Source organism: Falco punctatus (assembly GCF_963210335.1).
Source record: "Falco punctatus genome assembly, contig: scaffold_22, whole genome shotgun sequence".
Classification (NCBI taxonomy): domain Eukaryota; kingdom Metazoa; phylum Chordata; class Aves; order Falconiformes; family Falconidae; genus Falco; species Falco punctatus.
Genome location: NW_027660223.1, coordinates 1,204,528 through 1,274,660, shown reverse-complemented (window position 1 = coordinate 1,274,660; position 70,133 = coordinate 1,204,528). Strand labels below are relative to the sequence as shown.

General features: G+C 46.0%; 4 protein-coding genes and 1 long non-coding RNA gene across 7 annotated transcripts in view; 2 read left to right on the top strand and 3 right to left on the bottom strand.

The window, feature by feature from the left end:
* Nucleotides 1–6,336, top strand: part of LOC308057539 (ras and Rab interactor 2-like) — a 17,355-nt gene extending 11,019 nt beyond the window's left edge. The window contains exons 3-5 of the mRNA XM_080411628.1: nt 1–82; nt 4,398–4,457; nt 5,996–6,336. The exon at nt 1–82 is cut by the window's left edge and continues 82 nt beyond it. Of these exons, the coding sequence (XP_080267754.1) occupies nt 1–82; nt 4,398–4,457; nt 5,996–6,103 (250 nt within the window). The 3' untranslated portion in view covers nt 6,104–6,336. The remainder of the gene's footprint in view (nt 83–4,397; nt 4,458–5,995) is intronic.
* Nucleotides 6,337–7,284: 948 nt separating this feature from the next.
* On the top strand, nt 7,285–8,446 carry LOC308057545. The gene is made up of 2 exons (XR_013925324.1): nt 7,285–7,629; nt 8,112–8,446. It is a non-coding gene; the product is annotated as an uncharacterized lncRNA (long non-coding RNA).
* Nucleotides 8,447–24,923: 16,477 nt separating this feature from the next.
* LOC308057540 (ribosome-binding protein 1-like) lies at nt 24,924–28,182 on the bottom strand. 2 transcript variants are annotated; one of them, XM_080411630.1, is made up of 4 exons: nt 27,925–28,182; nt 26,759–26,911; nt 26,304–26,422; nt 24,924–25,508 (listed from the first exon to the last, which is right to left on the bottom strand). In XM_080411630.1, the coding sequence occupies exons 2-4, from the start codon at nt 26,831–26,833 to the stop codon at nt 25,295–25,297; spliced, it is 408 nt and encodes a 135-aa protein (XP_080267756.1). In that variant the 5' UTR covers nt 26,834–26,911; nt 27,925–28,182; the 3' UTR covers nt 24,924–25,294. The 2 variants fall into 2 exon arrangements, with proteins under 2 accessions (XP_080267756.1, XP_080267755.1); XM_080411629.1 differs by having other exon boundaries at nt 26,759–28,182.
* Nucleotides 28,183–46,556: 18,374 nt separating this feature from the next.
* Nucleotides 46,557–64,539, bottom strand: LOC308057541 (uncharacterized protein). The gene is made up of 2 exons (XM_080411631.1): nt 63,964–64,539; nt 46,557–47,095 (listed from the first exon to the last, which is right to left on the bottom strand). The coding sequence occupies exons 1-2, from the start codon at nt 64,272–64,274 to the stop codon at nt 47,053–47,055; spliced, it is 354 nt and encodes a 117-aa protein (XP_080267757.1). The 5' UTR covers nt 64,275–64,539; the 3' UTR covers nt 46,557–47,052.
* Nucleotides 49,259–61,636, bottom strand: LOC308057535 (uncharacterized protein). 2 transcript variants are annotated; one of them, XM_080411620.1, is made up of 5 exons: nt 58,502–61,636; nt 57,587–57,726; nt 51,781–51,814; nt 51,632–51,701; nt 49,259–49,664 (listed from the first exon to the last, which is right to left on the bottom strand). In XM_080411620.1, exons 1-5 carry the CDS (start codon nt 58,672–58,674, stop codon nt 49,629–49,631), a joined length of 453 nt encoding a protein of 150 aa, XP_080267746.1. In that variant the 5' UTR covers nt 58,675–61,636; the 3' UTR covers nt 49,259–49,628. The 2 variants fall into 2 exon arrangements, with proteins under 2 accessions (XP_080267746.1, XP_080267747.1); XM_080411621.1 differs by having other exon boundaries at nt 51,632–51,698.
* Nucleotides 64,540–70,133: the final 5,594 nt, after the last annotated feature.

Sequence of the window (70,133 nt, the reverse complement as noted above, 5' to 3'; positions counted from 1 at the left end):
TTCAGAAGCTAGAGATACTCTCCGGCAATGGCACAAGAGGAGGACAACTAACAGAACAATGCCTTCAGTTGATGATTTTCAGGTAGAGCTTTAGGCTGAAGAGAAAAAAAGCCCAGGGGATGGTTGTTTTGTTGGAAATCTCCATTTGAGAAGTATGATTCATAATGATTTCCTTGGGGCCACAAGTGGTGTGAAGCAGTGCTGAGAAGATGGCTGGCAAATTTGCCTCTGTTTCAAAGTCTTTCCACTTCATAACAGAGTGTGGTTATGATGGTATAAAGGAAACACTAAATAATGGAGCTTTCCCACTGTCCTTTGTATTTAAGTCGTGCAGAGCAAGGACAGACCAAATTGTATTTTCGATTCAGCTTCTTTGTACGCTTTGCTGTTAAAAAGAACAAACCCAGATTTCCAGTGGTATAAATCATCACAACTCCCCAGTAGCGATTGGTGGCTTACCGTGGGTAATAGAGAGGAGACTTGGCAGAAAAGCTTGCCTACAATTTGAAAGTTTAAGCAAGGAGTAGAGTTCTGTATTGTGGATGTCTTCATGTTTGTAGTTTGTTTTGTGGGGTTTTTTTCTCCCCCCTCCCATTTCTTACTGCTCTTTCAGAGTAGGGCAGTAACTCCAACTGAAGAATAACAAAACAGTCGGGATTACTTCATCTTTTAAAACCAAGTCTGCATGCCTTTCATATAGGAAAAGATTGTTACGTAGATAGGCGTGCTGCTGTCTGTCCAGATGCATCAGTTTGCGAACTGAAGCAAGGAGGATGTTGGAATCGAGAAGAAGGGATTTACTCCTTTGTGTCTGGTTGTTTACAGTCCATACCACAGTGCAAAGCTGCTGGAGAGGCTAACAACAACCGTCAATGAGTTATGATGTAGCTAAGAGCTTGATAAATGAAGGTATGGGGTCATCAGGAGGTAATTAAACCTTTCACTTGCGGCTCCTTCTGCTTTATCAGTGTCCATGCAAACAACCACAGCACATCACTGAACAGGAAGGAGCTGGGAAAAGCAGCAGTCTCCCACAATATGCCTCTCTTAGGAACAGGAGAACTGACAAACAGAAATTCCAAACTGTGGCAAGCGCACAAAGCTAGTCCATCTTACTGGGATCCATTTTATATTCTGCTTACCTGTAGTTAGGTGTCACATTCAAGTACCTTGAGTCTTTGTTCTTTCTAGCAAAATATTACGCTTAATAGGAAAATTAATCAACTTTGTATTTCTGCTGGATGACTAAATGACAGAAGATTTTTTTCAGCAGGATCTTGTATTCAGTTTCACCTTCTCTTCCTCAGCAACTGAACTTCAGCCAAGCTACCTGTACAGCTGGACGCCGTGCTGGATGCTGGAAGATGCAGGGGAGCACAGGAAGAGCTGGCACCAGCTGTGTCCAGGGCTGCTCCTTTGACTCTTTGAAAGAGAGCCTCAAATCAGTAAGGTCGCTCCGCTTCCAGGCTATGCTTGGCACAAATTCAAGCACTTTGCTGCCTGCCCAGAATGCCAGTTTTCCATCTCCCTTCTCCACATCTGCAGTCCTGACATGAAGCACCTTCCCTACAAGGTATGTGTAACACAGCTTCAGCTCAACTCATCTTTCCCACATTGAACCAGGATGTGGTCACTACATGTCTGTGGTGCTGTCTCACAGCCTTACCACCAGCTTTTGGGTCCTGGAAAGGCCTTCATCCTCCCTCCCTCAAAAGGATGGAAAAGCAAAAAATCTGGTATTTTGATGATGATGAAATACAACTTGCTGATACTGCATAAAGAATTTTGATACTTACTATATGAGTTACAGGCATTTGCACAAACCTCAGCCTCTCCTTGAAGCAATCCTGTCCATCTAGAAGCATCAAAAAACAGGTCTTCTCTGTGTTAGCTACGTTAGAAATTGAAACTGTAGTGTGCTTTGCCTTATTTAGAGCTGATTTGATTTTTTTTATTTATTTTTTCTTCACACCGGCTAACAAAAATGGATTAGTTCTGCTCAGTCCTAATGGCTTAAAAGCTGTTGCAAAGTTCCAGTGTTTCAGTCTGCAAGCTATCAAAAGTTTATTAAAAACCCAGAGTGCTCTTTGGAACTGAAGTCATATGAGCATTCTTCTCAGTCTTAGCTTTTAACAGCTTGTTCTTAGGAAACGTGAATTTTTGCCATTGTGATTTAGCATGCTTAATTTATTCAGCGTACAAACGTAAGTATCAGCTCAGTAAATAAACAGGTCTTTCTTACTGTCATTTTTTCCATCTCCTTTCATTTTACTGCTTTTAGTTTCTAATTGCAGTTAGTTTTTTGCAAAAAAGCACGTGATGGCAGGCTGCTTTGCTCATGTGTCCAAAAGTGTTTTGTGGTTGGGTGTGTTTTTTTCCAGTTGCTTTTTATTTTACTTTTTAAATACTTTTTGAAAGATAGAACTGCGTTTCCTTGTAGGGCTTGTTTAGAATTAATCTATGTTATCAGTTGTGCACATGTGTGAATTTCAGCAGAGAAAAAAGATCCAGCTTTTGCCTCGTGATCATACGGTTTTACTTTAATGTTGCAGAGTAAATTTTCTTTCTGCCTCCCTCTAAGCCTGTTAGATGAAATTTGGTTACATCAGGCTCAGACACTAAGTTGCCATCGGTTAATGTGATGAAAATGTCCTGCATGAAAATGGATTGCCTTTTGCATGCTGCAGCATAAAGAGTGTGAATGGTTTATCGTGCAGCAACCTGTGGATCAACACCCTTGTGTGTTGCTGGCAGAGGGTTGGGTTTTTTTCTTTTTCCTTATGATGAACATATTGTGTGAAGCTTCTCTTCAATAGTATTGACCAGCAGTTGCAACATCATCTCTTGGGCATGCTGCCTCTTGCGGCGCAGTTCCCTAACAACCGAAAAAGAAAGAGGTGGTCCCCCTGCCCGACCCTGAGTGTACAAGACCGGAGCAACTATAGTCTTAGCCATTTCTAAATCCACCTCCCTTAAAGCTTGTTTCTTTATTTTTGCCCACAGATCGCGTGGATCAGGAGAGTATAAATCAGGTCCTTTTTCAGGGTCTGCCAGTCCTGGGTCAAAGGGATCTTCCTCTGACGGATACTCAACTGCATTGACACCCAGGGGTTTAGAGCACTGTGACTTAGAGGCTGGTAAAGAGCATGCGACTCCTCTTCCTCTCCTTCCTCTGCCTTTTCTTCTTGTGCTTTCATAGTTTCAAAAATAACTCTCCATGAAGAGAGCAGACGGTGGGACTCAGTATTGCCTTTTGTCACAGAATCCCACAATTTCACCCCTGTGTCGTCCCAAAGTTCCCGTGCAAAAATTGTAGATGCAGTCACTGCGGGCATATCTACTTGCACCCGCTTGAGCATTGCTTTAAGGTCATGCCCAGAAATACTTTTCTCATGTTTGTTAGGGAGACTTTTCATAAGCTCATAAACGTCTCTTTCTGGGGACGAAGCCTGATTCGCCATTACGCATTTCCCACAGCTCACCTCTCAACTCCGGAGGGATTTCAGGCCGGCCGGCTCCCACTTCAGCGGTTCATTCAGAGTTCTGTGGGATTCGCTGCAAGTCGCTCAGGCGATTCAAGAGCCCCTCCACGTCGGATCCTTCACTGGATCATGTCAGGGTCACCAATTTGTGGCGAATGAGGAGACGGGACACAGCTTGATGCAAGCAAGATGTCAGTTTATTAGTGATTTTCTTACAATTATATACGTTTCTACCTTCTACATATTACACACCAATTGGTTGACATTTAAGACACACCGTTTAAACAATAGGAAGTTTACCTTATCATAGCAACAATTTCTATTCCAAAGTTAGGGAGTTTCTTTCTAGGCGGCTTTCTTGATTAACAAAGTTACATATCGGCGCCATCCGTTCCCTTATCCGGCTACTTGTTTCTCTGTCCGCCTGGCTGCCTCCTCAGCTGTAGCGGCTCAGGGGTCTGCAGTTAGCTTGTTCCTTGGTTCCCAGGGCTTGTGCCCTACAAGTCTGATTCATCAAGCTAACAGTACTTGGACTCTTGTTCTTGAGGCCTTGTCCTACAGCCTCTGATGTTTATTTTGCTTCACAGCATTTAGTTTCCTAGTAAGGCCAAACACCCAGTCCCGTTAAAACCACTGATGTTTTCAATGGGGCTTTAAGACTGCTATCTGTTCGTTTGTAATTGCAGGGTTAGAATGTGAGCCAAGGAAAGGAGGATGTCAACTTATGAATTTGTTATGCCTGCCACAGTCTTATCACCAACGTCAATTCACAAGGTGGCTGTAATGTACAGGAATCACTGGTGTGCGTTTCACAACTAGAACATAGAGAGGACTGCTGTTTGTTGCTGAGCTTCCTGTTTTCAGAGGATGAGGTTTGGAGGTTTTGTTTCTGATGTCTGTTTTCTCATTCTACAGAACTACCTTCGTGTTGCATTCCAGGAAGTTAACAGTGCGTGTACAGGAAAGACCTTACTAGTAAGACCCTACATCACTACCGCAGATGTATGTCAGCTTTGTGCTGAAAAGTTTAGAGTGGAGAATCCAGAAGACTATAGCCTGTTTCTTTTTGTTGATGACACCCGGCAGCAACTGACAGAAGATACCTACCCTCAGAAGATTAAGACAGAGCTGCACAGCCGCCCGCAACCCAAGGTCTTTCGCTTTGTCTACAAGCGCATTAACAGTGATCCATATGGTGCCATTTTTCAAAACAATGATGAGTCAGCTTCTTAAAACCAGCAACTCCTTTAATTTCTGTTCCTTGTTAACTCTTGAAAACATCTTTGCTGGCTGCCTGCCTTAGGAGCTAAAAAAGGTCTTAAACCATAAATACCTAGTTAAACATGTGCATTGCATACAACACTCCGTGTAAACCGTGCGTATGGCCAGTTATACAGTGTTCCACCAGTGTGTTTGAGCCAGCAGCCCATGAGGCTGAATTTCTTGTACCACAGACTCTTTTGAAGCATATTATACCGTGGCTCTTTGCAGGTCTCTTGCTGTAGTGTGCAAAAATGTATTTTCTTGCACTCACTCTATAGCCGAATGTCTTAGCATACATATACTTGAATCAAAATGACAAGTGTTTCAGTAAACCAACTGGTATGAGCTTAGTTTCACCAGCATGAGTTTGACAAGACTGTCCGATGCAGCGCATCAGTTAACTCCTCATTACTTGGATGATTGCATCCTTTCCTAATTTTTTTAATTACAGAGATTCGCCGTGTTTTTACGTGTGTGTGTATATATATATATGTATTTGTTCCTTCCAGTTGTTTTTATTCCCCTTCTTTTGGGGGGTTTGAGAAGGTGGGCACAGAATGGGAGTCTTTGTAGGGACCCAGGAAATGAAGTGTTTAACAGTAAAGCTTAAAGCGTTTGCTGTACGGAAGGTTTCTCTGTACCCACCACATCAGTTGCTTATTTAGCAGTGCCCTGTGGAAGTCTGCATATTCATTAACGAGCTAACAGTAGCTTGGCTCTGTGTAGAAAGGAGAGGAACTATGAAGAACACACACCCATCCCTGCTTTTATTTTTTATTTTTCCCTAAACGTCCAGTGTTTCCAGGGCCTTTGCTTTCTCTTGCCACATTGGCAAAGTGTCCCAAGCTCTATTGCCCCATAGTCAAAAAAAGCCTTCAGTAATTGCTGGGATGGCGAGTGACTTTTGGGCTTCTAGCCCTCCATTCCTTCAGTCGTGAATTCCGCTCACTTAAAGACTCAAGAGAATTGCTTAAAACTTGCATTTGGAAGTCACACCTCAAACAATGAATTTGTGGAGATCCATTTATTTATTTATACTAACGAAGAAAAAACTGTAATACTGTGTCAAAATGAAACTTAGTGGCTGCTGAATCACTGAGTAATAGCATAGAATCGCTGCTTAAGCCTTTACCACAATCATTGCAATGTTTGTTTGTAGACTGCTTGGTTTTTTGTAAAGTCGTGTGGCTGCGTGTGGTGCATTATTCCCAAGGTGCTCCTTACTGCTCTGATGCTCTGTACGTTCGCAGTACTGGGTAAAGCGGAAGGCTCTGTGGCTGGGGAAGAGTGGCACGGACATGTTACTGCTCTCTCTGTCGCACCGGAATTTCAACAGCTGGGTTTGGCTGCTAAATTGATGGAACTACTGGGAGAAATTTCAGAAGTGTGAGTACCATGCTTATCTTTAATCTTCTAAAAGTAACCTCTCAACTGACATGGCTTAGGTATTTGACTTGCATGAAAGAGACCCAGAATTTTGCTTTAAGTAGTGTTCTGATTCGCTGAGGATTCCCTGTAATTAGAGAACAAGACTAAAACTGTCATGTGGCGGTGTAAGATCTCAGGGTTTCTATGAAAGCTAACTTGCCAGAATGAGTAGGGTGTAGCTGCAGGAGCGGGCTGGAAACTAGGACCATGCATGGCAATCAGTTAGCTGAGGGGAATGTGCTTGAGCTTGTCTAGACAACAATTAACATGATGAGGCATGTTTGCAGAGCACAGGGGGGTGGGAGACGGATGGCGCCAAGGATGGCGCCAAGGAAAGGTAACACCTTGAGGTTAATTGATGGCAGCTAACCACCAATCAGGGATTGCCTAGTCTGCAAGGCTTAGCTTCAAGAACCAATCTGTTTCAAACGCGCAGCTTCTGAAAGTGTATATAAACTCGTGCTTCTGTACAATAAATTGACATTTGCTTGCATCAAGCTGCGGCCCGTCTCTTCATTCGCCGCATGTAGCCTGAATTCTAATAGAGATACTGTATAGAAAAAGGTCCTTGTCTTGACAGCAAGAGAGTTTCATGGAGGGTCAACACTTTCCCGTAGGGTCTCCAGCGTGCTTGTTCAGTGATCGTGAGATTTTTGCAGTTCCTGCAGGCAGCCTTGGAACCCATTCTGTATGGCAGACAGTACCTTAGCTTACTTTTTGTCATGCTTGGCTGCTTGTACTTGCTGAAGATTTAATTGAGCATCAAATGAACCCACAGGGAAATGTCCTGAACTCATGGTGGTAGGGCAACCCCATTGTAATCGGTAAAATGGGAAAATTGCACATTGAGGAATCTGCCTTGTGAGAAGGGCTGCCTTGTGTTAGGTGACTGAACTTTGTGACCCGTTCCGCCACTGCCCCCTGCCACACACATTGAAGGAGGCAGTCCCTAAGCCAATGCAATTGAAAATGTGGATTTTTAGATTATTTTTTTTTTAAATGAAAGATTTCTTATGTGTATGAGACCTGTGCGAGTGCTTAGCTTGCCCTGTTCTTTCTGTTCATAACTTTGAACCTACAGGCTGGTATAAAAGAATGGTTATATGACAAAAATAGAATAAAATCTGAACTTATACCAGATTTGTCCCTTGGGAAAGGAGTGCATCTGTTACTGCAGTGTGAAAGGTGTTTGATTAGCATATGACATCATCAGACCTGCTCTTGGTCAGATTACAAGTTATGGGTTATTTAGCAATACATTCACCTGCTGTTCCTTACTGTGGTTTTTCTTTGGTTTTATGTTTCCAAAGAAAGGGTGGATTTTTCGTCGATCTCTTTGTGAGAGTATCAAATCGGGTTGCAGTAAATATGTATAAGCAGCTCGGCTACCGTGTGTACCGGACACTATCGGAGCGCTACTCTGCTAGCAGTGGAGAGCCAGATGAAGATGCTTACGGTAAGTGGTTGTTGTGCCTTAAGTTGAATGGAAAGGTTCTTGTGTTGAGGGTTCCTGGGCCTGTACAAGTTCAGATAGTCGTTGATGAATGGGATTCTGTATTCTGCTTTAGATAGCTTTTCCTACTGAAGAGTACATCAGTTAGGAAACTTGATTGCAGGAAACGGAATGAAGCTGCGTCAGGGGAAGTTCAGGTTGGACATTAGGAAAATCTTATCCACTGAAAGGGCGTTCAGTCAGGGCACCAAACCTGTCAAGAGCTTAGGGAGCATCTGGAGGATGTTTTTAGTCATATGGTTTAGTTTCAGGTAGTCCCGCAAGGAGCATGGAGTTGGACTTGATGAATCCTTATGGGTCACTTGCAACTCAAGATATTCTAGGAAATCTTCTTGAAAAATGATCTTAACATAATAGAGAAGTCACTTAACGTGGCTTTGTGCAATGACTGTCTTTCATAATAGCATTATTTTCTTTTGCCATAGGTACGAGGAAAGCTCTTTGCAGAGTTACAGAGAAGAAATCAATTATACCTCTGCCTCATCCTGTGAGACCAGAAGACATTGAGTAACCGTAAACTGTGATTCTCAGACAACCTAGTAAGAGTGTCAGTTTCCTTCTCCCCAAAGCCCCCAAGAACTCTACAGATGAGAAATATTAGGCTCAATGTTTTTCCCTGTGAAATACCAAAAAGCAATATTGAGAAGCTTACCAACGCTGCTTCTGTCGGTATTGGCTGCATATTCGTGCTCTTACCCTATTGTTCTTCCTTTCGAACCGTGACACTTTGGAGACTATTAAAATGGAATTGCTTCCTGTATGGTGGTGTCATGGTTTTCCTTCTCGGCCACAAAACAGTCCCCTCACTTTGTCACTCCCACGGAGCCCTGCTCCGAAACTGAAAACGTCTGGCCGCTGCTCCTACACAGAAGGTTCCAGGAAGTTCTGCTGCTGGCTCTCGCCTTCCCTTTGCAGCCATATAACTGCTGCGACAAAACCTGGGCTCTGTTCTTTCTGAGCCACAAAACCAGAAATTGGGTACATCAAAATATACTCTCCAGAACTCAGAGGTCTCTGTTTCTCTGTGCCTTTTACTTACCTCATTCCCTAATTTAATTCTTGGATCCATCTGTCCCTTCACAGTCTGTCTGGATGTCACAGCTGCTGTTACTTGGAGGCATTGACCAGGCACTTAGTTCCAACACAGGTTTCTGTCACTGTCTTCCCCGCAATTTCTTGGAGTGCAGAGGAGTGAAGGCAGAGGGTTGATGAGTATTGATAACATGCAGCTGTGACCTTGCCTCCAAGGCAGTGGGTTGAGGGACATGGATGATGAGCAGCTGTAGCTCGTTCCCGCTAAGTAGTTAAATAGCCCTGAGGAGTGTGGGAGAGGGGATCTGATCCGATCCGATCCGATCCGATCCCTGGAGGAAGGAGAAACAGCACAGACAGTAGAATCTGACTGATGGTAAAAGCCTTATTGCAGCCTGATAGCTTGCTTGTGCTGCAGCAGCGGGTGCCCTGTGTGAGGCTGCCTGAGTTGGGCTCCAGCCACAGCAACTGGTGCCCAACGTAGCTGAGACAAGCGGGAGAACCTGTGACCCATAACAGACATGGTGAGAGGCGAGCTGTTGCAACTAATCAGTATGGGTGTGTTGTGATATTTGTTTTCAGTCTTAACTCAGATCGCAACTGAAGAGGATGTGTATTACTTGTGCTCATAACAATCTCCAGGCAGGGTTTTTTCTTTTATTACAGTCCTGGGCACGCAGGCTTTTGCTACTATTCTTGTTTTGCTGTTCTCCTTAAGTGCCCAGTGAGGTTTGCTCTAGTATCAGTCATGGCAGTTAATGTTCTCTCATTCACCTGTTGTGTTTTTAGCACCAGTTTCTGTAGGCGCAAGGGGTCTATTTTAGATCTTTGAGTCACCGTGTCGTGCTGTTGTGGTTTTTCCATTGGCAAACTGCTGCTGTAATTCCCTAAGGGGCTTCCTAGGTCAGGAGGTAGCGGATGGGAGCAGGTTGCCACCCTGGGTCAGTGGTGAGTGCTGGCATGTATCATCTGACCTAGAGCTGATGTCTGTCACCGCTTTAGCTCTGGAATTACTCTGAGACCCAGGGAACTCTGGTTCCCTTAAGCTGCAACCTTGGAGCTTTTCCAAGCAGTGGATGAAATTCCTGTCACAAGCTCTAAGGCACCTTAAGGAGAAGGGGGCACAGTCTGAGTTTTCCTCCATGCAGGTGTCAGGGAGGTACAGTTCTGAGCTTAGTACTGGCCGCTACTGGGAGACGCTTTCAAGTGATCCGAGTGCAGCTCTGGCTACCCAAAGCTGGACAGGGGTGGCAAATGCTGACGTAGAGTTTTGGTGGTAAACTTGACCAGCCTGTCTTAACGAGCAGGCATGTTCTTTGTTTGCAAGCACCGTTTAGTCCTGCCTAGGCATCCCGAAAGTTTGAAGGGCCGTGGTCACATCTTCCCTTGGTCACACACAATGAACGGTTGCCTGTGCAGAGTTGCTTTTTAAGGAGCATGCTGTGGTTATATTTGCTCTGTTTGGCTTTGCATTTGGGAAATAATGTAACAGTTACAGCTGAACTAAAGGAGCACGATACCTGACGTGGCAGAGAAGGAGGTGCGTTTTACTAATTTTTTGATGTGCACCAGTTTGACCGCAAAATGACATTGTGTCAAAGCTTGTGGCCAAGTTCCGCTGTAGATGTTGACTTGGGGTATGAATGGCTCCAGGTGTGCTTTAGGAGAGCTCTGTTGGTGTAGGTGTGCTGAGTAATTGCTCTGCTGTGTGTGCAGCTGTTCTGGTTTGGCTTCCAGGCGTGAGCATGCAAAAGAAAACTCGCCAGTGTGGTCAGCCTTGCTGTAAAATCAGAACGCTTTCTGCTGCTGCCTGGATATCCGAGAGCCTCCTGAACGTTTCAGGCAGGCAAGAGATGTGCTCCAGTACGTCTGAGAGTCCACAGCTCTGCAGTTCCCTAGAGGGGCACTCACTACAGGTAAGGCTGTAAGATCGCAGGGCTCTTTGCAAGTTACGCTGACGGAGTTTCTTTGGGTATATATTTGGATACATGTGCCAGCTGAAAAGGTATTGTTTGCTTTCCTGCTCAGTAAGCACAGGTCACTTGGGTGGTCATGGACACTTGTCATTTACTGAGGAAGTTTCCACTCGTTGGATGGAAAGGGAAACAGTTCAGAGGCACTGTTTAGGGTTTGGGGCTTTTTTGTTTGTTGTAACACCTGGAGTCTTAGCATTTTGTTCTGTGTTGTCTGTTAGAGAAAAAGTATTTTGAATTAGGAAATGTGAAGTGCTGAAGCAGCTAAGTGGCAGAACCACGCCTTGTCCCTAGTGTAGCCCTAATCCAAGGCTGGTTTAAAGCCCAGTCCAGTTAATCAGTGGGAGAGCAGAGAAACAACAGATGATCAAGTTGTGTACACAGGTGTTCTCAAATTCAGGTGTTTTTGGAAAAATTTGTCTACTGGAATAGTAATTGCTTGTTCAAAGACTTAAGTGTACTCGAAGGAGTGTGTGAGTTAAAGCAGGCAGAAAGAAGATCAAGATCTGAGGAGCAGCCTGGAACTGAGGAGATGAATCACCTGGGACAGTCAGGTGATGGATTTGCAGAACTGACAGGACCAAAGGAAACTCCTAAAAACTTCAGACGTTGACTAACGGTTTGAGAAGCATATCTAAGCCGTGCTGTATCCCAATGGTTTGAGAAGCATATCTAAGCCGTGCTGTATCCCAACGGTTTGAGAAGCATATCTAAGCCGTGCTGTATCCCTTTGCTCCTGCCACTCGCTGAGGTGGCAGCCCGGCTCTGAGTTGTGACTAAAGCAAGCCCAGTGGTACCCGCATCTGTTTAAATTTCTCCTGGAACAACAGCAATCGCCGGGGCTTATCCGTAGGGCCCCACCATGCACCGCCCCCCCTGCACCTTGTGCCAGGGGTTCCCCATGCTGCTGCTGCTCCCTCCTGGTGGGCCGGGGGCACGGGCAGAAAGAGCCACCCAACTGTAAAGCTGTCAGATGCAAAGGATTTAGCCACTCGAACCACGCGGGTGCTTTTTAGTACGGAGGCAACGGGTAATAGCGGCTGGGCTGCGAGTGGTCGAAGGGCAGAGCGCAGGGCACCCCGCAGCCGCAGCGGGCACTCCCGGGCTCCGGTGGCGTAAACTGGGCTGAGACCCCGCCCAGTGCTCGCGCGGCCCGTGCTCAGCACGGGGCTGGTGGGGCGCTGCTGCCACCTGGCGGCCAGGAATTGGGTACTGCAGCCGCGCGCTTGGAGCGCTTGGTTAGGGTTAGGCGCCGGTTAGGGTTAGACGTCGGGGTCGGGTTTAGGGTCAGACGTTGGGCGTGGTCAGGGTTGGGGGTGGTCAATGGTGCTTTAAGGAACTCTCTCCTCATCAAACTATTTTCACAAAATGTCTTCTCCAAACCACCTTCCCTACAAGTGCCCTGTATAGCTGTGTGACCAGTCTCAGTAGATCAGTACTCTAACCCTAGAGGAATTAAATGTCGGGGAGAAGTGAAGGAAGTTTTATCTGGGAGACAAGGACTAACTCTAAACTAGCTGCTCCATTCTTCTAAATCATGAATAACTTCACATGCAGGGAACGCGTTTTCTGTTCTCTCTCTGACTTGGTATACTGGTTACACTGTAAACAGTCACCTGGCCCACAGCTTAGAGACCTTTGTACGCTGCTGCACATACTGCACAGCAAGAATCACCCTGCAACTGCCCTGGGAGGCTGGCTGTGCACCAAGTGACCATTTTGCTTTGTGATGTGCTGTCAAAGGACATGGCACTGGAAAACCTATGAGATGGTAGGAGGACTGATGCGCCGCTCTTCCTTACTGGTTGAAGTTCAGCTGTCTTGGGGTTATGTAGATCAGAATCAACCTTGAGATCTGTACAAGAAGTTTAAAGGGCACAATCCGATTTCTCTTAAAACCAACAGCAAGTTTTTACTGACGTGACACTCCAGTGTTCTAGTCCTCCACAACAGAGCAAGAGATTGCCCTTCTCTGCAAAGGTTTTGGGAAACAACAAGTTTAGCTACACTCAAGTGATGTCTCTATGATGTAAAAAACACATTTACAGAAATCACTAATGGAATAAGGCTTTAAGTATCAAAGCTGCTGTTATAGTAACTGTTCTCTCTGACCATTGTAAGGCAAGAGCTGCCCCCTTTGGAGTCCCAGTTGCTGGACAGCTTCCCTGTACTTCTCTCTGCATTTACTATACTTCTTTGTGCATCCTGCAATTAAAAATGCATCCTTCTCTATTCCTCTGTCCTCAGAGGTTATTTATTGCTAATTCATAACTGTTGTGAAAGACTTGAGATACCAGAGATGTAATGCAGAAGAAAGCCTCCACCAGATTCTCTCTTTCCCTTAAAGCCTTTGTTTGTGCTACTCCACTCTGCACCACTGCTCAGAAAAACTCAGTGTATCAAAAGATGGTGAAACGACAGTCACGTATTAATCTAAAGCTTGGCTGTGTCCCAACACTTGTGTATATACTCTGTGCTACTCCACTTCCCTAACTTCCCGCCTGCCTTCCCTCCTACAATCACAGTAACAAAAAGATACACTGAAAAACTGGTTACCCAAGAATCTGGGTATGGTTGGAATCTGTTGCTGGGTTAAAACAATTAAAAAATTGTGACCATTGGAAAGATGATAACATTAGGCATGCCATCCCAACATCAAACAGTGCCACAGACAAATAAGCCATGGGTCTCTCCCTTAATTCACATGCATATACAAATGTGGACAAACAGCACTTTTTTTAGGATAGGCAGGTGAACCTTGTTAGCTACTCCTTTGGAAGTAGTGTTTCAGAAGAGTCTAGTGCAATCAAGGTGTGACTGCTTTTAATACATGCTAGAAAGATCAAATTAAACACTAGGTGGAACATGCCTTGACCAATTTAGGGGGTGCTAAAGTACACACCACCTGAGCTGGCTTACAGCTGTCAAACACATTAATTAGAGCTGACACGTTCAAAAGTCTTTAAATCGTTCACTGGGCATCTCTGCAGACAGGTTTTGTATTGTTCTTATTCTCCTCTTCTAGAAACTGATGTAGTGTAGTCACTGCCCTACTAATGGTGGGATGAGCATGCATCACCTCTTCACTAGTGAAACTGCACCCCAGGAGAGAGCTGTGCAAATGCCGCTAGGAATGTTTCTGAACAATTACTGTTACAGCAATGTGAAACTGTGTACAGATAGGCCCTAGTCAGAGCTGTGTCTATACTGCAGTTTCAGATATGACTGCAAGTGCCCGTCTGCCATAGTTCAATGTTCCTAAATTAACACTGGTACTCTGAGAAGACATCACATAGGAGCTCCATCAACGCGTACCTACGTTTGTGTAGGGAATTCTCACTGAAGTTTGTGCTGCTGTGCTTTCTCTGTGATTGTTTCATGGACTACCTAGATCAACGCCGGTACAGGCAGGCAACTGTAACTTCAGTGTCACTGTGACCAGAACTCTTACATGGTCTCTTCTACCATGTACATCGTATTTGGACACAACATACTCAAAGGCATACCTACAAACAGTCACAGGCACAAGCAGAGCCTCCAGTGAACTCAAGGAGACAAATGCACATGAACAACTTTGCGCTCACTCCTCACTCACACCTCCTCCATGACTATGAATAAATGCTGGGTCAGGACCACATGAAGGCTTATCTTGTCTGAATTTGTTTTTCTTTTCTTTTAAATCTTACATTCCTAAAAAAGAGACTCAATGAAGTAAACTTGTTGCTGTGACTACACTGCAACAGAGTGCTTAAATCAAACAAAAACTTAGATGAGATTAAGAAAAGAATAACAAAAACTAAGTAAAGGGAATTTCAAAAAAAATATGTAAGCAGGCATTTACACGTTTGAATCTTCTCATGGGGATTTGAGTTCCTTGGAAGATGAGCAACTTTCCTGCTCCTTCCTTTGCATTGCCTCATAGCAAATGCAGCATGCTTGTGGACAAGAGAAGCTGCCTGCTGCAACTAGTTAGCACCAACTTTTATTTGTTTGTCAGACTTCCAAACCTGAACTTTTCTACATGTGGAGTCAGGCATTCCCATTTCTATTTCTGCCTATTTTGCATCACTGTGTGACGGCAGCAATTCACCTAGTGACTCCAGACTCAGGTTCTTCACTCATGAAACAGAGAGAAAACATCTCTGTAAAGCAGAGCGCGGAAGTACTGCTCTTCAGGTGCTCACACTCTTCATTCATCTCCATCTCATACTATAGATTTCTATAGCTCTGTTTCTCTCAAGTTCAATAGCTCAGTCACTGAGCAAAACCAAGTAATTATGAGCCACAATGCACCACAAGCAGCAAATGCAGAAATGTCAGAGCATGCAGTTTGCGCATAATTTTCATGCCTGATGCCTAAAATTGTTCATCTAAACTCTTTGGAAAATACTTAGAAATAACTATTTTGTTCACAACAGGAGAAAAAGATTTTGTTTGTCATACATCTTCCTTTTCCTAGCCAAAACTAATCTGCATCCAGACATGGCACAAAGCATTTTCACTCACTCTTCACACTCAACAGGCACACATGCAAATAAATACGTTGTCAGCACACACTTAGAAAACTACTCTGTACATAGTCAAAAAGTTTAAAGTTTTGCACCAAAAGAAAAGGATAAAAAGGCATTTTGAACATTGTGCTGTTTGCAAAAACTATTCCTTTCGTCTGTTGTCTGTAGCACAGAGTTAGCCATAGCTGCGGATAAAATGAGGGGAACAGTTACAGTCCTGTAGCACTTGACACACGCAGTAGTAGTGACAGCCTGGCACCAAGGGCCATCCCGTGTTAGACACAGACACACAGAGATGCACGGGCATGTGCACTCAGAGAATAGATTCTGGGTAAACAAGAAGGCTAATTTTTCTCTTTTTTTGTGCCCTGAAAAAGAGAGGAAGAGCTAAAATATCAAACCTGAGGTTCTGTGCATATCAATTGGTAAGAGACATGCTGCTGAAACATTAGTTTGGCTTTATGGAAGCAGTCATCAGAAATTCAGTCGCTAACATTTCAGCCATATGGTAACGTGCATCTCATCCTCAGCAGATGAACAGATGTGCCAACAGCTGAAGGGGCAAAAAGCTGGGTTCCAACACACATTTCATTTTTCACTACCTGGAAAAGACTTAGGAGGAAGTTGGGGCCAATTATGGAAAATGAGTAGGGCAGGAAAGAGATCTTCTTAAGTTCCTGTCTTCCCTTTTAAGTACATCAAGCATGCAGAAATTTCTCACACGTGCTTTGCACCCAGAAGCAATGCTGGCATTAGCCATAAACCACTGCATATAGGTTAAGGCTGCACTGACCCTCAAATAAAAAAGCCTAATCCATTGTAAATATGCAGAAGACACTCAGTTCTGTTACCACCCACTGCTTGCTACTTTCATTCAGTTTTTAAGGAGTCTGCCTCTGAGGTATGGTCTCTAATTACAATTACAGCAAAACACTGATTAGGATGCACATGGCAACATCATAGGAAACAAATATAAAATTGTCTTGACAAAGTAACTGAATGCATTTATTGGGATGGTATTGCTTTTAAATAGCCTTAATTTCCAAAGAATTATTACTTGCTAAAAAAAAGAACATCTTTATGGATCTTTAAGTTTTTGAGTGCAAGATTCTCCCTCTCTCTCCTGCTAATACCTGAGAGAGTAGACCTAGCATAACTCATCAGGGAATTTGCTGTATTTGACTGCAGGAATGCTCATTGTTCCAATATATTTGGGGGTTTTGTTGTTTACTACAAAGATTGTATGGGTTCTCAGTGAATGAATATGGAAATCAAGTCCCAGTCTGGATTAACCTTCAGACTACCACAAATACATTGTGCTTCTTGGAAGTAATCTGTGTGTTTGTACACACGTGCACATAAACACACACACACAGAGAGGCTATATACATCTGCAATTTTATACCTCATTCTGATCAGATTTGTAGTTTGCTTCATGAAATACAGTAATGCAAACCAGGCCACTCATTTCTCTCTGTAACATGAATGTGACCCTATTAGCGTCAACCTTGAGAAGCCCAGGACACAGTGCAAATCCAGGTAAATGGGCTTGGTTAGGGATGTTATATCCACTTTATTCTGGGCTGAGCCTCCATTCTTTCTCCTCCCTTCACTCCCTTAGTTTCCTGGTCCCCATGGCTAATGCTCATAGTCTGCATATGCCCCTACCGTTTGCTTCCATCCTCACAGAAGAAACACCCTGATGCCTGATGCCTAAAATTGTTCATCTAAACTCTTTGGAAAATACTTAGAAATAACTATTTTGTTCACAGCAGGAGAAAAAGAGAAAAACCCTATGCTGTTGCTGTCAGGACGTCTGGTGTGGTACACTAGGAGGAGGTTCTAGATACTAGAAGTCGTAAGGCCAACTCTGGGACAGCAACTCAGGAGTCCTTTCCAAAACGGCTGACATCTGTCCAGATCCTTAATTCTACTGAGAGAAAAAGGGGTTTAAACTAAATGAATCACCAAGGGGGTTTCTTTGGAGGAGTCTCATCAAGCACAGGCATAGGCCCCATCCTGCTTATTGTGGTGGCAGGAAAATAAGCAAGCAAGCACATCGTTCAAACTAAGATACAGTTTTGTGCATGCCCCACACCTTTTTGCACATTTTAGACCCGTTCAGCAGTGCAGTTTTATCTTCACTTTGAGCTGATGGCAGCCCCTGCTGCATGAAAGCCCCAAAATGGCTTCAGCAGCTGGAACACCTGTATCAAGACAAAGCAGGGAAAGAGATCTGCATGACCTACTAGAAACAGCTTGTGCTCCAGTGCCCAGACATGAAGATTCACATCATCTAAGAAAAAAAGATTCCCAAAAAAATGCATAAAACCAGCCCCAAATCTCAGCTGCAGGAGCAAGACAGCCTGCCCTTGATTATGGAGATCAGCACAGAAGTCTGTTTAACTCCCAGCCATCCATACTGAAAATTCCTCAGTATTTGCTTCCTGTCACATTCTTTGCAGAGCAGAGCTCGTATTCAAGAAGTCAAGGACTGTGGTACCCATAGTGCGTTCACAGACTCTGCAGTGTGAACCAGTTTTAGATTCCACCACTTGCCTCCTCAACCGTAACTCCAGAGTGGCTCAGGGCTGAGAGGTTCCCATCCCTGTTCCCTGGGTGTCTCAGCACCACCAGAGATGTTACCTTTGGTACCCCTTGCTGAGGATTCTTCTGTGCATTTTAACCTTTATCTCAGGAGGCAAACACAACATTTTACAGAGGACAGAGACACTCTCTCCCCTCTGTGCTCTTGTTCTGCCTCATGAGAACACAGGGATGATGGGTCCCAGTCTCCTGCTTATCAGCAGTCCTGGAAGTGGACACGGCTCCATGCAGTGCCCGTGGTCAACCGCCAAGTAAAACAGACAAGAATGGGCATGCCTGGGTGAATGCAGCTTTTTCTTCCATCTGGAGCTACAAGCCTTGACGATAAGTGTGTGACTGGGTGTTTTCATCCATAAAGAGATCTTCAAGACGTTGTTACAGGGAGTAGCTGACACATCCCATCTATCTATCTATGTCACTATGGTATCTAGGCACTGTATAATTTCACATTATAGCTGATTATGGAAAACATTTCCCTAGAAGACTGTTGGCCCTTTAGTAACACTAATGCCCTCTTCTGTGACATGCCCCGGGACTGTTACAAGAGCGGGGCTTGTCTGCACTAAGAAATTTACCATTAAAATTATACAGCCATTTCATACTGCATAACTCCCACTCGGGATGCTTTTCCAAAAGAGGCACTTTTCTGATCTTATTTGTGTTACTCAACTGGGGAAAGGCATTATTCTTTGGAATAATAATAGAGATCATGCTGTTACACCTACAGTACTTTAACTACGCTGATAACTGTTGTAACTTTTTTTCAAGCCAACAGACCTTTCTCAGTCTCTGTCATTCTCCATTCATCCAGTACTGTGCCACAGGAGAAATTCTGGAAATCCAAAGAAACCTGCAATGACAGTCTGTAATCTGAGCTTCTGTCAGACCAGGCGTTTTGGGATTGGATTTGTCTCCTCCTGGAATAGACAGGAAAAATCTTCCCCAGCTGATTTCTGCTAAAACCTTGATCTGTGGCCCATCAATGAGCAACTTATTACAAAACCTACATCTTTGTATTTCAAGGTGTTTTGCTTTGGTTGGATGTACTGTTCATGAAAAGATCTAGGTGCCAGAATCAGGCTTTCAACATGCATATTTGCAATGACAAATTCAAAATTCCCTTTCCATTGATGTTCTTGGAGGCATCTTCAGACTTGCTGCTGCAGTCGCTACCACTAAATGCCACTAAATCAGTAAATCCATTTATTGAAATAGTCATACAGAGCTGCAGCAATGACACACAAACTCAATCCAATTCAAAGCTCTTCTAAGCAGAAGGAAATAAAGATTCAGCTCTGTTCTCTGTGAAACTTGAGTAAAAAAGGGTGGAAGCTTATGGATGTATATGGTAAAGAAAAGGCCATTCAGGGGACAATACAAATGAACCCTAGCAATAACTCAACAGGGACAAGAAGGTGAATGGTGTCCCACTCCTTTAGCAAAGCACTGAAAATACCTCTGGGATTGTCCAAGGCCCCTTGATTCAAGATATGTCTTTGCATCAGCTCTCTGAAATGCTCAGCAATAACATCTGGAACCCCCATCCAATTATCAGATGAAATGCAGGAGGATCAAAGAGAGAGTTTCCCAGCTCTCCTGAGAACAAGCTGGAGCGTGGGATAATCAGCAGCTTCTGACTGCTGCTAACCACCTCTCACTCATTAGCATTTTCCCCCGGCCTCCCCACCTGCATGTGCAGTCCCCTCTGCCTCCAGAGTACCAAGGGCCCCTCCATGCGTGTTTCTTTAAACCTGCCTGTAACAGTCGCTGCCCTGACACATCCTACAAGTTTATAGCGGTCTCTTTTCTCCTCTCGCCATTAACTGGAGGCAACGCCTTTTGGGACATACTTGCACTGCTTGGGAGTGGGGATGAGGGCAACAGATGGGAGGGTTGGGGGGGGTCAGGAGCTCCAGGGATCCTGGTGCATCTCCAGACGGGTGACACCAGGCGAAGAAGGTCCCCCGTGGAGAGTCAGCCAATTCACGACAATCACACCAATATGGCTACATGCCGTGCTCACTTTATTAAACAAACAGGTCGCATTTATAACTTAAACCGGCCGCCCACCCGACTTTACACACAGGTGATTGGATAAAAGACTCTGGCCATGCGGGCACCCGTGTCACATGCTGCAGGCACCTGATCAGAGTGTGCCAATGAGTGTGTCGATTCTGCGGTTCCCAGGACTTGCTCTGCACCTGGCTTCTTGTTCGTGCATAGCTTGCTTTATTTCTCACACTGCTTGTTCCAAGGACAATTTAAAGTTGCTCTGCAGCTTCAACTAACAGGCCTTGGTTGTCCAACCTGGACAACGGTAACATATGTCCTCGGTCCTTTAAAAATCCCTCTACACCCCTCCAGCTTTCCTGTCAGTCCCTTCAGGTACTGGGAGCTGCTCTAAGGTCTCCCTGGAGCCATTTCTTCTCCAGGCTGAACAAAACCAACTCTCTCAGCCTGTCTGCACAGCAGAGGGGCTCCAGCCCTCTGAGCATCTCCACGGTCTCCTCTGGACTTGCTCCAACAGCTTCATGTCTTTCTTATGTTGAGGGCCTCAGAGAAGACACAGCACTGCACGGGGAGGGTCTCACGAGAGCAGAGCAGAGCAGAGCAGAGGGGGAGAATCCCCTCCCTCGCCCTGCTGGGGATGTAGCCCACGGCATGGTTGGCTTTCTGTGCTGCAAGCACACGTTGCTGGGCCAAGTTGAGCTTCTCATCCACCAACACCCCACAGTCCTTCTCCTCAGGGCTGCTCTCCATCCATTCTCTGCCCAGCCTGTGCCTGCGCTTGGTATTGCCCCAGCCCACACGCAGAACCTGGCACTTGGTGCCTCTTTCCTACTTTCCATTAGATCTAGAGATGTGGGTGACTTCCCTTCTACGGAACGTGCAGCAAGAGCACTATGTCAAATCAAGGTTCTCTCTCTTTGAGTTTCAAAATTTTTTCACAGATTGGTACTTGCATAACGGCTGCTTAGAAAAGAAATCTTTGCCCAGAGGAGCCTGCTGTGTGGCCCAGCTCCCAACGAGGTGTTCAGGCCTGGACATAACTTTTAATACCAAAGTGCAAACCACTTCTGTTTTGATGGAGTTCTGAGAGTTCCGACACCGTTTAGGTAACAGCATGAAATGTTGGCATGTGGCTGAACTCTGTTGATTCAATAGCTGGTAAATATTCCCTGGCCAGCCTTCCAAAAGTAATCTGCCCAGGGGGATGCAGGAGGCTTGGCAGCAAGTAAAGCAGGGCTCTGCAGGGTAGGGGGGTGGTTTCTCATTGAACGTGTCCTCAGGGAGACTGACATGTTTGAAGCAAACGGGAGGCTGGTGGAACAGGTGCACACAGCCAGTGTGCATGTTGTAAATAGATGTTATGATTGCTAGCCTTAGGCTCTGTGTTAGCAATTACTATATCCAAATATAAAAACATTGGAAAATATCAGAGCTGCACAACACAGGACAGCCCTGGGAAGCACAAAAGCCAGGAAACAAAACCAGTGCATTTACAGGTACCTTAACTCCGCATCTTCGTGTTACATGGTTTGCTGTTAGATGCTGGCAAAACAGAGTGTATTACCTCTGGAAGAACTAAATTCTGCAGCAGAGTAATAGTGAGTGCTGCTTATCGTATGGAGCCTTTCCCTCTTTGTAGACAAGTCAGCTAAAAAGTTAATTGTATTTGTGATTGTTTTGCTTAAAATGGTCTGGCGCTGGAGGCTGTCCCAGTGTGCCTCCCCAGCCGAGGGCAAAGCCGTGTCTTTTTGCTACTCTAACATTGTTCGTTGCTTGATAATACCGCTGTAATGGTACCCAGTCATTTACAAGCGGAGCTGCAACCCTTTGCAGCCTGGGGTCAGATGAGAAGATGCCGACAAGTGATGTTACAAGGTGGGACAAGTGCTTGCCCCTGTGTCTCTCTCACTTTCATGCACTCTTCAGCCTTTGCCCTCAACACTGAAGTCTTTTGGCCAGGAGGCTCCGTGAGGGCCATGGCTGCTTCTGGAGTGCCTTGTGCAGAATATGTAACAGATAATAAAAACGATTATTGGTAATGAATTATTTAAGATTTTGTTACTCCCCTGTTTTCCTTTTTCCCGACGCAAAGTTTCCCTTAATTCTGCTATGAGGTCCCCCTTTTTTTAACTTATTACTGTGAGATTCTGCCTTATTCCGTCCTGCCCCCCGCTTTCCATCGCGAGGCCTCCGGGCTTTTAATAGGATTTGGCAGTAACCTTGGTTTGCTCAATCTGCCCTCAAGATCGCTAGCGACCACCCCTTGGTCAGCAAACCCCCTTCCCAAGGTACCTTTCCTCCTGGGGACTACGCTGCTCACCTGACGTCTCCATGCATCTTACCAGCCTCGGTGGCCACAAGCCAGCGATGCGCCACTGCTCCAGCGGCGTGCTCAGAGGCTCTACCTGGGAGGTGTCCTTTAAACACCCCTAAAAAACCCAAATCCAGCCACACCCCGGTGACAACAACAAAGCCACAAGCTCTACCTCCTGCACCAAGGGCTTCAGAGTCGAGAGGGAGCACCCACATCCTCGTGAGCACCCGCTGGCAGGGGCCACTGGGTTTCCTCTCTCACCTGAGGCTACCACCCAGCACGGTGCACCACCTAGGCTTCCCCCCCCACCCTCACACCCGGGGGGAGCAGGTTTGCAGGCGCTTGCCTGACCTGCAGCTGCTCCATCTGCCTCTCCAAGGCTGCCACTTTCATCTCCCAGCTCTTCCTCAGCTGCTCCTCTTGCTGCAGCACCTCTGACTTCTCAGAGAGCTCGTTCATCAGCTTGCCGCACCACTCCTGTAACCTGGCCACCTCAGCGTTTTGCCTGCACCAACAGAAGCAGCGTTATTCCAGCCCGCAGGCCAGTCAAGCATCCCTGGCGTTACCCAGGGGGAACACATCCTCCTGTGGGCCTGATAACAGGGCTTGAAACATCTCAACGGTTGTGTTGGCCTGCTTCTCGGACACGCCTGGTCCTTCAGGGATGGGGTGGAAGGAGCTGACACATCAATTTCAAAAGCTCCGTTTCCATCACAGGAGACATTCCTTTCTCATGAAATAGAAGACGCAAGGGTCTGTGTTCCCAGACACAGGAGAAAGCACTCTAAGCAGCTGGAGTCTGCTCCGTAATTAATTGACCACTGTTAATCACCAGGCAGTAGGGGTGGTGGTGGTGGTGGGCTCTCAGCTTGCCATTCCCTCAGCCAGAATTCAGCAGGACCCCTTTTTCTTGCCTGACCAGAGACAGGTCATGCACATACCGCACAGCCCAAGTGTGATTTGCACATCCCTTCTCCATCATGACCCCCAAAGCTGCAGTGCTGGGGGGACAGGACACGTGTCTACCCAGTCCTGCCTGCGTGGAATCTCTGGTGTGTCTAATATAGAGGCTGAGCACATGCAGACTTCTCTGGGAACAAAATGGAGGCAGGTCTGGCCTTCATCCCCCTTCCTGGCCTTGGTTCTTCACACACCCCAGAGGTACCAAGCACTCTGGGGGCCTTTTCCCTCCACCAGCTCCTCAAATGCCACTGATGTCAGCGCCAGGCTCAGCAGCTTTATTGTGAGGAGGCAGGCACCAAGCTGTGACGTGGTCTCTGCCATTTCCCAATAAACCAACTTGAAATAAAAAAAAAAACCAAGAAAAATTATTTAAAAAGAAGAAAACCTGGGGAAAAAAGGGTGGTTTTGTGTGGAGTTTCAAAAGGAAAGCCACAAGAAGGGGAGAGAGAAGGCAGTGCCCAAGGACCTCCACCACACAGCACCCGCAGGGACAGAATTTCAGGGGTGCGCTGAGGCTTAAAAGAGCAGGAGCAGCCTGCGCTGGGCTGGCGAGGCTGTGCTGCTGTGCCCTGTCCCCACGCTCACGCTGCTGTGCCCTGTCCCCACGCTCAGCCTGACCCCATGGCAGGGGACTTCGGGGTGCAGCCAGTGTGAGGACACTCGTGGCTGGAAGGGAAGGCTTCTCTCCTTTGTGTATCTTGGAGAAAAAACAGAGGGGATGGCTGTTTGCAGCACAGCAAGCAAGGCGGGGAATAAAGGATCTGCTCCCGGCCACAGCAGGGTCCTTCTTCCGTGACCCCAAACACCTGGCTGGCTTGCAAACTTAATAAAAAATTAGTAAATAATAACCGGGAAAATGAAGCAAGGATAAGCTCTTTTCACTACATCATTGTAAATGCATCGACACCCAGAAATACACAAAAAGATACGTGCCAAGAGCCACCCATCAAAGAGAGGCTTCCTTCCATGCTGGGTCTCACTTTCACACTTCTTGCACTCCAACAAACAAAAAAACCCCAAAACAAACCAAAAAAAGTAAAAAAGAAAGAAAAAAAATAATTTCACCAGTTGATGTACAAACAGAGTCTTCCCTTTTCACAGATTTGTGGGTTCTGCCTGCCCCGATGTGGTTGGTGCGGTGCCCTTGGGAACAAACGGTAGTTGTACAAAACAGTATGAAGATTTTCTTACAAACATATGCCTCCAGTGTTTACTGGTTGGGTTTTTGTGTTTGGGTTTTTTTTTAAGTTTCAAAACTAGGTTTTAGGTCACAAATGGCTTGCAACTTTTTTCTACAGTAAATCAGGCATATATTTTTAGTTTTAGGAATGTGTAAGGCATTTTGGTAAGCTGACAGTAAGGTCTAGGTCACAGACTCATCAAGCTGAAGTCCCTTCCTTCAAACTGTCCTCTTCCCCCTGGAGAAGGAAAAGAGAGGTGGGTTACTCAACTGGGTCTCAACCTTATTCTCATGGCAGCTCAAGCATCAAAGCGTTTCACAGATGGGCCAGGTCCTGCCTTTTGAGAAGGGAGAACCATGACCACCATCTCCTGTGCTCCCAGAGCTTCCCAAAAGCCACCCAGATGGTTTCTGGCAGCAAGTGCCACCTTGTCTCCGGTTTTCAACCGCTGCCTGACAGGCGCTTCCCCCTGCCCTCCACCAGCACCAAGGGGAGGGATGGCTGTGGCTACCACCAGTACCGTTTCCTGAAGCTGTTCTTTACACTTCTTCATTCTCCCTTTGGCCAGTTGGTCCTGGGTAACCTTCAGCCGCTCCTGTAGTTCGCTTGCTGCCTGGCCCCGGTTCTTTCTTTTTTTTTTTCCTAGTTTTTCCTACATGGGAGTCAAAAGAAGGCATCTGCCTGAGTCTCCCTTGGCCGTCTGGTGACACTCCCCCCTCCAAAACATCTCGGGTCACCTCAGGTCTCCACTGAGCTGCCTCGGTGGCCACAAGCCAGCGATGCACCACTGCTCCAGTGGCGTGCTCAGAGGCTCTACCTGGGAGGTGTCCTTTAAACACCCCTAAAAAACCCAAATCCAGCCACACCCCGGTGACAACAACAAAGCCACAAGCTCTACCTCCTGCACCAAGGGCTTCAGAGTCGAGAGGGAGCACCCACATCCTCGTGAGCACCCGCTGGCAGGGGCCACTGGGTTTCCTCTCTCACCTGAGGCTACCACCCAGCACGGTGCACCACCTAGGCTTCCCCCCCCACCCTCACACCCGGGGGGAGCAGGTTTGCAGGCGCTTGCCTGACCTGCAGCTGCTCCATCTGCCTCTCCAAGGCTGCCACTTTCATCTCCCAGCTCTTCCTCAGCTGCTCCTCTTGCTGCAGCACCTCTGACTTCTCAGAGAGCTCGTTCATCAGCTTGCCGCACCACTCCTGTAACCTGGCCACCTCAGCGTTTTGCCTGCACCAACAGAAGCAGCGTTATTCCAGCCCGCAGGCCAGTCAAGCATCCCTGGCGTTACCCAGGGGGAACACATCCTCCTGTGGGCCTGATAACAGGGCTTGAAACATCTCAACGGTTGTGTTGGCCTGCTTCTCGGACACGCCTGGTCCTTCAGGGATGGGGTGGAAGGAGCTGACACATCAATTTCAAAAGCTCCGTTTCCATCACAGGAGACATTCCTTTCTCATGAAATAGAAGACGCAAGGGTCTGTGTTCCCAGACACAGGAGAAAGCACTCTAAGCAGCTGGAGTCTGCTCTGTAATTAATTGACCACTGTTAATCACCAGCCATTTCAGACTTTCTACAAAAAGAGAGTGCCAAATTCTTCCCCTAGCTCCTGGTTGTTCTGTATGCACCAGGCAGGTCTCGGTTCTCTGCGGCACCGCTCCCATCAAAGAGCCAGCGACATTTCTTCTGAAGTTGGTGAGCACAAGCTCTCCGAAGTGTGGAGAAATGCTGCAGCGCCTTCTGGTCCCCTCTGCCCCCTCCGCTAGCATCAGCACAGGTGACTCCAAAGCAGAGAGGGCTTCCCCTGCCCTTCCACTTGGGAAAAGCATCCTTGTTTCCCCTGCCAGGCCCACAAAAGCCATTTGGCAATCTCTTCCTCACTCCCTCCTCTACCTCCACTTAGCTGGGGCATCTGTAGAAGCACCCTCAAGAAAGGGGGTGGCCAATCATGATGGACAGCCACCCCCAGGGCTTGCCAGAGGGCGGCCCCAGGCTCTGCCCCCCACCCCCACCCCTAGTCTTACTTGCTCTCCATCTGACTTCTGATCTGGCAGAAGGCATCGCTCAGGATGGAGTTCTCCTGCTGCAGGCGAGCCAGCTGCGTGTCAGGGCCATTCTCCAGCTGCTCCTGCAGGGTGCGGATCTAGGGAGAGACCAACAGGGGTTAATGCCGCCGCTGCCAGCCCCTCAGCTCTCCCCTGAGGAGCCCACTCCATGAGCAAGAGGGACTGGCAAGGAAGCCACAGCGAGGTGTCTGCTGATGCTGACAGCCCCTGCGGCTGCTGCATCCCGTGAGGATGCTCCCACATCCCTCTTCTAGCGTGAGCACCACGGCTCAGGAGCACTGCGGGGCTCTCGCCCCTCCCCGAGGCTCTGGTCCCCTCGTCCACCTCGGTCTTCTCCAAAAGACCAGGCAGCTGCCACCGAGGGCCAGCCGGCAGCCAGCGGAGGAAGCTGCAGAGCACCGCGTGGGGCTCACCTTGCCCTGCAGCTGCTGCGTTTCGCTGACATGGTCCTGGTAGCTGGCCTGCATGCGTGCCTGCACCGCTGCCATCTCCTGCTCGCGGGCCAGCAGCTGCTCCTTCAGCTTGCCCTCCAGGGTTGTCGCCTTGGCCCGCTCGGCCGCCAGCTCCTTCGAGGAGAGAAGCCACCCGGTCAGTTTCAGCGTAGGAACTTCCCTGCTTTAAGGGGACTCGAACCAAGTGGCCTCCTAGCTCAGAAGACTTTAAGAAGTGTAACCCTTTCGGCGCTGCCCCCAGGCCCAGCTACACCGTTCCGCACTTACATTTCCTCCTGCATTAAGCTTTGGGCTCAGTGGCCACTGGATGCCACTGTTGTTCCACATTGGGCCAGCTAAGAGACAGGAGTGAGGGCCTGGAATTTTATTCCCCTCCCTGGCCCCAGGATCAACATCATCACATCAAGTTTGCGGCAAAGCAGGAAAACTAAAAAAAGAAAACACCCCCACAAATGAAACACAGACTCCCCCTCCGCCCCCTGCCAAGGCAGGGGTGCTCTCTTGGCCGGCTGGGTGATGCCGTGCCGCTGCCCTGGGCTGCCTGCACAGGCCGGGGTTTAGCACAGCACTCAGTGCACAGGGTGGCTTCGCCCTCTCCTCTCCTGCCTGCAGGCAGATGGACTTGCTGCAGCAGGGTCCTGGCGGCTGCGGGGCAGGAGGTGCTGAGCACGACGCGCCGGGGGTCCCTTCTGACTTCAACACCCAACGAGAGGTGGAGGCAAGGGGCTGAGTCAGGCAAGGGGGCTGTAAATAGCACCAGGCTCCTTAAAAAGGGACTGTTCAACACCTTCTCAGCTCAGGGGCTCTGCCAAGAGATGAGAAGGGCTTTACTGTCCTCCGTAGAGCAGCAGAAAGCTGCAGTCTCTTACGGGCACGGCTTTAGCCCGCTCCTGCTGCGGCTGCCAACAGGGCACGTGCCTCCCCGGGCTGGATCAGGCCCAGGAGAGGAGCTCAGGTGGGCATCTCCTCCCCTTTTTGGGGAGAAAACAGCAAATGGATGAAGGGCCCAGAGAACCCCTGGGCTTCACCTGCAAGGGCGGGTAAGACGCGGGGAGAGGGAGGCACATGGCGAGCCGTGAGGCGCAGAGCCTGTGCCAGGGGTGCCGGGAGGGCTGCGCGGCACTTACCTGACTCAGCTCCTCCACCTTGTTTCTGGCAGCGGCTGCAGCCTCCTGCTTAGTGGCGAGCTGCTTCTCCTTCTCCTCCAGCTGGCGTTTCAGGACAGTGACAGGGTCACCCTTCTGCTTGGCCTGCCGGCACAGGGTGGCACATCAGCGGGGACCACCACCTCCGCATCCAACCCCTCCACCCCACACGCACAGGGTCCTGCCCTCTGCTCCAGGGGAAAATTCAGCTCCCGTCTCTAAGGCTGACCCTCGGGGGACAGCCTGCCCAAAAACGGGCTGCCTTCGCCCCTCCGCACCCCCGGAGGCTTGGCCCAGCCCTGGTGGACACGACGCTGCTGGCAGCCCTACCGCGTGCCAGGTGTCCTGGACGATGCCCGCTTTCTCCGTCAGGATCTCGATGAGCTGCTGGGCCTCCCCCTCACTGAACACCGTGCTGCTGACAGTGGACACAAGCGTCTTGTAGGGCAGGTAGAGGGGCCCATCCGAGTCCGCAGGTGCTGGGGAGGAGAGAGGAGGGGTTGGGAGCGCTCGAGCCAACGGCAGGGCTGAGTAGCATCACCTCAGTTGACTTCAACCCCATAACTGCCATTTCACGCCAGCAACCGCCCAGATGTCCACAGCCAAGTTTGATACCTCTCTAACTGAAAGCAACGTGACGAGCACTGGGGACGGTGCCCACCACAGACAAGCGTTCCCTGAGCCAGCTGCCACCTCTGCCTGGCTCTGCTACTGCTCCTGCCGCCCTGCCACCACCCTCCATCACACTGAGCGATTCCAGACGGAGCTGGGCACGCTTTGCTAAAGCCAGGGAGCAGAGACATGGTGGGCATCAGAAGCTGGACTCCATCGTGACACAGCCTCGCTGGGGGACTGTCGCTCCACGCAGCGGTGCCAGTGATGCAGAGCAGCAAGGTCATCTCCTGCCTTTCACCAGGCAGGTTCGTTCCAGCTCTTTGCTAAGGGAACGAGATGACTCCAGCCCTTCTCCGATCCCTCTGCCGGCTTACCCGACGGGGATATATGCAGAGGAACTTGGCCTTACCTGGCTCGCTCTTGTTCTTGGATGCAGCCACCTTCTTGACAGGTCCATTATGCTTCTGCTCCTCATGGGCTGGAAGAACATTGCTTTTCTTTATGGTGACAGAGCTGACCACTGGAGCACTTTGGTGCGCCTCTGGGACCTGTCCATTAGGTTTCTCTTGATTTTTCTTTCCTTTTCCTTTTTTCTCAACAGCTTCCTCTTTCTTCTTTTTCTCTTTTTCCTTCTGCTGAGTCTTCTTAAGCCCTTTGCCTTGCTTGGCCAAGGCCTCCTCAGAAGGACGGAGGACCTTCTCCATGAAGGTGAACACCAGGAAGATCCCGATGGCCAATACCACCATCAAACCTCCAAAGAGCACAACATTCAGCATCTGAGGGCCATAGACATCCATCCTGCCTTATTCTTCTGTGCCTGCAAGACACCAGAACAACAGTTAGTGGGGAAAACAAAGAGGCGCAACGGCCTCTCTGTGAGCAGCGAGTTTCCCATGTCCATCTGTGTTGTGTGGGCAACCTGCTGACACCCCCCACCCCCTCCCAGGTTTGCGCTCCTCCGCTGCGCTGCCTGCGCACGGTGCTCCAGCCACACCGCAGGGGCTGCTTGCACTGGCTGCAGCAAGCTCCAGAAGAACCAAAGAGGGGGAAGAAAAAAGCAGGGATGCAATCAGAGACAGCCACGAGCAAAGTGCCCATGCCATGTCCAATGGGACGCTTTTGCACGACCCTGGGCAATACCTGCAGCCCTGCGGCAGTAAAAGAGCCCGTTTCCAGACTGCCTGGTGCAGTTTGGCCAAGACCTGGGCTCTCCCTGGGCCACCTGCCTTATCTCTGCACCCAGGCGCAGGTGGAAGTGCATCCAGGGTCTCAGCTTTGGAATAAAACACCCCCCTGGAAGGGGAAAGCATGCACGGGAGAGCTTTCCCCAGCTTTGCAACAGCCCTGGCCGCCTCCCTTTGCCACCCGCACCCTGCAGCACTGCTGGCCTCTGCCCAGCCTGGCAGGGAGGACACACAGTGACCACATCCCACTGGGTCGCTGCTCCCAGCCTCCAGTGATGAGAACCACCCCAGCAATGATGCTACAGACGCCACACAGAGAACCAAGACGCTACCATCTCCTTGCAATGCAAACACCAGGAAAAGGCCTAAGTTCAAGCCAAAAAAAAGCAAAAGCATGGTCATTAACCATCTCATCTCCCCAGCAGATGCCCACAGGAAGAAACGAGACTTGCAAAGGGAGCACTGGATGTGGTGCTTCTCTTTCCACCTCTGCTGTTAACTGGTGGGCATCCGTTCCCACCCTCCTCTCCACGCTCAGGTTCTCCACCCATAACACACGGAGCCGCAACGGAGACTGTACTGCCTGGTCTGAGACGTGGCAGGCAGGGTGCAACCCCACGCGGAGGAAGATGCTGCTGCCTCCACTCTTCTTAATCGCTAACCGAACCCCGTCCCGAGTCTGGAAGCCAGTCTCTTCCCCGCTGTCCCACTCGTGCGTTTCCCCCATGGGCATCACCTCCACGTGGCTCACAACCCCCCCGATGCTGCAGTCAGGCAGTTCATCTGCGCAGGGGCACTCCCCAGGAGGTGCCAGGCTGCGCTTTCTCGTGATCAATGCATCAAGCCCTCGGCTATCAGAAGTTCCCATCCCCGCGCTTAACTGTAAACATCATTGAATTTCCTCTTTAAGAGGTTGTGGGCTGGGGACGGAGGGAGTGGCTGGAAAGGGAGGAGGCAAAAATAAGAATAAAACTAAGGAGATCAGCATCTTTTCAAAACCTCAGTGCTCACAGGGAGAGACCTCAGAGCCTTTCCCTTTCTCACAGCTGACAGCGGCGAACTCACTCACAGCCGAATCTGCACTGGTGCAGCCAGGGGGTGACAGTGCAATGGAAACATCGTCTCCAACCCCCAGGGGGGTTGTTGAGGGCTGTTTCAATCAGCAGCCCAGCTCTCCCTGCCCGCCTCGCCAAGCATCCCAGACAAAGCAGCAGAGAGCCGGCAGGCGGGCAGGCTGCCAACGCCAGCTGGAACCAGCCTCCCTCCGGCAGGACCAACTTTCTACACCAGGGCACCGCGCGAGATCCCAGCTGATACTACAGGCATCGCTATCCTGGTCCATCCCAGTCGTTTGGGATTTCAGCGGCCTCAGCCGGCTCCATCCCAGCACAGCTGGTGCCAGCCCCCTCCCTCCTGACAACGCAGCATCACTTTGGGATGGTCCCCATCGGGACAGAGGGATTATTCCTAACCTGCAGGGTGAAAAGGGATGGATTTCCTCTTCCTGGCAGGAAACAGAAACGAGGGTCCAGAGAACATGTACCCACGTCCTTCTGCTGGCTTTAGGGCCAGACCAATGTGCCCCGGAGCTGACCGGGGCGGAGCTGAGCACCCTGCACTCCTCACCTAGCAACCCCAACAATGCACTGGTACCAACAGAGCTGCTGACCTCACACTGCCACCACGTCAGACTTAGATCAAAATTCACCACTCCAGCTTAGGGCAAGGGCATCACTGACGGCTGGCAAATGCTCTCCAGCCCCGTCAGCTGCTCCCGCCACCTCCCAAAGCAGCTGGATGCTGGATTGGCCTTTGGTTTTTGGTTGTGGATGGCTGGGTTTTTTGAGATACTAGTGAGAGATGAGAACTTCACAAGTGAAATGCCCCGTGATGCAGCTCAAATGAGCTCTGGCTAAAACTTACACTGTCTGACTGAATTTTAGAGGCACTAGAACTGTGCGCAGGACAAGAGCAGGTTTTGCAGTGTCTGTGACACCATAGCTGTACCATGCAGAGCAGCACATCTGCACCATACAGGCTAGAAACCATTAGATTCCTTCTAGAGCTGCTGCTGTGGCAGAGGACATTCAAGCCTGTGTCTGTTGAAAGACACGATCTCAAACATCCTGTGCAACAGTAGTAATTAACAATGCGCTTGATTTAGAGATGTGGTTGTGATTACTCATTTCAAAGGGCATTGCATCTCCACGTGGAGAAGCAAAGTTCTGTTCAGCCTGTCAGACACCGTTAACCAAGGAGTAAACATGTTGCTGCAGGATTCAGAGATTTCATGCTCAGTCGGCCTGGCTTGTAGCCAGGGAGCGCTGACCCCCTTCAGTTCCTCCTGCTGCACTGGGCCAAAATCTCGCAGCCTGCAAGACAGACAGGATCGTTGTGCAGCAGTGCCAGCCTTCACACGACAGCTGGCCAGTGGACTCGAACTAGCCAGGGAGGCTGTGCTGCACAGGTGGAAGTTAAAAAAAAAAAGAAATCCTGAAGAAATTCAGCTTTTCTCCACATCAGACGGGCTTGGGTTGGGCTCCCTGATCTCCAAAAAAAGAATCCATTGTTGATCCCTTGGAGCAGCAAAGCCTTTCTGGTCTCTACAGCCCAGATTCTCACTCTGATTCTTCCACCCACCTCTCCAGAGCCAGCGGGAGCTGAGTCAGCCATTGGAGCCTGCCTGCGTGTAGCTTCCTCACCCGCCATACCCAGGGTAGCCCTAGAAAGGAGAGATGCGCTCCTGAGAGAGCCTGCAGTGAAAAGGGGAACAGTCTGAGCACGGATGTAGTGAAAACGTTCTCCCCGGTATTTCTGCATTGCTATTTGGCGTGTAGCCAGAGGTCTGCTCTGACACACGTCAGAGAAAACCATCCAAATGCCTAAGCCAAGGCAGGGCTTACCTGCTTGGTGACCCGATTGCCTCTTCTAATGTTACTACCAAGTACATTTGATTGATTACTAGCATGCTGGAATGCCACATTGAGTGTTTTGCCTCTTTTTTTAGGCATAAAGCATGAATGCCAAGCAAATGGGCCAGAGGACCTGCCCCGAGCTTGCACTGCTGAGAAGCCAGGAGGCTCCCTGGTCGTAGCTTTTGAAGCAAGTCCCTTGTAGATGTCATGCAGTGCCACAACTCTACAGGCATTCCATGTTTTAATAGATCAGTTATGTAAAGCAACCACTCTAGGCAAGGGTTTCACTAACTGCAGGGAAGCTGTCTGGTAGAATAAAGCACATTTTGGAGATGTAGCTCGTATGTACAAATGACCCTCAACAAATCAAATCTAAGGATTTCTCTTGGTTTATTAATATTTGCATTGGTTGTCCAGCAGCCCAATACTGTCCCCAATGGATTAACGCTAAAGGTCTCCAAAAATGTTGGTCCAAAGCTGCAAAGTGTCAATGTATCATGGGATGAAAGGGGGGGGTGGGGGGTGGGGGGGTGAGAACAAACTGGTTCCTGTTCTTAATTTTCTTTGTTGTAAAAAGCAAAATTCAGTCCGTCTTTTTGAGGCTGCTGGTCAAATGGCCAAACTCAGAAACAGTTTCCCCTGTAACCACTTTATACAAAACTGAAAACCTGTAGTGAAAGTTAGGCTAAAACAACCTGTTGGCACAAAAACTGGGTTAAATTCTTAGTGCTAGCAGTTGCAGAGCAGTACTAATAAAGGCTAATCCTGAAGTGAAACAGACATAAAATAGACACATTTTTCTGGAGAAATAGTCCTAATCCACTCTTGTAAACTCACGGTGCAGTAATAATATTTAAAGGTTCACTTGTTCTAGAGGTTCAATGTTCTTGTTATGAAGTGCCTTGAGTTCTCCTTCAGCCTGAGGGATTCTATCAACTACTTTTCTGTTGACATAGTTTAATTTAGAACTACCTTCGTTTCTCTAATACACACTTACTAGCGGGTCAGATGCTTCTGAGGCTTCTACAAATGCAGATACTTCTATCAGAGTGCTCCAGTTCTATGGGTAGTACAGTGAAAAGAAACCACATCTCAAAAAGTGGTATTCTCAGCCTCAGGCTTTGGTCACTTGGTCCATTTGTTCATAATCACTATTGGTCTAACTTGGTAGAACCAATCAGCCTGACTAATATGGCTTGATCTGGGCTTTTTGTCTGTTAGCTTCTTTACTTCTGTAGAAATGCATGGAAATATCACCTAGACAGTCTGACCTGAAATTGAAATGCCTTTTGTATGGGGGGTAGAGAACATTCCTGTGCCAGCTCCAGAGATCTTAAAAGGCTTCCACGTTTCACCGGTGGTTGCTTAAAGCTGTTTCCTTTGTGCGGTGTGTACATGGGAGTTGCATAGTTTTCCTCTATGTCTGTAGAGAAGAAAAAAGAAAAAAACAAAACAAACCCCTTAGCCTCCCATGCGTTACTGGGATATGTTCTGTGCGTGCCAAATTCAAGTAGCCTAAATAAATGGGCTTTCCCTTCCCTGGGTCAGTGAGTGATTCCTCTGCAGCCTGCGGATTAGCCCTCCTGCAGCGGGGCCAGCGCTGCCGGCTGAGCGTGCCAGTGCCCCGTGTCAGCCGGGGGCTCGGGAGGCTGGTAAGTGCCTGCTGCAGCTGCCGCACGGGAGAAAGGATGGGGGTACGGGGCGGGGGGAGCAGGCTGGAAGTAAGAGCTGGTGGAGGTGGATGGAGCGGGGTGCGGGGAAGCAGGTTCACCTGCCTGCTGAGTGACGGCCAGCCTGCCGCGGGCTCTAGCTCCCTGGCAGCGCCTGCTCTCGGCCCGGGGGGCTTCAGACCCAAACGTCCATGCCTTGGGGAGCTTCCTGGGAAACTTGTTGCAGTCCGAGCAGGAGAAACCCTGCACATGTCAGTCACTTCCCCTGTGAGAACGGGGCGGGGGCTTTCTCTGGCCGGCCGCTGGAGCCCAGGCGCTTCCAGGCCGCCCCCTCCCCTGAGCTCTGGGCAGCTGTGTGGGGACAGAGCGGCACTGTCCCCACCGCTCCCGGCACAGCAGCGGGCTGCGCTGGCTTAGCCGCAGGGCCAGGGAAATGATGGTCCGTGACCTCTCGCAGCATGTGCCCTCTCTGGCCACACTGCGCGGTTCAAACCTTGAATTCAAAGGCAGGCGGTGACGGACTGCTCTGACTTGGCACCCACACAGGTCACAGCGTTGGGAGCACAAGGGTTTCCGATGCAAAGAGACCCACCAGAGCGAAGCTTTGTGACTTTCAAGAAAAGCAAAGTGGCCTGGTTTGAGCTGGGGCTTTTCGCTTGTGTTTCAGTCAGCTCTGAGCTCACCCAAAAGCGGCTCGTCGTCGTCCTCATCAAGGGCTCCTCCTTGCCGAGGTGTCTGCAGGACTGGTCTCTGTCCAAAGTCCAGGTTGAGAAGGAAAAGTGGTGACACAGCGGGACTGGTGCTGCCTGACAAACAACGGGAACTCTGAACAGTGAATGCTGTACCACTTATCTAAAGGATGACACACCTATGTTTAGTTAAAAGTCGGGAGATGTCCAAGGACCCTTATTGCCACATGACGGATGCACAGACTGCTAAGTCCTTGGGTTGGTTATCTTAAGAAGGGACATTCTGTCTTAGATTCCTGTTGTACATGCAACGTGGCGAAGACAAAGACTTTAAACATGGCCGTTGATGAATAGAGTCTGTGCAGAGACAACTCCTCAAGGACAATTGCGCAGGCACGAGATATGTAAATGAATTCTCAGAATTGTAATGAATATGTAAGCAATTTCTTGGAAAACTAATGAATAGGTCTGAGTAGCTTGTATAAAGGGGGGACTGAAAAGTCCCCTCAGGGTGCATGACTTTGGTGGAGCAATCCCCCATGCACCCAGCGCTGCCGAATAAAGATAACCTCCGCTCGCCTGCATACTGCTGACTGATTCTTCAAATCACCCTCTCCTGACAAAGGGCATATTAACTTAATGAAAAGGAAAACACCAACTGCACGGAGATCACTAAAATCACCTAGAAAAGGGAGTAGTAGCAAACCGCCAGTTCCTACTTTTCTTTTCTAGGTGGCCATTTCCTACAAAAGTAACTGCTTTTTCCAGTCTGCTTCTCTTTCTGGTTTTGAAGATGCATTTTGCCTCAGTATTGACAAGGAAATCACAGGAATTTGGATGTTTTTTTTTTTTTCTTTTTTTTTTTTCCTTTTCTTTTTTTTAGAGCAGGCAATAAATTTGAACCTCCATCATGAGCTTAGTGTTTTCTAAGAAGAAATTTTCTTCACTTTTTGAGAAGCAGTGGACTACTCACTATGGCTTTCACCACTGAGGAAACTACTTCAACTACTACAATATTAGAAAACCTAAGACACTTACATAGTACTACAAATAAGAATTAAAGATTTCCTTAGCTTACCCTTTCATTGGCATTTTAATAATTTTGAGCTCTCCCCAGATGAAAAATTCTTTTTGTCTTCGTGTTTTCATTCTCCATTTTCAGTCATACTTCCTTACAGTAATCTTTTGTTTCATTTGCCGATTAATGATGTTATTTAATTTATCCACACATTCCTGTTTTGCCACCGCCTGCACTTTTGAACATCTTTGTTTGCTTTTTTCTTCTCAACCTATAAAAACAAAGTTAAGCTTCATGTATTTCTTAGTATTTCTAGAAGACAGAAACACCACATCCAAGATTGATTAATTCAGGTTTTACCTCTGAAATAATATAAAATGAAATCTTTTTTGTAATTCATAGAGAAGCATTTTCACAAAATTACACTACAAAATGTATTATGTCATTGGGAGTTCTTCAAATTCACTCATCATGAAAGACAACAAAAATACAGCCCTTAGAAAGAAAACAATAGTGTCTCTTAAAACATGAACAACAAAAAAGTGAAAGCATTACTGATGGACAGAGTTAGAAGGACTGCACAATGTTAGTTGTAACACCACCAGAAAAAAATCAAGTGGAACTGTGCTGGGCTACTGCTTCCTGAACAAGGGGAGGAAAGAAAAAAAGATACCAAACCCACAAACACAAATGGTTTCACAGGAAAGAGGAATTTTAGTGAAAGGCAATGAAGACACACCACGCAGATATCACAGCACATGAATTATTAGTCAAGACCCTGTTCAGAAGCTATTTTCATTCTTTGATTCAGAATCAGAACCGACATATTTATATGGATTTCTTTTTACGGCAATGAAGTGATAACTACTTGCACTGGAACCGAGTGCCACCTGCTGTTAAACTGGAACAATAATGCATTCCGTTTTCCAAAAATGGGGGAAAAGACAACTCTCCACTGCTCTCTTTATTCACAAGTCACCTATTTCCATTAGAACAAAACCCAATTTGTAGGAAGCATCTTCCCCTTCATGACAAATAGCAAAAGTGAACAGGACCGTTGATCCGGAGGGAGACTAAAGAGTAGCAGGTGAACCACCTCTTTTAGCAGCTGTACCTTCTCTTTCTCCAAAGCCAGGAATACTATTTGCAGCATTCCTACCCTACCCTTAAATCTTCCCGTATCTTGGTTTAGTTCTTCATCAAGATTCCTTTTCAGCACGACGTATGATTGCTGAGCATTTGCAAAAAGACTTTCCATTTCTGTTTCTCCTATTTTGCTGTCGATAAAGCAGTCCCTGGGAAAATCATCACTAAATCCAGAGTCTTTTCCAAGTTCCCTCTCTGTTACAAAAAGTGCATTTTCATCACGTGTAGAAACTGGTCTTATTTTAGGAATCATATTAGAAATGTCATCCAAAAGACTTGTTTTAAAGCTGTATCTCGGGGAGTATTCACAACCTCCCACTGCATTACTACTACTTCCAGTTTCATTCTCTTCCATTTCCATAGGAGGCTTTTTTTTTCTCTCTGCATTTGCTAGAGGCATCTTTGTATCATTGATATTATTTGTGCAATCTCCTTCACCTGTACTCCAGGTATCTTCTGTGTTTGCATTTCACTTATCTTGATCAGAAAGGACACCAAGACTTGGATTACAGTTTCCATTTTGGGTACTTTTCCACCTAGCATAAGTTTAATGTCTCCAAATTCACCTTTACTTTCTAAGCTGTTACTTGATTCTGTTGCATGAGACGAAACAACATGAGAACTCTTCAGCTCAGCACTGAAGCCATCTTCTGACATTTCTTCCACAAGGGAAGGAGTTTTCCCAGTTTCATTAATTTCACCAAGCAGCTGCTTTAGTTCTGCTGTAATGTTTTTAAAACTTGTTTTCAATTCCCTCTTCTCATTTTCAACCCACATTCTTGCATCTCTTTCTTTCCAAGGTTTTGGACTTAGAACTGCTTGTCAGCGCTGTGCAATTCCTCATTTTCTGCTGTGAAATTTCTGATGTGAAATTTCTGCCTTATCAGTGTGATTTTCATGTGCTGTTTTTTCTATCAAGTTGATAGTTTCTACAATACATTTATCCTTAAGTAAACAGGTACAGACAGAAAGATTATCAAGAAAAAAAATATTACAGTTGATCTATGCAATTTCTGTTGCAAACTCATCCTATAATAGAAATAAGGCATTTTGAAAGCCATTTTTATAAGAAAAATCAAGGGACACCCTAGGCATTAGGGTTGCTTTTACCTTTTAGCCTGCTTGCTTTCTGTAACTGCCGGCGCTTGTCACAGAGCATGTTTATTTTTCATGTTTTATTGCTTTAATACCGTTTTTCATTAAAACTGCCAACATTTTTCTCACCCACCCTCCTCCCTCCATCGCGCTCTGCCGTCTGGCATTGTACAGTCCCCGGCCACCTAAGCTAACCCAACGAGAATGAACATGACAAGCTTCTTACCGTTCACCACACAGAGAACTGGCTAAGGGAGGATTATTTCTTCACCCGAGCTTCAGAAATAATAAATTCCACTCCAAGGTGCAAAGGAAAGGATTTATTAGGGAAACCTGCCTGCTCCTGCCCTCATCCCAGGAATCAGGAACCCAAGCTCGCAGGAAAACCGCACCACGCCTTAACCCTACCCAGCCCCCTCAAGTCCCTGTCCCCACGCTCTGTTTCTCAACAGCTCCAACTGCTTCTGCCCCGTGTCACAGTCCTGCCCACACGCCCCTTCCCCTCGTGGTGCCTCCTGAAGAGGGCCTGCAGCCTTGGTGTCCCAGCGGGCTGAGACCGTCACGCTCCTCGCGCTCCTCTCGTCAGCCAGGCCCTGTTCTCCCGCGGCAAAGACCCCTCCGCTCACAAGAGGGAAGGAGCACCTCAGCCAGACACCACCTGTCTTACCCTCCCCCTTCCCAAGCTCACTGGCCAACTACTACCACCTTGCAACAGGCTTAAGTCCTGCGCTTTGCCTGCTAGAATTAGGCACGTCCCTCTCTCGTGATGCCCGGCTGTGGGGTGGAAATCATTTGCTACGCTGTCCCTTCGGGTGTTCCAGAGGATGCCAGACCCCGCTGTGCAGCCCTGCCCCGCACACCCGCCACAAGCAGGACGCCTGCCTTATTCCCCTCTAGGATACCCTCTGAGAAAACCCTTTTCAAACACTTCACGTGGCCAAACAAGAGCACATTTTGCAGAGGCTTGGGAAGCATCAGAAAGGTCACCACATTTCAAGGCGTTCTCTTTGATCTTTGTCTTACAAAGAGGAAGACCGGCATGTTTCATCAAACAGATCAGCGTATTATAGACAAATCTCCCTCTTCACTTGAACATGCGTTTTGCACAGGCAAAAAAACCCGCATTTGCCTGCACTGCTTCTCAGCAGTGCACAAGAGGAAAAACACCCCTCAAAAATTAAGCAAACCAACTGAAAACAAATCAGTGTAACAGCAAGCATCCGACATAGTGACAAGGATTTTACCCCACCATAAGACAACTGTATCCAACTCTCCTTCAGACTGTAACGCAGCCTTCACCTACAGGACTCTCTCTTCAGCAATATTCACAGACTGGTAAGTTTTCTTTACCTTAGTGTATAATACAACTTACTGAATCAGACTGTAATCCAAAATATTTGGGCTTACATACCTGCACCCCATAATATTCAATGGCATCCTTCACATCGTCTTTTTCAGCTGATGATGACATATGAAAAGTAGACCCCGAGTTCTCACCTGCAGTGAAAACCCACACATTTTTATAACCAGCATGACTTAATACTACTTATTTACACCTAGAGTGCATCTTGAATCATCCTACTTGTGACAAAAATCTTAACATAAAATAAATCCCCTCAAATTTGTGCACTCCGAGACAAAATTATCATAATACAGATTTAAGATGCATCTGGGTGAATCCCTTTCTTCCAAGGCATTCTACTTTTTAATGTATAAGGGAAATTTGCTGAAAATCACTACATATGGTCACAAAGAGGCCATTCCTGTTTCTTAAACATGCACAACCTCTCTCTCATACATAGATACACACCTCTGTATCTCTGACACACAGTGAGCCACACAGTATTCCTCCAGCAATTTCAGTTTCTCTATGTGTTGCGCACAGAAAATCATGAACAACAAAGTCACAGGCTTGAAATCTTGAAGACCCCAGTTTTATTCCTTGCACGACACAAATGTGTCTCTAGACATGGATCTAGACAGAGTATTTCAGTCAAACTGCTGCCCCATCTGTTCCAGAAGACATGGACGGGCCACTGAATGAAAGACAGGCTTGTGAAATGTGGAGAAATAACCCATGATCCGGATGTTTTTACTGTTGAAAACTGGATTCCATCCTCTCCTCTCTCAGAATTTCTACGTAATACTGGACAGGTCACAAACTCCTCGGAAGCAGTCACTCACTCAGTCTGGGCTCCCCATTATGGGGTGCCTACCTTGAATCTCTGTTATATCTGAGAACTGGACTCCAGATAGTTCCAGACACAACTGAGAAGCAGCAACTCATTGTATTGTTTGTGTGGAAGGCACACTGAACATTTTGAAGGAACAAGTATTCAGAAAGAAACAAGTCCCAGCAGGTCAAGTATGGCATCTAAAACCAGAGATGGATTCTTTTCACCTTAATCACTCTGCATCTCCTTTCCTGCTCCATAATCCTACGGCTTCTACCTAATAGCCTTTCAATACACAAAGCTTCGCTGCTGGAGAGGGACACAACATTCTTCCCACAAGAAAAGCGAGCAAGACAGGAAGAACATAGACAAAATCATAAAAGTACAAAAGGGTCCACTATTTATGAGTCACAAGGCCAACCTCACTCTTGGCATTTTCTCCTGTAGGTGACTCCTTTTACAAACTTTCATTTTCTATGTGCTACTCCTAGAAGCCTCTCCACCCACGTACAGCAGCGGGTGGTCAGTCGGTCAGACAGACGGGGCTGCTCCTACTCTCCTTCCATGAAGGTACGCTTACCAGACTTCTTCTGTCACTTCACCAATGTTCACTCAGGTCACAAACAGAAAAATGCAGGCAGCTTCCTACCATGCAATTTGATACGCGCCATCACTCCCATCATGTAACATGGGCACCACAATTTTGCTTAGAAGATAGACTTCAATATTTTGTGGATGCAGGAGAGCTGTGACACCTCTCCTGTCTGCACAACACAGACTGAATAAGCTTTTCTGGTCAACTGTATCTGCCTGAAAACGGGATAAAAGCAGACCTGCGAGCACCCAGAGTTTTGTACTGCCCTTCTAAGGATGCAAGTCACATTCTCTGTTCAGAGTACGTAGGTGTCTTCGTCTTTTGGATTCTGTTTCAGAGTGCAGTCACTTCAAAATTAGGTGCCATGCTGCTAGAATGAAAAGCAACCCTAACTCCTGTTCAGCCTTGCCAATCACGGTCAACAGGAAAGATTTCCGCAGCAGCTATTTGAGTCTGATGTCTCCCTTTTTAGGTAAGATTTTAATAACATTGGAGCCCCTAAGAATCCTTTTCCATAGGGTTTAATCAATCTTGACATTTCTGTATGATGGGTACAGAACAAGGAAGAAGCAGGAAAGATGAAAGGCTACAGTGTTCTTCTACCTGCAAAATTCCAGTTCTCATCACGTCGGTAACTCGAGTCAGTAATTATTTTTCCAACCACTGGAAAAATAACTCAAAAAACATCAACTAAAAAGCTAAGGACTTCTCCCATTAGCTGTTGCAAGTAAAATTTCTTTTCTTGGAGCAGTAATTCATGAGTCTATTTTCTGTGTTATTGGCTTCTGTCAACACTGTGAAAGAGGATGACTCCTCATTGTCAAGAGTTCTTCACTTTTAGCACAGGGAGAAATTCTTAGTTAAAACACTGGAAGAACCCTACTCCAAGGCTTCTGAAGAGCCCGTCATTCAAAAAAATGTATATAAAAAATTCACAGGGTAAACCAGATTCCAGTATTTTTGCCTGTCATTCCCCCACCTTTTACTCTGTCTGCTCTCTAGCTAGCATTGAAAGATGACTTCTAGTCATCGTAGTTCTTTCCAATTAGTCTTTACCTCTCCACTCTATTCTGAGACTTCCCTCCTCATAAATTGTACATAATGTACATAACGACTTTTTGCAGATTACAGTGGACAGCAGCTACTTTGCTATACAGAAAACATGAGAACACCGCTATTTTATTTTGACTCAAAAATAATTTTAAGAATGTATTCCTATGAGTCAGTAACAAAGTAAATAGAATAGGAAATTCCATCTCTCATTGGATATTTAATTATGCAAGATACTGTACCTGTTCTCCAGATTTATGAAATCAAGTTGTCAAGGATGGCATTCAACCCCTTTAGAGTCAGAAGTATTTGTGCTGCAGGAATCACGATGCTTTGCTGAAGCAACCTAAATTCCTTAAACCCAAATCCAAACATAAAATGTTTGAAAGAAAGAAATTTTTACATCTACTTCTTAGCACCTGACCTTCAAGATAACATATGGGTAAAAACCAGCATGATGCAAATGAATAAAGCCACACAGAAAAAACAGCTGACATGAAACGAGCCATGAAAAGGCAACCTTTCCTTTCTGTGTTTGTAAAATTGTAACGTACTGGTCCATTATGGGGCTACACTCCACATTACTGTGGAATACAGACATAACCAAAACTCATGTTTTAACTGAACAACCTCTAACAAATATCTGTGTGTCTTACCAGAACACTGTCACTGCAAAATAAAGGGCAAAAGGGGACCTGTTGCTTACCCATTGCAAACACATGAAAGGGAGAAGAGCGAGAGGAGAAGGAGGGAGATACTTCTAGAGAGAAGTTGCATCTCTATTATTGTCAAAAGAACAACAACACTTTTTTTTTCTTCCCCTAAAGCGAAGATGCCAAAGAACTTGGAACTATTTGTATTCTATACTTAGAAGTTACAAGTCCACTTACTTGTCTACATATCTGTTCACCTCTCTCTGGTTTATATTGTCAATAGCCAATTGTAGAAACTCTAAAACCTGAGTGGCAAATTGTTTCTCATCTGATTAACAAGTGTGATTAATACAAAATACAACACAAATTATCAAATATGCAAATTGATAAACATTAGAACAAAGACATTAAAAACCCATTAAGGTTGCATATCCTCTCTCCAATACATAGCCGACCAGCTAGCCGCCTCAACTTTAGCCTTGTTTCCGAAGAAAAGAGAATTCCTGAAACACGCTGACACTAATTTCCTCCCATCTTGTCTCTCTTCCTCACTTCCTTCCCCTGCCTCTGAGCCTGCTGGTCATTTTCCATGATACAAGAGAGGGAAGCCTCAGAGGAATGTGTTTGTACATGTTTCAAAACAACTGCCAGGCAGGTAGAGAAAAGCCAGGCAAGTAATAATTCCTGAAAACTACAGCTACAGTACGAGCCCAAGAATTACCCTTTGTGGCTCACCTGCAGCTCCTGGACAGCCTAGCCTACAGATCCCTAGCCTGGAATCAGCCACAGCACATGCTCAGAGAACCAGGAAAATCAGGAAGGGGGGGGGATTGCGAAACTGAAAGAAAAGCAGACTTCAGGACTGCCTGAAAAGGGGAGATGACAGCAAGTACGGTGTAGGAAGCGTACATCACGGAAGGGTATGGACAGTGCTGAACAGCAGACTAGTGGAGGGAGCAAACACATACACAGAGGTATATTTCAGTAGACCTTCTGCTCCCGGGATGCCTTGCTAGAGCCATTCATTTCGTATTAGAAAGAAAATGGCAAGTACAAAGTGTCTGTCCATAAAAGAACGCTACAAAGAGATTGTTATGAATACCTTCAACACCTTCTGCATCTCCTAAGCCAAATTCCTCCAATAGATCTGCAAAACAAATCAGATGCTTTAATAAATACTCCTATCTAGAAAGGCTATGAAGCTAAACCCAGAACCACATGAAGTGAACATTACCTGATTTCTGTTGCTTTTTGTTAGGACAGGTTTCATTCCTTTCCAAAACAGATTCAGGGGCCTTCAGCTATGAAAGACAATCCAATGACAAAAAAAAAAAAATCACACTTAAAGTAACTCTATAATATTTAATGAGCTGAACAAGTAGTCAGTCTGACATGAACAAATACTTACCTGGGAATTGTTGGGTTTCTCCAAAAAGCCTGGAAGTGAAAAATGTTTTAGAAAGTGTTATTTTATTTAATTTTTATTTAATTCATAAAATTTTTACTCCATTCAACATCAGTAGTTTCTACAACTAAGTATTAGTTGCAAGCATTATTTCATCGAGACTGCGATACTTAACATTCAATTTACCTCATCATCCAGCATTTGTATCAGTATACAAGAAATGGACAATGCACGCTTCCCATCATGCACCTTGGATTTAAGAAATAATACTCACAGAACTAGGACAATCCATAGGCAGCAATAAGGATTTGCTTGTTAACAAAACAAGATCAAAATACTTATTTTGAGGAGCTGAATCCTGCTTTCTACAAAGATTATTTCAAAAGCCAAAGCTGGTCTGCTGTAATGAATTACCATAAAATAACACTACAAATTATATAAAATAACAGCTCTATGACCGTGATGTTGAGGGATATTTTCCTTTCCATCGATAGGACAGAGAAAACATGGGTGCAGACATAGAAATCTCATACACATCATTCAATGAGGAAGAATCAAACTAGTTCTTATCAGGTTGTTCTGGTTCAGCTTGCAAGGAAAGAAAAAACCCAAATTACAATTGGTTGTAATCTGCATTTATAGCACAGTTCCAAATAGTTTCATTTTTTTTAAGATTTTTTTCCAACATTAAATCACTTACAAACCCACACAATCTACTGGCCCACCTATATTTCTCAAGTCCTCTGCTTTAGTCATCTTAACAGTTTGAGTCCTTTCATGAAAGAAGCGTATGGAATGTTATTAAGAATGGCTCCATAGCAAAACTTTTGTATTTAAAAAAATAATTAAAAAACAAACAGCATTTGATTTCAGGAAACTTGGTGGTCTAGCAGTATGGAAATACCTTAGCAAGATTATCATAGTCACCTTTTATCCCCTTTTTGCACTGATTTTAAACTCATCTTAGTAGATTCATACAAAGCAGACTTTCATGACAACTACTCGACAAGTAGATTTACAAACTCCCAAGAGCTTTTAAAGTTTTGCTTCCAGCTTACTAAACTAAAACTGGATTAGCTTCTTCAGCTATTCTATTGTACTTACACTACAAGCAGGACTGACCATTTAATAAAAAGAAATCGTTCAGATAAGAGTTCTACCCCAACAGCAAAACTTCCCTGCCATTCTACACTGCAGATGCTCAAGAGACAGCGTCACAAAGTACAGGCAGAAACCCTGAACTTTTAGTCACATTTTAGCTCCTAGGCAAAGCATAACAGAAAGGTATAAAAAAATTAAGGCGGGGGGGAAAAATGCTTAGCCAGATCATACCTTTCTCCTGCTACATTATCATCCAAGAATGTTTAGGTGTTCAGACAGGTCAGCCCTAAACCACATACACTTTCAGCACTATGCCACAAGAACCCGAACCCAAAGAGATACAAACACATCCAAAGGGTACACGTAACGCAAACAAGGTAACTTCCTTTACAACTTGCCAGCAAGCGCCGTGATAGCTGGTGTTAATTAACAAATACTAAGCACTTCATTGCTATAGCGCGCACCCACACCGTAAGTGCATTCCTAAGGCAGACATCGGTAAAAGCTCACTTCAGCCTGTACGTGTTTACAGGCAAACATTTAGTCCACCACGAAGTTGCCAGTGTGGCGCTCCCCTGAAACAATCCGTGAGCGTGCTCCGTGTCTGTCTGCAGCTGGAAGCAACACACCAGGTGATCCTTCTTCCGGACTTTCAGAATCCGTCTGTGTAACATAAAACACGGGCGTGAGCATCGGTACAAATTCTCAACTCATTTCTATGCAAAATGTTCCTGCTAAGCCAACTTGCACAGCACGGAATCACAAAAGCCTTTGATCAGCCCCTTGGAAAGGGCACGTCAAGACACAGTATATTGGAAAATCACAGCAGACTTGTGTGTTTTCAGATCTTAGGCAAAAACCTCACAACTCATCTAAACTAGTCTGTCACGTTGGCAAACTGCACAGCTGCAAGAGAGAATTAACATGGTAACTCGAGCTGTGGGTTGTAACTGCAGGTCTGGGGGGGACCCAACTTTCGGACTGAACTGGTACCCGATACTCAAATTTGTGCTGATGTTCCCCAGGCACACGTCCTGCAGTGGGGAGCGAGCACATTGCTACTCCCAGTTGCAAGGGTTGAACAAAGACTATTTGGGCTGAACAAAGACGAGCAAGACAAAGCTTACAGAAACCAAGGCTACCTAAACCCCCCCGATAATATTTTAGCCTTGTATTTTTAAGAAGGAGATGGGGAAGAGTTCCTTCTTCCTCACAAGAAAAGTCAGAGGGGGTAAGCTACAGACTCTGCTCGTTTTCTTCTAACCCATTCCCACAGACAGGAAGAACTAAAAGGGCAAACAGCCAGCATGTGTGGTATTTCTGTTGAACGCTACTCTCAAAAAGGGCCAAAAAGGTAGAAAGGCTCTTTTCCGAAGCAGCTCATCATCTAGGCTGCAGACCCTAAGGGCAACCACTGAACACGTCAGCGGAATAGAGTTGTGTGGTGAAAAAGCAACAATCCCGCCAGCCCCGCTGAGAAGCTCAGACTATTTTAAGCAGCAAGAAACTTCACTGCCGCAATACTGTACCAGAAACCCAACTCCAAGGGCCAGTTGCCATGAGACCCAAATCATTAGCTCGACCTACCTTCATCCCAAGCCTCGCTGAACAGCTAGCACACAGCACAAGTATTTCAAGGGCCCCCAGTTACAAACATACAGCAGAACCAGGAGAAGGGGAAATAAGCCTCAGCCGCGGCAGGGCCCAAGCTCCGAGTGCTTCTGGATCTCGCTCCCCACCCCCGCCCCACTGGGAACCCCGGTGTCCTTCACGGGAAATACCTCAGAATCCCAGGGAGATTCAGCATCTTCCTCTTCCTCTGCTCCCACTGCAGTCAGGGCACCTACAAAGGCAGTAAGAGGTGAGACACTGAGCCCTTCTATTTCACTCTGCTTTTCCCCATCACCTCTGCGCCCAAAAGATGCACAGCGGTTCTGTTGCTGAGGACAAACTAAGCAGTGAGTGTTGAATTCAAGGGTTTCTTCACACCCAGCGCACAACATCATGGTACCTCCTTTGGATCGCCACCTCTCCAGCAGAAGATGGCTATGCACAACAGCTGACACAGCTACAAGCAGCACTGAAGACGTGTTTGGGTCACACTCTGGAAAAGGCTCCAGCACGCTGCAGCCCTGTGGCATACAGAGTTTAGGTCACCTGCTCTCCAGTCCACAGCTCCAGAAATTGCCATTGACTACCACCATCCACTGTACAGGAAGTACCATAGAAACACCACCCGACACATCTTCACGCTAAAATCACCAAGAAACAATGCTCCTTTTGTAGCACTACCAGAAAAGACCTTCCTTGACTAGCAGTTTTTAGCCTGCACCTTCCCAGAAGGTAGACAGCTAAGCATTGCCATTTAAAAAGAGGAGAGGCTCACAGCCCAAAAACTCACCCCAAACACACAACTTGTCTCTATCTCAGGGGGCTAACATCCGAATCTCTTCTCTACCAGACACACGCAAGGCTCAGTCTCAGTAGGTTCCTGGCCAGATTAAACTATCTTCATTTCTCTGTTTTAAGCTAGTCCATTAGGTAAAACTGATTCAGGATTCACTCTTGTGGAGACATGCACACAAAAAACGGGAAAGGAGCTAGAGACCAGTGAGGGCACCCGTCCTAGCAGAGGGGAACTGCTGGTTCCAGCCTCAGCTAGGACTACTCACACTGTGCCAAATGCAGGCTTATGGCAAAACGCACCGACAGAAGAGCATGTATAGGCACAACACCTGGAATACAGCAGGTTCTGCCAGGCCCGCTCTGTAGCATTTGATCAGCAGCTACACACGCTCTGGTAACATCTACCACACCACTCTACTCTCTGGAGACAGACAGTGGAAAGTGTGCCTTCTCCTCCTGCTCCAAGACCTGAGGTGAGTACCAGAGTGCTCAGCCCTGACTGACAGGGCAATGCTTTCGAGCACACTCAAGCGTGGCACTGGAGAGACTTTCTACGTTTTAAAACTGGACAAGGTGAGGCACTGGAACAGAACAGCTTTCTCTCAGATTGACTCAAATCTTTCCCAGGCTTCAGCCAAGAGCAACCACAACTTTTCAGTCTGACAGTACGGTCTGCCAGAAAGGGGAATACTACTGTCACACCCAAGACTCTCTAATCCTCCTCTTTTTCAACTGTGCGTTTTGGTCTGATCGCTTCAGGGAGAACACAGCAACAAAACCAAGAATGACACCTGCTCCATGTAGCATCGTTTGGAATCCAAGGCCACAATTTGTTCTTCAGGAACGAATGAAAAGGAACAAAAGCTACTTTCCTCCTTGCCAATGCCCACTAGGGTTCACAGGCAAGGGAAAAGCTTGCTGTTTCAGAAGTCAATCACCATTTCAGTTCATTTACTGTGCATTAATATTTATAGAGGAAGAACTGGGATCAGTATTCACTAACTCACTTCTCTCACCAGTGTTGTCTTTGGAAGCACTGTGGACTTGATGGCTATCATTACAAATAGAGTTTTTCACACCCTCAACAACTGCAGTTTGTAGCTCTTCACCAGTGTCTTCCTTTTCCTGCTCCTTCTCCTCTTCTTCCTGTTCAGGTGATTTTTCCTAAAAGAGATTGACCAAACAGCTGGAAATAGCAGAAGCAAGCACCTTCTTAGCCATCCATCGACAACTTTAAAAATGCTTTTCCTGTGTAAGACAACAGGGAAACTTTGTTGAGCTTTGTTTTACAAGGCCTTCAGTTTTTCCATGGGAATCTCTGAGGAGACAGCAATGACATTAGCCCTAAGTCATTAGCCCTGGCTCTGCAAAGCTCCGGAGAAGCAATTCTTCATGTCAGCCTAACTCTAGCTTTCATTTCAGTTACATTGTTTTGGAACATGCTCCTTTTCCTCTACTTTGCTCCAGGAAAATCACTAACTTCCTGCTCTCAATCTTACTCAAACTTTTTGGTTCCTCACTTTCAGCCATCACACCAGGTATTTTACTAAATGGCAATAAATCTTGACAGATAAAAACCGTACATACAACTGAGAAAAAATGAATTTATTTCAGAAAAATTATACTGCCTATTTGTTTTCCTGCAAAACCACTGCAACCAATAAAATAATATCGAAAATACTGCCCAATATTATTCTTATACCTAAGAAACTGCTTTGGTTAGGAGTAAAGGCATTTTCTAATATAAAAAAAAGGATGATCAAAAGATGGATATACGTGAAATATCAACAGAAATCCAGTTTACCTTTTGGTTCTTACCTTTATTACCCTTAGAAAATACCTTTGTGATTGAATCATCCTTATATAACTTACTTTGGTGCCTGAGTGAAATGCTGCTCTTACATTTTCTTCATGCCTATTCAAGCACAAGTGTTCACTTTCTTGTTTCAGTGCTTCACAGACTTTATTATCTACTTCACATTGCTCTTCTTCTGTATCTTCATCATCTACATGTTCAAGAAAGACAGAGTTTGTCTTTGACTTTCAAGCCTTGGGTTTTTTTCCTGCTGACAAAGAACTATTATCACTTTCAAAGCCATTACTGAAGCTTGACTTTTTCTCCTTAAGACCACAACTATCTGAGAGAAGCTGAGGTGTCTCTTTTTTCCAGTTTGTCATCTTAGATTCTGCAAAAAGGGAGTCATCATTTCTGTGAAACTTCGCCTGAATCGTGCTTTTCTTGTTCCAACTTTCTTGTTTATCTTGCAAATTATTTAGATTTTGAAAGACAGTTTGCTTTGGTACTGACTTGCAAGATACTTCATTATTCACCGTCTTTGGAGACATGGCAGTTATGTCAAAACAACAAAAGGAGTTATGTAAATGGCAACAGGCATGTTACCAGATGAATGGAGTAATCTGGGAATGTCTGGAAAAGGAACCAAGTCAAGGATGGGCAGGATGGAGGAAGGACTTGGCCAGGGACAAAGGCTTAGGAAGGGATTAATACCTTCATTTTAACAACATGACTTATTTTTTCTGAAGTGACCAAGTGCTGTGTTTTCAAAATGCTACTTTTCTCATTTACTAAAGGAAAAGAATTGTTTAAGAAACTACTTAGCAAATCTACTTTTATATATTAGTATACTATGCAATCTTTTCCAAATAGCTTACTGTTTTTCCTGAACTGCTGGGAAACATTCATTAACAATGTCAAATTTGGCTTCTGCAGCTTCTGTAAATAAATTATTTTTTTTTTTTTTTTAGAACACTAACGACAACAACAAATCCTTTGGTCACATCAAATCTTGAACACTAAATGTAATCAGGCTGTCCTTTTGATAGTGGTCAGGTGTTGGCTCCATCCTATACTTCTAACTACAAAAACACTCCTCACATATGCAATTCAGTGAGTATTTCACCCCCAAAATACCATGCAGGCACCCTTCTGAAAATTGTTTCCAAAACTATGGTTACATGCATAGCAGTTTTAAAAATCTGGGTTTAGTATTTGTAGTACTTCAGTAAAATTCAGTTATATTTAAGATCGCAGCTTCTGGATGCTTACTTGCAAGTGTGCACAAGGGAAGTAACTGTTAAGAACCCTAGGTTTAATGCATTAATTAGTCCCTGCAAGTACACTTACCAGAATATCCTGAAATTTCAAAAACATGCCAAAAAAATGCATAATTTATATTTAAATCAGTGCAAGAAAATGAAATCATGTTAAAACTAAACATGCTTGCACCTCTGGTATTACAGAGTAGGTTGAACTAGAACACCGGTTCCTCGTCGCTGCAGAATCCCAGAGCAACAGAACAGATGCTCCACACATCACTGCAGAAGTTAATAATTCTTCAGAACACTAGCAAAAAAAGCAGGCCTGAGAGCTTGTAGCTGACAAAAAGAATACTGCCTAAGCATTCAAAAAAAGAGGGAAAACATGCAGTGTGAGATTACATGCAAGCACAGAATGCCATCTCAATAGAAGAAAAAAAGATGACCTATTTGAGTAACTCATCCACTGAGCACTCTTGAGTAACCTGATGAGGAGGAAAGGAGAACTAGGTGATGAAGGCTTTCAGTACCTCTTCATTAAAAAGTGCCCTTTATCAGTTAGGATTCTATCACAAAATTTACAGGAAACATTAACAGTGTTTGGGGAAGAACAGAAAAGGTTATATTAGTAACTTATAAACTTAAAATCCGACTCAAATGACCAAGAACAAATAAAACTGTGGTGGTTTATCTCATCGCCTATGGCTCTTTTGCCTCAAATCACAAATCTACTGCATGATCTGCCACAGCTACAGGTCTTTTAGGAAACCTCACAGCAGAAGAAAGGCTGGCAGGTCAGAGAGTGCTTCTAAGGAGAAAACAATATTGGCTAGAACTGTAGTTTATTTCAATCCCCCAGAAAACTTGCCTTCAGATCGCTTATTTTTATAGGACATTTACTGTAAGTACACCATACCTTGGGAGTAAAATCGAGTTCTTCCTCAGAAGTATGCCAACTGACATCGCTCCCCTCTTTCTCCAAGCTTCTTAAAAAGTAAAGCAAAATGAGTACTGTGTCTCTCCAATCATTCCTCAGGTATGTGCTGGGTATGTTTAAAGTCTTACCTGATTGAGTCTCCTTGCGACAAGTCATCTATTGCTGTGCAAACACGAATTGACATGTTGAAATTAGATTTGGCATGCTAAAAATCAACCAGCACATACAAACATTTAACCTGGACAACTCTACATGTCATAGCAGAATGAAACTTTGGGGAGTCAACTTAACGTAAGACACCATGAATGAATGCATGCATTTCCAAACAACTGCTTTTTCAAGTCACACTGAATTGACAAAACAAAAAAGACTAGAGTTATATCTCCTTTGAACTTTTATACCTAAAAGTTTAAGAACTACCTCTAAACTAAAAAAAACCCAGCATAGCATGAATATGCTGTGTTAATAAACAGTTAACAAAATACTGGTGCTTTAGCAAGACAGTAAATAAATGAACTGCTGAAGTACTCCTACTGCACACACAAGCACACACTGTTGACAGAGATTTTACTGGTTTATATACTATACTAGCTGGTGCTCTACCCACTTACAGGTTATCCTGAAAAGGTAAAAAACATCAAAAAGCATAACCAAGATCTAATGCCTATCCTCAGGCAGAAAAATCCCCACCAGTTCTCTATGCTGTACCAAAAAGGGTATTCAACAGGCAAGACAGGCGTAACCAGGGCAATCTATACTACGCTCCAAGCTTTCATCCATGTTAAGACAGCAACTTGCACACAGGATCACAGGATAAATCAGGTCACAAGGGACCTCGGCAAGTCTCTCAGCCAACCACCTCCTCAAAGTGGACTCAGCTCTGAGGTCAGATGAGGCTGCATAGGGCTTTTTCCACTCTGATCTTGAACCATTCAAGGAGGGAGACTGCACAACCTCTCTGTTTTACTGTTCTCACCATGGTGAAGCTGCCCACATTCCATTAGAAATTCTTGTTTCCATTTATGCCTCTTGTACCTTTGCTTCATGTGACGCACCACTGGGAGGCACCTGTCTCTGTCTTCTCCATACACGTACTGGAAGCTGCTACTGGGTCCCCTTCAAAGTCATCTCCTCTCTACACTGAACAAGCCCAGTTCCCCCAGTCTCTCCCCAAAAGGCAAGTAGTCCTGCTCCTGGCAAAGTTTGATGGCCCTCCACTGAACTCGCTCACGGATGAAAGACCACTCTCTCTTGCACTGGGGCCTCAAAATTATACCCAGGGAGCTGGACACAACCCAGGGACTGCCAGGTAGCAGCGTACAATCCCCTTCCTCAGTCCCCTGGCTATGCTGCTCTTCATACAGCCCAGGACACCGTTAACCTTCTCAGCCGGCAGGGCACCCTGCTGGCTCATTCTCAGCTCACTTTCTGCCAAGACCCTCTGGCTATTCCCAGCAAAGCAGCTCTCCAGCCAGGCAGCTCCAGCACGTGCTGTAGCAAACGGTTGTTCCTTTCCATGTGCAGGACTTGGCATCTGCCCTTGTTGAATTCTGTTAAGACAGGCCTGACAGTCCATTTACCCAGCTTGTCAAGATCCCTCTGAATGGCAGCGTGGCCCAGATGCACATGTTGCAAACTCAACGACAGCGCACTCTAGCACACCACTGACGTACTAAAGAAATCTGAACTCTAGGAATCCAGCCTGAAGAGTGCGAAAACCTCTCAATTACCAACAACTAAGATGAAATAAAAGGCCTCTTCAATTCCCAGGACAGAAAGGAAAAAAACCAACAAATAGAACCTCCACATCGTATCCATTTCAGCATTCCTCAATTCCTCGGTAATTAGTTCTCGTTAACTATCATCACAAAATGAAGTTGCTTATAAATAGGAGATTGGCGGCCTTCCATAAAGTTGTATGATGACAGCCAAACCGAGGTCTTAGACAAAATCATTAGAAGGAAAAGAAAACAAAGGGCATATCATGTTGAGTAAGTTATCTGAACTTTTGCTTTCCATGGATAGTAACTTTAAGCAATGATCAAAACCAGTTCCCATTCTCCTTTAAAAAGCAAGAGAGAAAGTTTATGAGATAGTTTTCAGACAGATCTTGATGCCCTACTGTAGAAATGGGATCTAGAAAAGTAGTATCTAGGGATCACTTGTTTCTACTTTAATTGAAGTCCATTTTCATTTTGGAGTAACAGTAAATAATATTAAAAAAAAATGCTCTTCTATCACTAATGACACAAAGCTATCACTCAATTCAGTAATAAAGGACCCATGCAAAACACGCAAACAAAAGCGCCCAAAGCCTGCTCTCAAACCTGATTTATAAAACCAAAACCATCAGAATAGAGACCTCCAAGATAATAAACATCACAGGTGTGTTAGTATTTGTACATCACACAACATGTTCCATAGTTGAAATGCTACTGTATAGAATACCTTTCTTTGGTTTTCCTGTTCTTGATGTCTGGCTAGGAGATTGTGGCATTCCTATATCCGTTTAGGGAAAGGCGTGTCAAGGACAGACCAAACAAGGACACCAGAATAAATGTGAATTCCCAGAAATCTGGAAAACCTAACCAGTACATTAACAAAGCTGTAGCAATGGGAGAATGTACTGTGACCGTCAGCCTACTCTACAGTTACAAGAAGTAGAAGCCAAACCTATCACAACCTACAGAACTCTACTCTTAAGGGACAGTGTCAAACAATGTAACTTAATTTACTTGCTCCATTGTAGAATACCTATATTCCAATATTTTGAAACACCGAAACAGATTCTTGGCAGTTTACTGTACTGCCAACTTTGTATTTCTCTCAGCTTGAATAGTCCTTGCCCAGCACTGACTGCCAATGCAATTCCTTCATATTTGTAGAGTGTTTTATACGTACGGCACACTTAAAATCCCTCCGTCTAAGCATCCCAAAAATCTGTAGGTGCCAACAAACTTTGGAGATACACTAGCCAGCTGTGTCAGATGGTGCCTGATGCAAACACAGCCCCCTCCTACCTCAGTCTGAAGGTAAAAGCCCTGCATATATTGATTTGACCATGCTGAACTGTTCACATAGAGAAGCTATGCCACCAGCCAGAACGCAGGCTTGACAAGCAGTCAGAGTGAATACCCTGTTCCCCCAGGGCTACAGGGCAGGCCACAACTGGACCAGAACGGGTGCACTGACTGGTGTGAGTGTCATGCATGTGTGCTTGTGTGTGTACGCGTGGCTATGTGTTGTGGAAAAGAAGCTTTAGAATACAAATCACCATCCGCCTGCTCTACCCATCCTACTTAGTAAAATTTGATTTTTTATGTCAATGAATGGTGTGGTTGTTATTGCAGCTACCCAACACCAAATGTCTGTGTGACAAGGCCATAACATTTGCCTCAGAGCAACAGGGAGTCCTGCTTATATTGATGTTACCACAAATACATGGAATGGATGTGGCAAGAGGACTCCTATCAAAAACACACATGTAGGAGTTAAAAAAAGGACCTCAAGATTGTTTCTCATTCCTTCTCCATTTCTCAATTTTCTTAAAAGGCGATACAGCAGATATAAAGCACACTGAAGCACTCGTTTCTTTTCCAAGAGCTCTAAGACGAAAAACCAATGGTTTCTGTAGGAACAATACACCAATATGCAGTGCAGCAGCTAAAAAAAGCTGCCACTGAAGACATACTAGAAATCTGAACCCTCGCTTTTAGAAAAAATGCGTAATTACTTTTTGCCAAAGAAATTCCAACTTCAAATCTGAAAAGTCTGTCTTTCGATATGCTAGAGGTGGAAGCCATTCATTTAGAGGTTTTTGCAAGTCTGTCTGCAATCAACAAAAAGGTTCGTGTTCTGACAAAAAGTAAACACTCAAATAAGCATGAGCCAACCTCTTAAATATACCGACTTGCTCACTAGAAGCGAGTATTTTGAAGAATGTTCAACAAGTGCAAAAGGAATAAGGACTACATTGAAGATCCCAGAAAAACAGGAATGAAGAGCAAGATTAAAACAAAGAATTCAAAGTGGGTATTCCTGCGTTGTCTCAAGATCAGTCTAGCTTCTCCTCTAACAGGGGCTTCAAAGCTTTTACTGCAGCCTATCAAAGGGACTCAGGATGCAGGACCTGTGCTTTGTGTGTGCAAGCAAGAGACTGCAGAATCAATGCCACCAAGTGTTCCCTGCATGCTACTAATCCCTCTCACTCAACAGGCCGGGGTCATTTTCTAGGAGACTGAGCACAAGAAGAAAAAGATTCGTACTACTCAAGAAAAACAAGCCCTACTATAAACAGCTTGAGACCACAGCACACTCTTTCTCCTCCCAAGTCCTTAACCCACATAAATATGCTCTTCACACTTACTAGGCCTCTTCAAGTGAGGATTTCCCATAACATTGTGGACTTATGCTAGTAGTATTACTGTCTTCAAGGAACTGAGCAAATTACTTGGTTCAAGAACCCATATTTCCCTGAGGGCATATTAATTTTGGAATCACACAACAGTATTATTCTTCAAGCCACATATTTTAAAATAACCCAGGCCTGTCAGTCATCACAATGTGGTACCACAGCAATTATCTACGTGCACAGGAGGCAGCCACAGAGTGCTGTTTGGGTAAAAGCAACATTTTCTTGATTAAACTACCTGTACCAAGCCCTTTCCAAAAATAAAATAAAATATAAAAACCTCTGCATCTTCCTTCAGTCTATCAAGAAACTTTACACATCGCTGACTAGATCAAAATAACTATTCCTAAGTCAAAGGAACAAAGTTTGGCTCTAAATTAAATTCCCCTATCTGGGAAAAGTGAATTCGGAAAAATATGTCATGAAATACGAGCAAAACACGGGATATTTAAATAAAAGGAGTAATAAACTGTGTTTGAACACTGTCTGCTGCCCATTTGCCGCAAAGTTCTGATGTAACACCCTTAAAAAAACCAGAAAGGATAGAATTTCCCACTGTAGGGCCTGAGATGTAAAGTACAAGACAGTTCGTTCTATATTAAAAGATTAGTTTTCTAAGATTCCTCTAGGGCTATATGAGCTCATAAGCATAGACTGGATCTTAAAAATTAAGGAGCGGTTGTTTTTTTTTAAATTTAAAATAAACTCACTGAAGGAGCTGATTTTTTGATAACAAGGCAATTCAATTGTTTTTCTGGATCACAGGTTAATGTGGACCTTTTAACGTTTATTTCATAAAATTACTGGAAGTAAAAGTGTTATTTATTTTTACTGGAAATCAAACTACGTCCATGAAGATACAGTACACACAGAAGTTGCATTGTTGTTTCTAACAAAGTGACTTTTCCAAGATGATTTTTCCTAAGTATGTCTCTACAGCACCTACACAGAAACAATCGTAACTGATGCTAAGAAATAAGATAACTCACTAAAAGCAGCTTAGTGCAGGTGAAACTATTAATATTAAAACACCACTGCACAAACTCAGTGGATATCAACAAGACATGTACAGTCCTGCTAACTCATCTGTTGCTTCCCAACTACAGGAAGATGAACAACTACTCAGGACGAACCTACTGCTTTTGCAATTCGTTTTCACAATCTGAATGGCCATCTACAGGTACAAGTACACACCCCAAAACCAAAACCACTCTCACCTAGTTCCTTCCCTGTCCCCCTTCTCTCTCTGTATGAAAACCTATACAGATGGGCAATCTGGCAGGCAGAACGCAACAACCCGGTAAGTGGGCCCGTAGCACACAAACCGCAGCTGCCTTCACCCCTGACAAGAAGCACCTCCAACCAGCAACAAGTCAGCATATTCACAAAGCTTCTTGCGCTACCCCACCTGATGCCTCCACTAAAGTCAACGGCAAACACAGTGAGCGCTGACAACACAAACCCCCTAAAGGAAAGGCCACAGTGATTTTCCTCGTGAGCTCCTGCGTGATTAAAGATCCCACCTCCTCTGTCCACAGCAGGTGCACCCAACGTCAAGCCAGCAGCTCTGGCCCGGTGAGGAATGCCAGGTACTGTGTCGCCTTGTGCACCACCTTCGTCTCTGTCTCCCCGGAATGCGTATGCCACCAGTTGTTTACAAAGACTATATAGGGAAAGAGAAGAAACATATTTGGTAAAAACAACCACATACTTGCTTATACAGTTTAATAGAACAGTTAACAGCCACTTATCCACCCTACACGTATTCATAGCCGTATGAATTCATATACTTGTATGCATTCACTGAGAGTAATACACACAGAACTTACTGCACGACTACTACCTACTTCAATATTCACTACAGTCATGTTCACTCTAGAGGTGCATATCCACACCTACGAAGCTATTAGCTCCCGCTCGGCACAGTATTTTCAGCTTAGCTGTTAAGCACACATAACCACCTTAGAGAAGGGATACGCACAGGTACAAAGCTATCCATAAGAGGGGTGAAACTGTTTAAGACTTTAACAAAAGGGATATGTTAGATCTCTGAAACAAAAGGCTGGTAGTTCCTGCTCATTGTAGTGGAAGTCAGTAAGGACAATGGTGCTGGTCTGAGGAGAGGACTGACATGCATTTCAGTTTGCCACGTTCTACCTCTGGGTAACTGTAGGATACAGACATGTTTTAGAGCTTGTACTGGGCAGGTGCAAGTTTAGCATCAAAACTTGAAATCTACAGACAATTCAGGGTGGAAATTTTCTTCAACATCCAGATTAATACTAGACACAGGGAACGATACGTATCAGAAGACGTCACTGAGCACAGCTTCAGGACAGCTTTCAACACACCATTAAACCGTGCTGCTATTACCAAAAACATTCAAAAGCCACACTGACAGCTGACAACCTATTCTAACAATAAAGTCAAAAATTTACCTAGAATATCCATGAGTAACAGCATAATCCTCAGCTGTCCATCCGTTAGTGTCTTTATGGAAAAGATCAGCACCATATCGAAGAAGAACTTTTATTAAATTAAGCTGTCCACCAGATGCTGCAGTCATAAGTGGGGTTCTGAAACACCAAAAATATGTTATGAAGTAGATCATTTGACACAGACACTGTAATTATTTTTATTCCTATTTGCTCTCAAAAACTACTTTACTCTTTACTGAATGAGCAAAAGAAAAAGCAGTTTTCATTAAATATTAAGAGCAACCATAAAATGCAAGAGGGAGTCAAAACAACCAAACCTTCAATCTTCAGACAAAGCTTCCACATAGACAACACTCACATACAAACTATGCCACTATGCAGGAGATGTTTTTTCACATTGAGGCAGTGCTGCTGAGCTACCAGCATGTTTCCTGCCAGAAGGGCCACCACAGACAATGCCTTCTTGTAATCCTCTACGAGGAAAGCACCCACTGAGGTATGACAACAGCCAAGCGCAGATGTTCTTTCACAAGTCACACAGAAATAGCTGCTATGTGGCTCCCGGGTTTTTTTCAGAGCTCACTCTCATGCCTCTGATTAATCCAACCTAAAGAATACTAAAGAGACCCATGCAGAGTTTTGACAAACCACTCACCTTTCACAGTGATCTCGAGCATGCACATCAGCTCCTCTCTGCAGAAGAAACTCTGCTATATCTTCATGATGTTCAGAGATAGCAAGAATAAGCGGAGTGTTTCCCTCCTGAAAGGGCAGATAAATACATTTAAAAATAAAAGTAAAAAAAAAAAAACAACCCTACAAGAGGAAGACTAATACAACTTTTTGAAAGAGCTTCTTCAACAAACACAAAAATTTACCTTATTCCGAGCATCAATATTGGCATTATGCTCAAGTAACAGCCCCGCTACAGTTGTATTAGGAGATCGGACAGCAAGGTGAAGGGCAGTGTTGCCGTCAGCATCTGCCAGGTGTGGGTTGGCACCGTGCTCCAGCAGAATAGCTACACATTCTTCTTGCTGGCACTGTACTGCCTGGGAACAACACACAGAAAAGGAAGAACTGCCAGCACTCTGTTACAATTGCCGCAGCTTCCCAATGCTGGAAAATAAGAGCACCTTCAAAGCTGAGCTAACATATGCCTATTCCACGCTGATTACCAGATGCATGCTTCTACGCAGAGCTGTGTAAAGAATCCTACCAGCCACCTCTCATTTAATGCACAGTTGACAAGCCCCACTTGAAAGAGCATAACATATTCCACATACCTTCATCAGCGGCGATCTGTTATCACTGTCAGAAAGATTTAGTTTACACTTGTTTTCTACGAGATATGTAACAACATTCACATGGCCATTCGCAGAAGCAAGATGCAGAGGTGTCCTAAAAATTAAACATATTAAATTAGCACAAACAGACAACTAGAGAAATAATTTCAGGCTCTGATAAATTGATATGACCACAAGTTTCACTTTGCACAAAGCAAGCTTAAGAAATGATTTCTCATTCCGTTACCAGTAACAGCAGTTGTGCACCAAACACCCGAGACTGGCCAGCAAAACCCCTCCGCAGCATCTGCTTGGTAAGGTGCCATTTCCTTCACTCTAGAACTTAATCTGCACAGATTCCTGTGCCCAGGCGTTGGTCACTGCCTCCAGCAGGACTACACCTGTGGCACAGCAAAAAAGCTTGGGAATCTGAGAACTATGGCAAGCAACCCTCTAAGTTCTATAATTATTCATGTGCCAGAAGTATCAGAGATGTAGATGGGCTTTATATAAAGAGTATTAGCGTTTCCCTGCACTTCAATAATTTCTGCTTTTTCTCTAGCTTGCTTACTACTGCAACAAAACCAAGTACTCACTTGCACCAAAGTGCCCCCCATAACATGCAGCAAACCAGACAGAACACTGTAATCCTGAGTACAGGAAAGTAATACCTGATCCTTCAGATATGTATAACTACAATAGTCATAATAAGCCTACTACAGAGGAAGTCCTCTCCAGGGAGGGAATACTGTGTTTCCATAATACATGACCAGCATAAGAAAATGAAACTCTTTTCTTCAAGTTAAAGCCTTGCCAGAGGGAAAAAAAAAACAAACAACAACAACAACAAAAACCAAAACACTCCTTCAAACCACAGAACATCTTAGGTCTGATGTCAACTAACCAGCCTACTTATACTGAAAGAAATTGCCCAGAAAGTCCTTGCATGTGTTTCCCCCTAAATCAGAGGCACAAATCAGCACAAGCTTCACTCTGTGCAAAAGCAAAGCACCTGCTGCTCTGCAGGACGCCTGTCCCAACAGAGCAGAAGACAAGCTAGAAAACAGCTGGGACCTTCCTCCCTTGAAGGTGATGCAGTAACAATCCCACAGTTCCTCAAGAACTGAGGGGAACACCAGCACTGGTTCTGAACCACATCACTGCAGGTAGGTCCTTCTCTGTATTTAGGAAAGCTCAACTAGTCTTGCAATTGTTTTGGTACCTTGCTGAGACAGGAGCACAACAGCTCCCTGGCTAAGTGGGAATGGAAAGGGAGAGGTACACAAATGCAGTGGCAGGTGATGCAAAAACACAGTAATCTGTAACACAGATACTTGTTACAGGGCAGCTGACATCCTCCTCCACTGCAACAAAGATGAGGATGAGAGAAATACAGAAAACTTCAAAGAATTTGTAATGTCTTGCTACAGACAGGGAACAGACTGGAGCATTGACAGAGGAGTAGCTCAAGAGCAACTACCACCACTTTTTGAGAAATTTCCATGTAAACATGCAGGATCCTTCATCTCTGAAGAAATGACTGACTGAGATTATCTGAAAGCTAACCAGGACTGGTTATGAAGGAGTCCACAATCATCTGAAAGCTGCTACTACCAACCACTAGGAAGCATGACAGACGTGAAGTAGTCACTATCAGCTCTGCAAACAGAAAAGCCTTCAGAAAACTTGTGGACTTGTTGCTGTCCTCCTCAACCAAGCCTCTCAGTCTGTCAACAGGAGACGGCTCTGCTTGGAGCAAGGCCTGCTGTGCTCCACAGAAGATCCACTTCAGGGAACAGGCTGGCAGAGAACACCAGTGTTCAGGGTTGCCTGTCTCTGCAAGAGGCCTCCAGTAACACCGAAGTTCTTCTGCCACCCAGCCCTGGGGACACTGCCCAGATTATGTTCCTGCTCCTGCTGCTACGCTGATCACCTACAGAGTAGAAGAGAACTGCTGATGCTGAGCAGCCACGAAACAACCCCACTGGGAAACAGCAGGTTGGCAGTACGCACTTTGAATGGCCCTTGAGCCGACAACCCAGCAGCTACAAGCCAAGCAATGAAAAGCGCTGGAGTTCAGTCTGACAGGCAGCTGACAGGGTAAATCTCCCTTAGCAATGAGCTCTGACCCAGGATCCATGACTAGCTGGCATTGTGCCTACAGTGCTTCCAGCTCTGTGCTGACTTTTGCCCGTCTCTGTCAGTGAGGCTGAGGGTTTTGCTAGCCCACCTCTGAAAGCTGCCTGCTCCTAACTGATGCTGTATCAAGCACACTTTCGGGAGGTCTTATGGGCTACAGGACCCACTTTATGGAAGGAACTTGTATGTGTGATACTTGCCATGCTCCTGGTGCAGGATTTTGCTTTTGGAAATCCTGAGGAGCAAACCTGAGATATTCATACAACCAATGCACACATTTTTGCCGTTACTTTGCATTATTTCCTATTCTACACCTCTATTTCCAATGATACCAAGTCTTCCAACACTATGAAGCCCTGAAATGCAGCTGTATCCAGTGGTCACTCACAACAAACATCACACCCACAAGCACTAAGAGGGCACAGGTGGCCTTGCAACCCCCATGGCTGGTACAGAGGGCAGTGGCTGCAGCAAGCAGGCAGGCTCTGTCCACTGAATTGCTCTCAGCCGCGCTTTTCAGCAGCTTTTCAGCACTGGGCATTATCATGGCAAAACCACCACAGTGCTCATCATAGTACGCTGCCTTTTCTCCCCCCCCCCCCCCCCCCCCCCCTCCGGCTTGTTTTTTTTACAGTTTGTGACTTTATTTGTCCTGTTATAACACTGACAATACAATAGCCTGGCACACAGAAGGAAACCTTTCCAGAGGAAACAAAGCTTTCTAGACAAGATGAGCTTGAAACACAAAAACTAGCTCAATTTCATACCAGGGTCTGCTAAGAGCTGGTGACTGACTGATGACTGAATCAGCCACAGTGAATGGGAAGGCAGTAAGAAGAAAAACAGAGAGACTTTCAGAACTATTTCCATAAATGCCATCGAGCACCTTGACTCTGGCAGCTTAAGTATGCACAAAAGTGCACTCGAGCCACCTTAGCCAGCATCACCCACCCTCCAGCTGCATAAACTACTACTGGCTGGCAACACTCAGGCACACAGCCCACATGCTGACTGACTGCATTCTTCATTGCTTTTCCTACAAATCTAGACAGTTCCAGGTCTTTTCAGGGCAATAAGCTAGCTGGCTGGCAAAAGTCCAGTCTTCAGAAAAGACAGCCCAGGATGCTGAAGTACTCTGATTAAACCAGCATCTCCTCTGAATGTCATGGATGTTTTGACTCAGAGTCTTTTCAGAAAAGGCATTAACAGCTCAACACATACAAGACCCAAAACCTTCAGCTGATTCCCTTAGGCTTACGGTGGATCATGAGGAGCTATGCTGCAGCCCACGGCTTCTCCCTAAGATACAACTGCCAAGTACTTGCTGTGCTCGACTCAAAAGCACACATCCTAACACCTGCCAGAAGCAGCAGCTTCCTCTGCATGGCACTGCCCAGATTTTCCAATCCAAGGCACTAATTAGCTGTACCAAGGCCACAGAGCAAACAGCAAAGTAACTGCCACCTAAAATCAGACTGATGTTGCTTTGGCTGCAACATCAGAGTCACAAAAGGCACATCGGGCAACCGTCCACACAGCACCAATACACAGCACATTTACCCTTTCCTAAACGCAGTGCTTACCCCTCTTTTACTCCCAGCTGAGGCAGTGCAGCTTGCTCAGCTCAACTACTAACCCCGCACGCTGAGGCCTCCGAGGTGCATGCACTCTGCCTTCCAAGCCTGCCTGGAGAATGGCCCTGAGGCTCCTTCTGCAACCCGCCCTGGCCAGGCTGCTGCCGGCCCCCTGCCGCTCCTGCGCCCCCAGGCAAGGCAACACCCCCGGGAACGAGGGCACGGAGGGGGCCGGGGCAAGACCGGGACAAGACGGGGGATGCTCGGCCGACTCCAAGGGCTCCTGGCAGCACAGCCCTGGCTCCCCGCCCAGGCTGAGGCTCCCCGCAGCGATGCTGCTGTTGGCTCCCAGCGCCCTTGAGCTGCCGGTGGCTGCAGCTGCACCTGCGGGTGCCGGCGCTGCCCGCAACCCACCCCCACCCCGCCCCAGCACCGCCCGGCGCTGCTGCCCCCCGCCGCTTACCGCTCCGCCGTGTCCCGCTCGTCGATGCCGCATTTCTTCAGTCTCTGCCGCACCTGACCCAGGTCGCCACGGGCGGCCGCACGGTGCAGCTTGCCCAGGTCCTTCAGCCGGAGCTCGTAGGCACCGGTGGGGAAGGGCTTGGCGGAGCTGCCGGCCGCTGCCGGCCGCCCCTTCTTCTTCCTCCCGAACCCGAAAAACCTCTTCATCCCGCGGCACGGTCCCGCCTCAGGGAAGAGACGGCGGGAGGCACGCGGCGGGCTGCGGCAGGCCCCAGGCAGAACCGGGGGATCGGGGGTCCCGGGGCTGGGCATCGGGGGATCGGGGGGCCCCCGGGGCAGGGACGGGGGATCGGGGCCCCGGGCAGCGGCCCGGTACGGTTTTCTACAGAGCGAACCACCAGAGGGCGGGAAGCCGAGCGCACAGGCTGCTCCTCAGCGCGGCAGCGGCGGACAGCGCCTCCCTCAGCGCGGGCTCTGCTGGCGGGGGCGGGGTCTGCTCCGGCGCGTGTCCAGCGCGAGTGACGTCACTTCCTGCCCCGCGGTGCCCGGCGGCTCCCGCGCGGTGCCCGGCCGCGGCGCTGCCGGGGGGGGCCGGGGGCAGCGAGAGGCCCGGCGGGTGGCGGCGGCGCTGCGCCCCCCGCAGAGCACTCGGGCCGCTGTCGGGAAGCCCGGGGGGGTGCCGGCGTACCGGGCAGCAGCAGCTCCCCGCTGGCCCCGGCGGGGCCCGCGCTGCCAGCACGCTGGGGGGCTCGGTCTAGTTGGTTTTAAAAGAAAATGGCTCAAACTGGGAAAGCGCTTGTCGTTCAGGGCAAGGGCATCTCGTCAGGGAGTTATGGCCAAATCAGCTCTGCGAGCAATTCGCCTCCTAGTTTGTTGAGCAGTCCTGCTTGTGTGCCATCGTTAGCCCTGGGCAAATGGATGCCAAAGGAACGAACAGCAAGGGTTAATATAGCGGGAGGGGGGCGGGGGGGGGCCTGTAGGCATCATCTAGTTACCTGCCTTGCCATGACAGGGTCAGAAAGTTACTTTCCAGTAAATGTGGCTGAGCTGGCACTGCCACAAAAGAACACAAACGCGCACTGAGGGTATGGAAACGTGGTCCAGAAATCAAAAGACAGGTCGTGCCTTTGGTATAGATAAGTTGGGAACCATCCTCCTATTCTACTGCTGCGGTGATGGCACTAAGTAGTTCAGCGTGGTGAAACCTTACTATAAGTACCATATGGTTTTGGGGTGATGTCACAGGCCAGTATACCCTAGATGGTTTGACTCATGGAACACCTTGCCAGCACACTACTTCCTATTAGAAACTGCCTCTTGCCAATGAGTTTGTGAAACATGGGAGAGATGGCAAAGAAAACCTCAATCAGAGAGAGGGACACACTTCACTGTGATTAGCGCTGAAAATATTGATTACAACAGGACAGGAATCTAGTACCACTTTTTAGGGAGGAGATTCAGCCCTTTGAAACACCTTCTTTTTCTTCATCGCTAATAATGGTACAGCTCCTAGAACCTTCATTTTCCTTTCTGGAATGAGCCTTCACAGCTTTATCAAGCCTGTTCGCTCTGGCAGTGTTCTCGCCGACCAAAGTGGCTGATGTACAGTCACTTTCCTTAGCTGATCCTCAGTGTATCAGCAGCATTCCGTTATTGCAGATGTGATCTCTAGAAGGAAGAACTATAATAATTATAATAATAATATTTTTTTTTTAAAGACTGAAAAAAGACTTTTGCTGAAAACACATCCAAGTAAATTCAGGTTGCAAAACCTGAATTCTATGAGTTTTGGGAAATGGCTATGAGCAGCAGCCATTTCAAGAGTACCTCTGTAATCAGTCTGACCATTTAATGGGGGAATGGAGAGCAAAATGCATTTTTTAATTGAGTGTATTTGTTTTCTTCCAGACATTAGAAGAAAGGCAGGATTTTATTTACAAGGTGGCAATACAGAGTAAACACAATCCATCTCCGCTCTTTCCAGGAGGAAGTATTTCTTCTCCAGTGTTTTTTCAAGTGCATGCATGCTCAGCCACAAAAACTTGGGTTTATTACAGGTCACTCCCCAGCCAAGACCAGGAGACTCTACAGTTCCTGTGCAATATTAAATGTTTCAGAATGGTATTACCCTCCCCCCCGTGATTACCCAGTTTTAGTTGGCAGGGACTTGGTAGCTGGCTGGGCTGAAATTCAGTTTCAGGCTTTGAAGATAAGAGGGTGCTGATGGGTCCTGTGGATATAGTATTAGGGGCACAACGGGCACTATTTGTTTATTATTAGCCAGAAAGGATGCAAAACTAAAAACTAGAATCTATCACCCAGAGCAACCTCAAAAGCACTTCTGGGAACTCTGCTTCTGGGTCTCCAAGACCAGGAAAGACGGACTGAGTCAGCTACTAGTAAGCAATTAGTTACTGCATTCATTTTTTCTGCATCACCTCACGCTGCATTGTGCCCTGGGAAGCAAAGACACCATTCCGAAAAGCAAACCCCCAACTGCCTCCTGCTCAACTCGTGCCTGAGACAGGCTTCAGGGGGTGACCTTGGGCAAGGCCAACTTCATAGAGTTGTTCCAAGTGATGGTTGCGTTACTCCCCTCTCTTCCGAGAGGGAGTAACTGGGAACTCTTCCCAACAGAGCCACTCCAGAACTTACACAAAGATACCCATCTAGCTTTTATTTGCTTCCTCCGTGACCCCCAAACGATAAGGTACTCGCAGCCTGAATGGCAGGGATAACAGAAAACAATGGGTATGTAAGAACCTGACCAGAAGGTGCATGTGGTTCTCCTGGGTATTGGCTCGGTGCCCAGAGAATTTTCTGGGCTCACCTGTTCCAGCAGTTCAGCCTTTTCCTCGTCAAGATGAGCAATGTGCTCTTCCAAGGTGGGATCGTGACTTCAAGTGCTCCTCCCACGTGCTGTGCAAGTCCTTGGATGTCAGAGCCAGCATGTTCTGCTTCTGCATCTGTGAAAGCAACAGTGGCAGAAGAAAAAGCAAGGTGGCCGGAAAAGACAAGAGCGCAGGAGAATGCAGTAACTCACACAGAAACAGGCCTAAGCTCTCCTCCACCCATCCAAGACCTATGGCCAAGGTTGATGTGGAGTGTAAAACACACCTTAGGAACCATAACCAAGAACAGCAGCTGGAGCTGGTGGGAAGAAGGAATACTCTAGAAGTGACAGGATGAGGTTACAACTTTGGGGGATAAGATGACGTGTCCACGCACACACAAAATCACCCTACAGCTTTCCTGCCAAGCTCCTCTGGTTCCCTCTATACTTCAGTTTTCGTAAGAACACTGCAAAACGTGGTGCAAAAGTACAACATTTGCTCCTACTTTCAGCAGCTACAGTCAGATTTCTTCATATAGTTACAGACATTAAGTACCTTAGTTTTCAACTTTTTTTCCAACTCCTTTTGCAAGTGCAGCTTGTCTCTCTCCAGGTCACTGTGGTAGCGTGTAGTAACTTCAAGTGAAGCTTCTGGCATAGATTGCTTTTTAGGTGCATCAGCAAGCTCCTGCTGCAGTTGTCCAACCATGCCCTAAAGAAACAGTTAAATTAGCATGAAGAAAGTTCTAAGAACATGAAATATGCCTTTAACTTATTTTATTATACAATTAGGCCCGTCTTTAGATTGAACCCAAAGGTATGAAATTTTGCCTGCCACCAGCAGGCATCTGCGCAGATGATGAACCTCTTGTCATCTTTCTCAGCTGAGCACCTTCAACTATCAGCAGCTGTTCATGAGGATTTCTGTTTCCTAACACATAAAAAAGGCTCAGGTATTGTTCTTCCTTGAACAATACACAAGCACACACTGCAATCAGGTATTTTTTCTAACAAAACCCAAAGAAATCTGTTGTGATCTAAGAGCCATAGTATGACTGCTAATATTACTCTGGTGACTGAAGGCAGGACTTCGTATTAGATTGTTCTTTGTTCTGTTTCTTCACTATACAAATACAATTAAATGAATACAAATATATGAAAGCTCTTTTGAGATACACTTTAAGAGTATGTTGAATCACATCCTCTTGTAGTCTTCTTACTGAGCTCGTTTTAGAATAACAACTGCCTTTATACTGATAGATTAGGTTTACAAAATTCTGGATAGCTCATATATATATATATACACACACACACACACGATCTTCAAAAGGAGCCTGTTATTTTGGTAGTAAGAATACAAAGCAAGTCACAGATTAAAATGATTGACAGTACTGCTGGAGCGTGGCTACATATCATAAAAGAGAAGGGAAAGCTTAAGGTCACTGTCTGACATGAACTTTGAGGAACAGGCAGGCCCCTCAGAATCCTCAAAACACATACAGAAATCAATAGCTGGACATTACTAATACTCTTCAATCTAGATAGCAACTAAAAGAGAAACTGTAGAAGAATGGCTGCAGAAGCGTGGCCTTAGAATCTCTGAAGATCTGCACAATCCAGGCCTGGTATTAGAATTGGCCTGTAATCAGAACTGTGCTGAAGTTGCTGTGCTGAAGTTAACAAGAAAGGTAGCCTTGAGCTATTCTTGAATCCTGAGACCAAGTAATTATGTTGTGCCAACAGGCCGTGGCTGTAACAAGCTACAGCTGCTGGGAAAGCAGGTGCAGGGCCAAGAAAGAGAGGGAGCGGTATGGGAAAATAGGGAGTAACAAACTACAAGGCTGAAGCACAGCAACACAATTAGCTACATGGATAGAATGCTTATTTTAGTCATGATAATTAGGGGTGTGAGAACCGCGCGCATTTAGAGACTACTAACCAATTATATTTCTGCTTTACGAATGTGCATGTGTATCGGTTCTATATAAGTAGTGTTAGAAACTAATAAAGTTGAGCAAGATGCATAACTCATATTGAGCATCTTCTTGACCCCAGCGAACCCTTCTTCCAACAAGAAACTATTTTTTCCCCTCTGTAGAAGCTTCATATAAATCCAACCCCAACCACTTCACTTGTCTGCATCTTCATTTCTCAGCCCTCGTGTATTGGACCGTTCCTGTTTTTATACCACTCTCATTCATGTCATCAGTGCAATATTTATATAAAACCCATCAAATACAAAAACTATTCTATAGGGCATATGTCTTAGGGTTAAGACTTAAGGTTAAATCTTAAGGTTTAAGTCTTAGGGTTAAGTTTTAGGGTGAAGCCCTAGGGTTAAGTTTTAAGGTTAAGACAGGGTTAAGTCTTAGGGTTATGTCTTAAGGTTAAAGTCTTAAGATTAAATCTCAGGGTTAAGTCTTAGGGTGAAGTCTCAAGTATAAGGCTCAATGTTAAGCCTCAGGGATATGTCTTAAGGTTTAGTCTTAAGGTTCAGTCTTAGAGTTAAGTCTTAGGGTTAAGACTCAAGGTTATGTCTTAGGGTTAAGTCTTAAGGTAAAGTTTTAAGGTTAAGTCTTAAGGTTAAGTCTTAGGGTTCAGGCTTAGGTTTAAATTTTAAGGTGAAGTGCGGCAAATGAAGAGACAGGACGCAGCTTGATGCAAGCAAGTTGTCGGTTTATTAGTGATTTTCTCACACTTGTATACATGTCTACCTTCTACATATTACACACCGATTGGTTAAATCTTAAGCGTAAAAAACACGGATTGGTTGATATTTAAGGCACACCGTTAGAACAATAGGAACTTATTAGTTTACCTTGACATAGCAACAATTTCTATTCCCAAATTAGGAGGTTTCTTTCCAGGCGGCTTTCTTGATTAACAAAGTTACATATCGGCGCCATCCGTTCCCTTATCTGGCTACTTGTTTCTCTGTCCGCCTGGCTGCCTCCTCAGCTGTAACGGCTCAGGGGTCTGCAGTTAGCTTGTTCCTTGGTTCCCAGGGCTTGTGCCCTACAGGTTCTAACAAGTCTCTATTCATCAGGCTATCAGTACTTGGACTCCTGTCCTTGAGGCCTTGTCCTACAGTGAAGTCTTAGGGTTAAGTTTTAGGGTTAAGTCCTAGGGTTAAAGTTTTAAGATTAAATCTCAGGGTTAAGTCTTAAGTTAAAGTCTTAAGTTTAAGACTTAGGGTTAAAGTCTTACGGCTTAATCTCAGGTTTAAGTCTCAAGGTTAATCTCAGGGTTAAGACTTAAGGTTGAATTTGAGTCAGGATTAGGTCTTAAAGGTTAAGTCTGTAGTTTAAGTCTTAGGGTTAAGTCTTGGGGATAATTCT

What these genes read in the sequence shown, in the direction of transcription:
- LOC308057540 (XM_080411629.1), bottom strand. Translation starts at nt 26,833, where the DNA reads ATGGCAGCGGTGCAGGCACGCATGCAGGCCAGCTACCAGGACCATGTC. An exon ending in CGCAGCAGCTGCAGGGCAAG is followed by an intron (nt 26,423 to 26,758) that starts GTGAGCCCCACG and finishes GTCTCTCCCTAG; the next exon opens with ATCCGCACCCTGCAGGAGCA. An exon ending in AGAAGTCAGATGGAGAGCAA is followed by an intron (nt 25,509 to 26,303) that starts GTAAGACTAGGG and finishes CTGTTGGTGCAG; the next exon opens with GCAAAACGCTGAGGTGGCCA.
- LOC308057535 (XM_080411620.1), bottom strand. Translation starts at nt 58,674, where the DNA reads ATGATCTACTTCATAACATATTTTTGGTGTTTCAGAACCCCACTTATG. An exon ending in TCGCAAGGAGACTCAATCAG is followed by an intron (nt 51,702 to 51,780) that starts GTAAGACTTTAA and finishes TTACTTTTTAAG; the next exon opens with AAGCTTGGAGAAAGAGGGGA. An exon ending in AACTCGATTTTACTCCCAAG is followed by an intron (nt 49,665 to 51,631) that starts GTATGGTGTACT and finishes TTGAACATGTAG; the next exon opens with ATGATGAAGATACAGAAGAA.
- LOC308057541 (XM_080411631.1), bottom strand. Translation starts at nt 64,274, where the DNA reads ATGCCCAGCCCCGGGACCCCCGATCCCCCGGTTCTGCCTGGGGCCTGC. An exon ending in GAGCGGGACACGGCGGAGCG is followed by an intron (nt 47,096 to 63,963) that starts GTAAGCGGCGGG and finishes CTGCCTTTGTAG; the next exon opens with GTGCCCTGACTGCAGTGGGA.